At 41.1% G+C, this 60,948-nt stretch overlaps 3 protein-coding genes and 2 long non-coding RNA genes across 5 annotated transcripts; all 5 read left to right on the top strand.

Moving 5' to 3' along the window:
* Positions 1-7,519: 7,519 nt before the first annotated feature.
* On the top strand, positions 7,520-11,953 carry LOC115668753 (serine carboxypeptidase-like 18). Its single transcript, XM_056303523.1, has 14 exons — positions 7,520-7,787; positions 9,127-9,263; positions 9,380-9,456; positions 9,584-9,706; positions 9,799-9,901; positions 10,017-10,054; positions 10,161-10,262; positions 10,361-10,441; positions 10,580-10,759; positions 10,830-10,901; positions 10,997-11,115; positions 11,233-11,346; positions 11,462-11,516; positions 11,613-11,953. The coding sequence occupies exons 1-14, from the start codon at positions 7,624-7,626 to the stop codon at positions 11,694-11,696; spliced, it is 1,449 nt and encodes a 482-aa protein (XP_056159498.1). The 5' UTR covers positions 7,520-7,623; the 3' UTR covers positions 11,697-11,953.
* An 8,114-nt stretch (positions 11,954-20,067) lies between these two features.
* On the top strand, positions 20,068-49,332 carry LOC130135127 (uncharacterized). Its single transcript, XR_008814609.1, has 4 exons — positions 20,068-20,248; positions 45,590-45,668; positions 47,269-48,869; positions 48,943-49,332. It is a non-coding gene; the product is annotated as an uncharacterized LOC130135127 (long non-coding RNA).
* On the top strand, positions 28,949-33,988 carry LOC115664387 (serine carboxypeptidase-like 18). The gene is made up of 14 exons (XM_030586324.2): positions 28,949-29,196; positions 31,367-31,503; positions 31,618-31,694; positions 31,824-31,946; positions 32,038-32,140; positions 32,256-32,293; positions 32,400-32,501; positions 32,600-32,680; positions 32,818-32,997; positions 33,074-33,145; positions 33,241-33,362; positions 33,445-33,558; positions 33,673-33,727; positions 33,823-33,988. The coding sequence occupies exons 1-14, from the start codon at positions 29,033-29,035 to the stop codon at positions 33,904-33,906; spliced, it is 1,452 nt and encodes a 483-aa protein (XP_030442184.2). The 5' UTR covers positions 28,949-29,032; the 3' UTR covers positions 33,907-33,988.
* On the top strand, positions 40,431-42,852 carry LOC130135124 (uncharacterized). The gene is made up of 2 exons (XR_008814606.1): positions 40,431-40,589; positions 42,542-42,852. It is a non-coding gene; the product is annotated as an uncharacterized LOC130135124 (long non-coding RNA).
* A 5,269-nt stretch (positions 49,333-54,601) lies between the features above and the next one.
* On the top strand, positions 54,602-59,800 carry LOC130135123 (serine carboxypeptidase-like 18). Its single transcript, XM_056303522.1, has 15 exons — positions 54,602-54,749; positions 54,782-54,960; positions 57,137-57,273; positions 57,388-57,464; positions 57,596-57,718; positions 57,812-57,914; positions 58,030-58,067; positions 58,174-58,275; positions 58,374-58,454; positions 58,592-58,771; positions 58,858-58,929; positions 59,025-59,146; positions 59,229-59,342; positions 59,457-59,511; positions 59,607-59,800. Exons 2-15 carry the CDS (start codon positions 54,797-54,799, stop codon positions 59,688-59,690), a joined length of 1,452 nt encoding a protein of 483 aa, XP_056159497.1. The 5' UTR covers positions 54,602-54,749; positions 54,782-54,796; the 3' UTR covers positions 59,691-59,800.
* The last annotated feature ends 1,148 nt before the right edge of the window (positions 59,801-60,948 follow it).

Here is a 60,948-nt window from a genome sequence, read left to right as displayed (position 1 = left end):
AGCTACTAGCACTAGTATACTTTACCGATAACATGTGTATTCGGAGTGGGATTATTCCGATTACTCTAATTGTTTGAGGAAGAGGAAACAAGGAAAATTTAAGAAATTAACCACCCACTTTTTATTTAAGAAATTGCACTCGATAAAATTCCCTCAATGGTCATTATAGTGCAATAACACGATTCTCTGAAGTTTCTTTCTTTTTTTTCTTTCGAATTTTAGATAAATATTATTCTTATGACCTTTTGGGCCTCCAGTTTTGGGCTTTTAGTTCAGGCCCAAAGTTGAATTGCGATTCCAAGCCCAGATTGGCGTTACTTCCCCGCCGGCTGACTCAGCCTTCCTCGCAGCTCGCGCCACCCCCCACCCAGCTCGCCGACGAGCAAAGCGGTTGAAGAATTTCCCTGGATGACGACGATAAGTAGCGTCCGATGGAGTAAGACGATGGTGGCAACGACGTGTACTGCATAATTTGCGTGACAGAGAAGGGGGACGAGCCATCGGAGGCCAAATCGACAGCCGCGGCCCCTACTTCTCACTTCGCGCGCATCGTGGGATGAGCCAAGGTGGTGTCCAAGTGCTCCCCCCATGTGCAAGCACGGGTTCTCCACCATCCTCAGGCCTCCGGAGGACGTTCTTTGCTCGCCGGCGAAAGGGTCGTGATCATCCCGCCTCGTGAACATGTTCGTGTGATGTTTCAATTCGGTAGATTGCGTTTCCGGTTTCAGCAACCGGGTCCTCTTTTCCTTTCTCGGGCTTAATCAGCAAAAATTCATTGATTTTGATGTTTTCATTTGAGAATATGGCAAGCTGTTTTGGGTTCATTATGGTGAGCGAATCGGTTTAGCTTGGTTCCTTTGATCGAAATTGGTTGCTGTTTAATTTTTACTATAGTTGAAGGGATATATTTGCTTTTATAGTTGCACAGCTTAATTTTCGTGAGATATATAATTTTTACCAGTGACATATTCTTTCATATCTTGACTTTTTTTCCCTTTTTTCCTTTTTATTTTTGAGTGGCAAATCTTGGAAAAAAATCACTCAATTAGTCAAAAACTTTTCTATTTTGTCAATTTTAGCCCTAAATTTTTGCATGATATTTCGATGTGGTGTTTCTAGCCAATTTTTATTGGAAATGGCTGACATAGCAATCTAGTCATTGCTACATAGGAATTGCACGCAAATGTTTATAATTGAATTAACATCCGTACAGTAGGCCTCCCATATCTTGAGTTTATGTGCATGTGAAACCCGAACAATTCATTGGTCATGTTTGTCTGTAAGCGCTAAATCTGCCGAGAGAAACTAAGGAATAATTTCAAGAGCATATGCCTGCCTAAACTGATCATCAGGCAGAGACACAAAAATAATAAAGAAAGGAGCACACCCACTTCTGGTGCTTGCCCATAGCAGGGCGACATTGTTGAATTCAATATAGGCTTGTCTCATTTCTTTTTTCTTGTGCCAAACCTTCCCTAAAGAAGGAGAAGATGAGGAGCGATGAGTGTCCAAAACCCAATGAAAAAGCAAAGAAGGGAAAGAGACGAACCATGAATGGAGCACATGGTTGTTCATACTGGGTAAGAAAGTTGGGTGTGGGGTCAGTTGGCCTCTTAACTCACCTTCAACAACAACCATCTGTTTTCAGCATTCAATTGTTCCCGGGTATTTCTTTCTTCTTTTCTTCTTTACTCTCTTAGTCTTATCACGTTCCTATCTAATTTCGCGTTAAGTCTGTCTTTCTTAGTTGTTTCGATTACGTGTCCTAATTTCTTGTTGGCAGGCTCCCTTGGTTCCTATAATTAGATCCCTCAAACGGATGAATCAGGTTGGGTTTGGGTCGATCGAAAAATGGTCCGATCCAAATAGACCTATCTAACTTGTTTTGACTAATTTCCATACAATACAAATCTAGCGACCCATATCCGATCTGACCGACCCATAATTGACTTGACCCATATTACTAAAATACTTCCATATTTAATCAAATCTAGGAAAATTCATATCAAATTGAGGTGAGAGCGGAGTGAATGGGTGCGAGATCGAGTGAAGGCGAGAGAAAATGAAGAGAGAGTCATAAATGTGAGTTGGGTCTATGTAAATTGTAAATTTATTTATGACCCATTTAACACTTATATTACGCTTAAACTCATATATGATCACTTTATTGAATATAACTAATACATTTAACAACTCAACTCATCATATAAGAGTTAAGAAATGAATTTATGATCCACTTTGATAGGATTACTTGTAATTAAGTCCTTCCGATAGTATGGAGACGGTTCGGACATTGAGTATTTGAGGTGCGCCAACCCCAATGTGCAATTACTTCTTATTCATTCAGTGTCTCAATTTTAAATGCTTGGTCTATTTTTCTCTCTCTAGTCTTGAGTGGCTCTCCCTGGCAGTCAAACGTGGGCTGCTGCTTCCAACCCATGTCCCTTTCTGATTCTCTTTTTGTCTTTGTGATATTGATATAAAATCCTGTGGTAAAAACAGGCTCTTCCGGCGGCTGAGAAGGTGGGGGGGAGTCACCGGCGGTTCAATCCGCCAGCTGAACCTAACCTTCGGATTCTTGAACGGAGGAGGAGGAGGAGGAGGAGAAGGAGACAAGTTTTGTTTGGTGTAACTATCAAAATTTATGGATTTTATATTATGGTAAGTAGCGTTGTTTTTTATCATATGGTTCTCGTGGCTAATTCTTTATAATCAAGACCGAATGCAAAGCATGTATTCCAATCATGAGGTGTATTGTTCTAAGAGGTCATATTAAACTTGAAAATTCATATCAATTGTCCCGATGCCTAACCTTCGGGAAAATTATTAAATCGGTCCTAAAGTTTCCAATTTTGTCAATGTAATCCTAAACCTTCACGTGAAATTCCAATATAATCTCTTTGGCCAATTTTCACTAGAAATCGCTGAAGTGATGTCTAGTCATTGCTAATCATCCTACATGCACGCTGAGTGGATAACTTGGGGATTGCCATATCAGCGTGCCATATAGGATGGCCAACGATGATTGGACGCCACATCAATGACTTCCAGAGACAATTGGATGGTAGGACTACATTGAAATTTTGTGAAAAAATTGAGAATTACATTGACAAAATTAAAAAGTTTATAACTGAATTGGTATCAGTACAATAAGTTTAGAACTGTATTGGTAATTATCTCGTAAATCTTCAGTCATCTATCAGCCTACCTAAACTCAATTGCTGTCTTTGTCGATTTTTTTTTAAAGAATTATTGCTTAATTTGATTTATTTTTTACCGAGAGCTTTAAATTTTTAGTAGTTATCTTGTCTCTTAATTCTTATCCATTAGTTAGCTTACTGCGGTTCATAAATTTAGCAATCTACCTTATAGTCTGGGCATTATATCCTGTGGACAGGATCTTCATCGGAGCTAATTGCATTGGATCCTGAATTCCGTCGAGGAAATCATTGTCTTTAAGGCAGTATTGTCGATTCGCCTTGCTCTTCTAAATTCCAACAAGCAGCTTAACTTTGTTGTTGAAGAAATAAAACTCATTCAACCATGTGAAATTGTAAATGTCAAATTGAGATAAGAATATGGTCAAGTCGATATATCAAGCTTAGGGATGGAAAATCGAGAATCGAGCCGAATTGCATGATTAAAACGAATTCTAGACACGGACACTTATAATTGAAATAACACACATTGCAAAGATGATTTCAAGAACGATCCAAATGTCAAGTTTATGCAAAGGCGCATTTTACATTGTGTCCCCCAAGTTTTTGGGATTGTAAGTTACCCCCGAAATTTCCGTTATATTTTAAGTTTCCCCCTATCATCTTGAAATAAGTTGCGATGTGCCCCAAAATTTCCGTTATATCTTTGGGATCGTAAGTTGCCCCGTCAGAGTACAGACTGCCTTTCTGGTTATTTGAGGACAAACCGGTCATAAAAAAAGTATAGTATGTTGAGGGTAAGAATGATTAATTGTAAAGTCAAATATGATAAAATATCATAATGCATTTTAGGAAAGGAAATTAAAATGAAAAAAAGAAGAAACCAAATTGAGAGAAGGGCAGAGAATGTGGATGCTCGGCGGCAAAGCAACGATGCCGCTATCGGTCAGCAGAAACCCTGTCGTGTTGCCTTGGTGCGAGCATGATTCCGTTCGGTTAGGTTCGGTTTGAATGAAAAATCGAAAGGCACTGCAATAATATGGTTTTTCTCACCTACCCGCGTCTCTTTCTTTCAGTTTTCTTCTTCCCTTTTTGGATTCTTTCCCTCTCTCCCTTTCTTTGTTTTTCCTCACCTACTTATCTCTCCCCTACTATAAAAATAAAAATTTCGAATTATACTATACAAGGATTAATTCAATTTGTAGTTTAGTTTGGTCTGGGAAAAAAAATCAACCCCGAAACAAACTACTAAATTTCAATTTGGTGCGGTGCACGAAATTTTTAAATTACCTCTCCAAACCATATTATGGCGATTTGAACTGAATTATGCTCGGCTCAAGTTTAAAAACCAAAATATCGTTAGGTAATTTGCCATCACCTCAAAAAACTTAGGTGGCACATTTTGGCCACCATGCTTTAATTTCTTAATAAAATAATATGGAGATACATTATTGTTCTCAATGCATATCATATTCAAACGTAAAGACAAAAATTCTATGCATTCAATGCACTCTCAAAATGTAGCATGTATCATAAAAAAGACAAAAGAAACTACCTAATTTGACAAGTAATATATGTCAAATTGCTGACACGATGCATTTCATATGGAATTGTTAGTGGTGAACCATATATGGAGTATCGCCGCGGGAAAGAAAAGAAGTTGGTATAATTTAGAGTTAAATCTTGAATCAATTGAATTGAAAATCGAGATATATATACCGCGTGAGGTGATAGTGATTTTAAAAGGGCTCGTTAGATATTTGGTTTAAGAAAAGTACTTTTGGTTGTTCCTCTGAAATATCAAAATGAAATGTGATACCCACCAAGGGTTCGAGAAATTAGGACAAAAAAACTCTAGATGACACCTTATGTATGTCGAACTTGTATACGTTTTAAATGATTTTCGTTGTAAAACTAATACCAAAAATCAAATATTCCAAATGCTACGAGAAAAGAAAAAAAAAATTAAAAATAAAAGTCACTCTCTTAATTCGACGTTTTAAATTTGCAGTGTAATTAGGTGGAATGTTCGATATGGAGATAGACTGTCGGATTTCTCAAAGCTAGCACGTGTTTTAAAATAATATGTAAATTTTCCAATGGGCCCCCGACACATTGTGTTATTATTACATTTTGTTTTTGGTGGTCGGAATGTTACTATTATATTTCAAGAGGGGAAAAAAATAACAAAATATAGAATGATAATTAATTAAAAGAAACAAAAATTAGGGAAAAGGACCTCGCGGGCGACGAAGCGGTGGAACGGATGCAACATAATGGCAAAGACCGGTAGGACTGATGAGAGTATGTATTCACATCAGATATGACCCGAGACTGGCAATCGAACCTTGTTTTCTTGGCTCGAGACCTGAGTTTGAATTGCCACCCTCGCGCAATTCTCTCGGATCGCCTCAAGGGAGGACGGAATTAGATCCTCTAACGATTAGTCGGCCGGCTCGGGACGGGTGATTGTTGCTCCCCGGTGGGAGATCGATCGAGCGTTCGAGGAGACCGGACTCTCCGTAATTAGTAATGAAGCACGTAAAATTAGCTCGGAGGTCATTCTTACCATTGTCAAAACGGGAAAAGTATCCAAAAAGTCCTTATCCTATTGTACCGTGGCCAATTCAGTCATAAACCTTTAAATTATACCAATTTAATTCTAAATATTTTGACGAATTGACAATTTAATCATAAATTTTTTGACAATTTGTTAGTGTAGTTCTTTCGGCCAATTATCTAAATAATATGTTTAGGATTGAATTGACAAAACTTAAGAAGATTTATGGCTAAATTGACATAATTGAAAGGTTTATGACTGAATTGGCCACCGTACAATAACGTTCAGGACTTTTTGGACAATCATCCCTCGTCAAAACTCTTCTTGGAATAATTTTCGTCAGAAGTCCCATAAAACACGAAAGATCATCGAACCGAGCTGGTGCACAAGGACCTGGTCAATCATGCTGGCACGTGATACTACGGCCGAGGGAAAAGTGCCAAAAAAGTCCTAAACCTTTTGCATTAATGCCAATTTAGTCCTAAACCTTTTTTTGGTGCCAATTCAGTCCTAAACCTTTTGCATTGGTGCCAATTTAGTCCTAAACCTTTTTTTGGTGCTAATTAAGTCCTAAACCTTTTAAATTGGTGCAAATTCAGTCCTAAACCTTTTGTTTTTGTGCCAATTTAGTCATTCCGGTCAATTTTGACCGGAATTTGCTGACGTGGACACCTGCCGGCTGGCGGCCGGTCATCGGCGCCGACGTGGACAACTTTAATAATATTTTAATATTTTTTTGAATTTTTATTTTTTTCCTTTTTTATTTTATTTTATTTTTTTTCCACTTTTTTTTTTGGTCCGCCCTACTTCCAACTGGCCGGTCGCCGGTCCGGCAACCGGCCAGAGGCCAGAGGCCGGCGAGCTCGAACTCACCGGCCACTGGCGAGGGCAGCGGCCTCGCCCGGCGAGGGCTCGAGCCTCGCCCGACCATGGCTAGGCTCGCCCTCGCCGATCCGTCGAGGGGCGAGGCTCACCTCGCCGCGGCCTCCGGCGAGGGCTGAGCCTCGCCTGACCAAGGCGAGGCTCGGGCCTCGCCCGAGGCCATGCGGCAGGCTCGAGCCTAGCCAGGATGGGCGAGGCGAGCCTCGCCCGACGGCGAGGCGAGCCTAGCCATGGTCGCCGCCGCCGGGCCGGTGGCGGCGGCGAGCTCGCCGGCCGGCGAGCCTCGCCTTGGAAGGAGGGCGGATCAAACAAAAAAGTGGAAAAAAAAGAAAAAAAAAGGAAAAAAAATTCAAAAAATATTAAATATATTATTTAAGTTGTCCACGCAGGCACCTCAGCGCGGTGACTGGGCCGGCGCAGCGTTCACGTTGAAGCAAATTCCGATCAAAATTGACCGGAAGGACTAAATTGACACAAAAACAAAAGGTTTATGACTGAATTGGCACCAATTTAAAAGGTTTAGGACTTAATTGGCACCAAAAAAAGGTTTAGGACTAAATTGGCACAAATGCAAAAGGTTTAGGACTGAATTGGCATCAAAAAAAGGTTTATGACTAAATTGGCACTAATGCAAAAGGTTTAGGACTTTTTTGGCACTTTTCCCCTACGGCCGATATGCTTCTTGCTCGTGTGTATCGTGAGCATGCAAAATATTGCTTAGAAAAGCTCCACACACATTGGACGATATGATTATATGGTTGAACATTCATGCAGGCTAAACCGAGAGGATATGGATAGTTGAAAGTGAGTTAGACCAGTTCATCTCACATGCCCCACACCTAACGTTCTTTAAGAAAAATCCACGGACACGCGAATAGAGCTGCCCCCATCCATGCGCTCCATTTAAGATTTCCTTTTTTCCTCACTTCATTCTTAGTTTGAAACCCCCTCTATCCCTCTTGTTTTAGGGGGGTGTCATTGGCAAGAGAGTGACAGCAAAGAGTAGAGAGAGAGAGAGAGAGAATGGCGAGGCAAAAGGCAATGTTCAATTCAAGAAGCCAAGGCATTGAGAAGAAATGGGTGTGCATTTTGCTTGTGCTGGTGTCTGCCTCAGCTGCTTCGTCTCAGTACATTGTGGAGACACTTCCTGGGTTCCCTGGCCCACTTCCTTTCAAGCTGGAAACCGGGTCAGTTCGGATTCTTTCATGTCATCTCTCTCTCTCTTGACAATGATTTGAAACTAGAGTTCCTCCATCAGTTGCGATTCGCAACACTTTGTATTGGACCGCGACGAAAATGAGCCGATTTAGGATGGTCTACAACCGGAGGCACGGTGCCCCAGTGGCACCGTACATGGAACATGTGATTGCTTTGTCACCAGCATTTCTTTGTTTCTGGCATTTGGTGATGCATGATGGCGCTGAGATTGCAGAAATTTTTTGAAAAATGAAGATACGCCAGCTAAAGGGAACTTCGCAGTTGGTCCCTGCAATTCATGACTTATCTCAACTGGGTCCTTGATTTTCTAATTGCATCTATTTAGTCCTTCCGCGGTCCAGACTCCCCACTTTAGAAAGCTATATGCCGTTAGTCCTTCTGTTCAGTACATTCCTTTCAAATCTTGGAAGACAAACTGATTGAAGATTTTTGAGTACAATTCTGACCTCGCGGTAAAGTAAATGCCGAAATTACACACTTTTCTTTTCAAGGGTGATGGTTCAACAGATATAATCGACAGTATTAAAGTGACACAAGAAATGATGTGGAAGAACTAAATGTGTAAATAACTCTCATGATGTTGCGTACCAGGTGAAGTTATTGATAATTGGTGTGCACAAATTCATCACATATCAGATAAATTGATTTGATGTTGAATCACAACCCATTCAATCTTCTAGTACATATACACTAATGTCGGAAATGTTTTGTATAAGAGTTCTTCCTTCACGCAAGTAAAATCATATTCTTTAGAGGGTGAGAAGGCCCACCTAAATTCCTGGAGCACAGGAGCAGATAAGTCAACTCATCTTGATGGGCTGATCCAACATACATCGGCTTCACCAAAATTTTCTCTACCCGTAATACTTTAGTCATCAGGTTCTCGTAACTTTCCATAACAACAACACTCACACCCACTGCAAATTGACCAACCTTTCAAAGAATTTTGCCGACCTATGTTTGGCTCCTTCCAACAAGATTGGAATGCCAGCACGAACTCTCTAGCAATGACTTCCATCAGTCCAAGCAAACTCAACTCCACTTGCTTTTGCATTCTCTCTCTCTCTCTCTCTCTCTCTCTTTCTCTGTTTATGTATCTTTCTGGCTCTGCATTTTCTAGCTGGATTGCTAAGTAATTACCAGGTTATCCCGGTTTGGCTCTGCTCACTCTTGAAGCTGGGAGAATTTTTTCTTTTTTTTGGGTCGAAAACTTGGTGAATTAGTAATGTGACTATACTTATGATTTCAAAATGCAGGGATGGATTTGACTTTTCCGGTGATCTTGATTGGGTATGTTGGTTGATGCAGGTACATAAGCGTTGGTGATGTCGAGTTCTTCTACTACTTTGTGCAGTCTACCGGGAATCCTGGAGCGGACCCTCTTCTGCTTTACATGAATGGAGGTCCCGGGTGTTCGGGTTTGAACGCCTTCTTGTTCCAGCTCGGTAAGTTTCTTACACTTCATAATTCCTCCTATTATGTCATCATTACCTCATTATGATGCTGCAAATGTCTTCAAGTAGGTGTTAATATAAAGTATTTTGATGTCTGCGATATGCAGGTCCGCTTAAGTTCAACATTACTGATTACACTGGGGGTTTGCCGACATTAATCTACGAGCCAGATGCGTGGACTAAGGTAAGTGAGAAGCAATAAATTTTTCCCTTGATTTAGGATTATTTAACAATTTACCGAACCTCATTGAATGTAAATCTTGTCCACTTATTGAGTTCATACTGACTTTTTCCCCTTCCAAAATTATCAGACAGCCAACATTATATTCATAGATGCACCAGTCGGCGCGGGTTTCTCCTATGCGACGACGGCATCGGCGTATGAATCCACAGACACATCGAACACTGCACAGATGCAGACCTTCTTAAGGAAAGTGAGTGAAATTCTTCACAGATCGTGGTGGTTGTATCATAACATAAGAAAAACCGGGGGTGAGATGAATGCTAATATATATATGCGGTGCAGTGGTTGGCGGCACATCCAAGTTTCCAAACCAATCCGGTGTTTATTGGTAGCGATTCTTATGCTGGTATATACACTCCCATGCTTGCTACGGATATTCTGCAAGGTATACATTCTTTTCTATAAACCTGATTGAATGGGATAAAAATACACGTTATTGCCTTTTCACACCTATTGATGGTTATGAAGTTACATTTTCCTATCTTGCGCCAAATTTGCAGGGAATGAAGCTGGACTTAAACCATATATCCACCTTAAGGTATGGAAAAAGCCTAATCGTTATCTTAATTTTTCCTTCCAGAAATTTGACATAAGCTGTATCTTGTGTTGATATACTGATCTTCTCTTTGTTGAATCATTTTCAGGGAATGATACTATCATGTCCCCACACGTTCACCGATCTCGAAACAAACTCAAAAATTCCATTTGCTCATAGGTTGGCCCTCGTTTCAGATGCACTTTATGAGGTAAATGAATGACAAGTCATGTGCGAACTCATTGATGCAAGACTAGTTGAGCAGTTGTGATTCCTGGGTATGATCAACTTATATCCATTCATTATCAGGCTTTAGAAGTAAATTGCGGTGGGAATTTTGTGGATTCAACAAATGTGACCTGCACAGAGGATCTGGCAGCGTATGACGAGGTCAGAGAATGTGCATCCCTAATGGATACTTATGAAGTAGACTCGTTATTTTTTTCTCACCAAACTCTTGTTTGGTTTGAGATTTATTGAACATAAAGTTTGAGCAGAGATGTTTGGTTCGTTCTGTCTTGTTTCCAGCTAATTGAATTGATCAGCAAACAAAATGTTCTTGAACCTGATTGTGCTTTCCTTTCACCGAAATCGAAAGAAGCTTTCAAATCAGCAATATCAAACCAAGAGAAGCACAGGAGGTCCATCCAAGAGTTCACCAAGGATTATCTTGTGTCACTACCAAGACCTCGCGATCTTTGGTGCAAGGTCGCTCTCTCTCTCTCTCGCTCTCATTCTCTCTAAATCTGTTTTCTAATTCTTTCATTGAATGTTGCAGAATTTTGACTATCTACTTGCCGACATATGGGGTAATTATCCAAGTGTGCAAGATGCTCTTCATGTTCGACCGGTATGTACATCATTTGCCATGAATTTCTCATTCAATTTTGTTCCCTCTTGAGAAAACTAACCGAATGGTCTTATCTTCATCGTGTCAATTTGTAGGGAACCGTCAGTGAATTTTTCAGGTGCAATATTTCCTTAGCCTACACTGTAGATGTCGACAATGTGCTCGATTATCATAAGAATCTCACCAGTCTGGGCATGCAACTTCTAGTTTTCAGGTAAAAACGAACAAAACCCATGTTGACAATATTGTAGGAAAACTTTGGCAAATGTGAAATTCAACCTAAAGAAAAAATACTTCGTTCGACCGGTGATGAGTAATTCTTTCTTTGCAGTGGTGATCATGACATGGTTATTCCGCATAACGGTATCGAAGAGTGGATCAAGTGGCTCAATTTGACGGTGGACATAGATTGGAGACCGTGGTTTGTGGATGGCCAAGTTGCAGGGTAAGCTCATAAAGAGTTCGGTCTATCGCGAGCTTTCAGTTGAACTTTCTTCTCATTCTCCCTTCTGTTTGACCTTGATGATTTAAGAGCTTCCAATTTCACCATGTTTTAATAGGTACACGAGGAAGTATACAGACAGCGGATATCGATTGACTTATGCAACATTGAAGGTAAGAACTTGGACTTCAATGCCGTCTCTTCCTTCTCTTTTGAGTTGTTTTCAGTGTCGTAATACTTTTGTTCCTCTGTTGATGCCTTTGATGCAGGGATCGGGTCACTCACCTCCAGAGTACAAACGCAGAGAATGTTATGAGATGTTTCGCAGATGGATTCATTACTATCCTTTGTAGATCCACACGTTCAAGAATGGGTGCTAGAATAAAGTTTTGTTGCTAAGTTATGAGAAAAACTTTATTCACAAGTTATATAGCCTTGTCATGATTCATGTAATTGGAAGAACATGCATTGAGCTACCGGAATAACCGACATGTATTCAGCAAGGTACGGAAGGTCCACCAAGCAACGGCTACTGCATTTCAAGCTCAGGTCATATCAGTCAATTGTAACAGAAGGAAGCTCAGATATGAGAAAATGTTGTGCCCAAAAATTCCCATTTCTAACTTCCACATTGAAAACCGATTACTTCACTCTGCATTTAAGAGGACATAGAATGTTACTGATGTCATGCCGATCAACGTCGAAATGACCTCGTAGACTTGTATAGGAACACAAAATATGCAGTTCCTGTATCAACTGAAGGGACACGCAATTATTTGTTTTAAGAACTTAAGCCGGTAGTCATCACTCGGGAGACATTTCACATTGATGTCTTTCTTTTGAAGTTGAAGGCAGAGCCACAATGCGACCGAACCACCCTCCTTGATGAAGTTGTAGCAATTGGACCGTATTCGCTACGTAAAACCGAGAAACCCACCTGATTAGCGCATAGACTTGCCCATACCTCAGTTTGAGAAATTGATCTCACATCATCAGCTTCCTAAGGCGTGAATGAGAGAACGCCCTCGCCCTGGGGCAAACCGGGCGAATTGGTGAAAGAGAGCAGAGCTAGCTGTACTCCCCTGGAAACAGAACACGAAACTATTTGATAAACCACAGTACATGCACATCACACCAGAAAATACAGCCCAAAGTTGACAACCTTTGGGTAACAATTCCTCCACTAATCCAAACAATGTACAGCAAGGCAAGAGGAGGATCAAGAAAGACCCAGCAAAAGATTCCTCCATCACTACACACTTATTCTATTGCACAGCGATTTGCTTCCCATCTACATAAACTATTGACAACATAATAGACAATCTGAAGGAAACATGTTTGCCTATCAAACAAAACAGATTGCGGACCGCACTCTGTTTCGCCGTCCAGCTTCTCATGCATCCACCACCGGTCCTATGCCCCCATCTACCGCAACGAAAGCATATGTCCTCCGACCCTCGAAGTCGACCCTCTGCGTGAAATCCCCGATCCTCAGCCCCGAACCCGGCGGCTTTGCGAGGTCAATTTCCATGCACTCTCAAAAAGGGCCTAAAGCACACACAAATCTGTTTCCTAACTGTATATTAAGCCATTCTTATTTGATGCATATGGTGTATCTCGGGTTTATGTACCGTGCCATGTAATTTTTGTGGTTTGTGGTGTGCAACCACGCTGGCAGCTTTTATCCCTTCAACAAAAATTGAACCCCACTTACCACCGGCAAGGATGGCCCAGTGGTAAACGTGCCCTTGTGCATCCAAAAGTTCATGAGGTTGAGTCGGGGGCGAGGTAACTTAATTAATCTCGGATCTTCACCTTGGGGTCGCCATTACCAGTCACCCATCCCCGCCCTTTCCCCTTAACATTAGGGCATGAAGTGTACTTGTAGAGGGAATCTCATAAATGCAATATTATTCTCAAATACAATCGTAAAGAAGCCATAACCGATGTGGTGCATTAGGTTTGCCAAAGCCCTTTGGATAGTCATGGTCACGGTTCGGAACCGACCGGTTCGTTCGTGACCAAGTATGAACCGGCGGTTCGGGCGGTTCGGTTCCGGTTCGGTTCGGAACCGGTTGGGCCGGTTCATAATTTTTCTTTTCTGTTTTTTTCTTTTTCTTTTCCTTTTTTTTTCTTTTCTTCCTCCGCGGCCATAGCCGGGCCGGCGGAGGTCGCCTCGGCGACGCGGCGAGGGCCGCCTCGCTCTGGGCCGGGCGAGGGCTCGACCTCGCGGCGTCGAGCGAGGTCGACCTCGCCCACTGGGGCGAGGCCGGCTCGCCCGACGCCGGCGAGGTCGAACCCTCACCGATCTCGCAGCTTCTTCTTTTTTTTTTTTTTTTTTTTGAACCGGCGGTTCCGGCCGGTCAAAATTTGGAACGAACGGCCCGTAGGGCACGGGCCGTTCGTCAAACCGCGGACCCGTCAACGGGCGGGCCATGGTTTGATCGGGCGGTCGGCCGCGGCCGAAACCGGCCCGTGGCCATGACTACCTTTGGAGCCTTAAGGCCCTAGGACAAATACAAATGGTGTTTGGCAAAATTTTTGGAGAGCTTTGGGGACATGCAATTACATTTTCAAGGCCTTTGGCCCAAAGTTGGTTCGAAGGTACTTTAAAAATGCTGCATTTTCGTAATGCAAGTCTTGGATTTAATATTTTTTTATTTCAATCTTGCACTGTTCATCTTCCCCGTGGTTTGCACAGAGTAACTAGACAAAAGGCCGGCGATAGCTGCTGGGGGGATTGTGTGACCCTGGCGACCATTGCTTGGGGAACGCGCGACCCCAACCACCAAGGCTTGAGGTCCCGTGACCTCAGGTGTCGCTTGGGTCGCGCAACCCAGGCCACAAACCAGGCGACTTGGCCTGGGTCACACAAACCTAGGCGACGGCCGCCTTGGGTCACATGACCCAACGGAGGTTGATGACGCTAGATCTGGCTATAGCCAAATTTGGCCTCGTTAGAGGCTTGCTGGTCGCTAGTTCTTCATTGGTCTTGAGTTTTTTTTTTTATTTAAAAAAGTCAAAGTGCTTTGCAAAGTGTGATTTTTCCAAACACTGAATAAACTAAAGTTGTTTTTCAATGTTGTTGTGACCTAACCTCCCACGATGCACTACCTAGGGGTTCAGCTAATGGATTATTAAGTCTAAGCCTAATTCGGAACCTCCTAAGTCCTACCAATTCGTGACTTAGGGTTTAAGTTCTTAACATGCAAATAATTTCAATTAGGAGTCGTTACTAATCTATTTTTTTGGTGAGCCAATTAAAAACCCAAGTAAAGTATCGGAAGAATTACTTTACTCCTACGAACTAGAGATTATGGACTCGAAGACTTGATTACACTAGATTACTCTAATGCCATTCCGGTACCTTTTCTCTTTTATTTCAAAAAAATATTTGCAGGCAGCTTGGATTGTTTTAAACCTATCTACTAACATGCGAGGTGATTATGCGGGTGCGCAACCAACAATATAACACTCAATAATGCAAAGCAATAAATAAATTGTAAAATAGGGACTTACCTCAAAACAACGAAAGCATCTGCAATGTCAATTAGAAAATCACATTAACAACCCTAATATGATTTCTAATTAACATACAAATTCACTCAAATCTTTTTTAGGTTTTTCTTTGATTTAACGAAAACTAAACTTTATGCAATGCATTCTACGTCTAGTATGACATGCGATATACGATTTATTTAAATGTCCAAATTCTAACAATAATTAAATGCACTATCTCTAATATGGCACGCAAATGAACCTAGATGTACGATTTCTAATGACACGCGAGCAATGACACATGGCAAGGTATGAATGACGTGGCAAGATGACATGCAAGCATGATGCAATTAATCTATATGACATGCATGTGGTATTTTTTTTTATATATTTTTAATTTAAATTCGGAATAAAAAACTAACTTAATTTAAACATGTAATAATAATATCTAAGAAAAGAATCTAATCTATTTTAAGAAAATAATAAAAATTTATCCTAAACATGCAATATATTATCTACTCAAATTTTACCTAATATTTTTGTATTTTTTTATATGGAAAGACAATCAATTCAATTCAAACAAAAGACCAAAAAAAATAGCAATGAACATGACACCCAATCACAAAAAATATTATCCATATCCATTTAGATTTAGAAACAATAGATTGACAAATCATATCTCGGGCATGAGAATCGGATTGTTCAATCTTCCGCACAATCGCGAATCATATCTCGGGCGGGATATCGGATTGACGATTTTCCGTGCGATCGCGAGTCATATTTCGGGCATGAAATCGGACCGTCGATCATATGCACGTTGTGAAATTACGAAATAATTCAAAATTTAAAGGCTATTCGGGAACTTATTGGATACGATAATATTACTCAATAATTTGTATAAGATTGCAATATTTCAAATAAGGAAACAATATACTCGAAAATCAAATTAAATGAGATTTTTACCTTATTCGAATATTTGCTCTCCAAGTTTGGACTGGCGGGTGGTAGCTCGCGGATTGGGGCGGTGACAAAGCAAGCGCCCGACTGCAAAAGGGCACACGGTGGGCTCGCGGTGGCGCTCCACAGAAAACTAGCGATCCCAAAGAAAATTTTCTTTGGTCTTTTTACTTTGACCAATAACAGGCTTTGATAGCCACTCAACTTTTGACCGAATCTGGTTGCTCTTGTCATGATTTTCTTTGATTCTCAAAGCCCAACAATCAAATTCTTCACTTGTCTGTTCCTCGGTGACTCCGTGTCTATCAAATCGAAGGTCTGCAACAAAATCGAGTAAATCGTCTAAAGAAAAACTAGTGAGATTGCAGCCCACCGCTTGGAAGATAGCTCGATGGCAAAGCCAGTCTGGTCGTGCAGGGACGTCGGGCTGAAGTCGTCGCAGCTGGACGGCAAAAGAAGCAGGTGAATCAAGCCGAGAGCAGCAGTAGGTGGCTTCGTCGATCGGGAAGTGCAAGCAAAGAACAGCACGGGTCAAGAGCACAGTGTAGGTCGGGCTCTCGGCCGCAAGAAAACTTCAGCCGAGGCCTCTCCCTCTCCCTCACACGTGTTCCTCTCTAGTATGCTTGTTGTAACACCCCGCATCTACACTGTGTAATATTATTCGCTTTGAGGTCACTGACCCTCACAACTTTAAAACGCGTTACACAGATATAGAACCCCAAGCCGGGACAAGAGAGGTACCCCATTTCCCTGCGCACGTCCGGGGTAGTGGTGCAGACGCACCGCCGCTTGGCTTGGGCCGTCACACTTGTAGAATTGAATTCCCGCTTCCTCTCACTCTAATGGACGTGTATGTTCAATTGTGTGGCCCCTTCTCAGCTCTCACTCACGATTTTTGGGGCCCCCCAGTGAAGTGAAGCCCCCCTCCTCCTTTTATGTAAAACGGATTTGGCTTTGTATCCCATCGTCTTCGGCACTTCAGTTAAATCCCTAAAAATAATCGCAATTTATTATAGTTGAGATTTACTGTTAAAAATAATTAAGAGATTCTCCGTATTTTCTACTATTGTTTTATCGTCTACTTTTATTCTTCGATCATCTGATTTTTCTTTTTTTTTTCTCTTTCGAATTTTACATAAATATTATTCTCATGACCTTTTGGGCCTCCAGTTTTGGGCTTTTAGTTCAGGCCCAAAGTCAAATTGCGATTCCGAGCCCAATTCGGGCGTCACTTCCACGCCGGCTGTCTCGATCTCCCTTGCAGCTCGGTGCCAACACCCCCAGCTCGCCGACGAGCAAAGCGGTTGAAGATTTGTGCTAGACGACAACGAGCAGTGCCCGGCGGAGGAAGACGACGACGACATGTGTTGTAGAATCTGCCTGGCCTCGTGAACAGGTCTGTTTGATGTTTCGATTCAGGCAGATTGCGTTTCGGGTTTCGGCAACCGGGTCCTTTTTGGCTTTCTCGGGATTGATCAGCCAAAGTTCATTGATTTTTGATGTTTTCATTTGGGAATATAGCAAGTTGTTTTGGGTTCCTTATGGTGAGTGAATCGGTTTAGCTTGGTTCCTTTGATCGAAATTGGTTGATGTTTAATTTTTACTACGGTTGAAGGGAGATATTTGATTTTATAGTTGCACCACTTAATTTCCTTGAGATGTTTAATTTTTACTATTAACATATTCTTTCATATCTTCAGTTTTTTCCTTTTTGTTGTTTTGAGCGGCATATCTTGGGAAAAATTATTTAGCCAGTCATAAATTTTTCAATTTTGCCAATTTAAGTCCTAAACCTTTGCATGAAACTTCAATGTGGTTCTTCCGGTCAATTTTTGCCGGAAATGGCTAACATGACGGTTCAGTTATCACTGCATAGTACTTTCACGCAAAGGTCTAGGAGTAAATTGGCAAAATCGAAAAGTTTAGGACTGAATTGGTATACATACAGTAAGTCTATGACTAATTGGACAAATTTCCCTTATATCTTGAGCTTATGTGCATGCGAAACGCAAATAATTCACTGCTCATGTTTATGCGCCAGCGCTAAATCTGCCGAGAGAAACTTAGGAATAATTTCAAGAGCATATGCCTGCCTAAACTGATCATGAAGCAGACACAAACAGTACATAGAAAGGAGCAAACCCACTTCTAGTGCTTTCCCATAGCAGGGTGACTTCGTTGAATTCAATAGTGGCTTTGTCTTGTTTCTTTTTTCCTTGTGCCAAACCTTCCCAAAAGAAGAAGAAGATGAGGAGTTGATGAGTGTCCAAAGCCCAGTGAAAAGGCAAAGAAGGAAAGGGACAGACCATGAATGGAGCACACGGTTGTTGTTCATACTGGATAAGAAAGTTAGGTGTGGGGTCAGTTGGCCTCCAACCCACCTTCAACACCAATCATCTGTTTTCAGCATTCAATGGCTTTTGGGTATTTGATTTTTTTCTTCTTCTTTGCTCTATATGTTTAGAACTCTCATAGTCTTATCAAGTTCCTATCTAATTTTGCGTCAAGTCTGTCTTTCATAGTTGTTTTGATTACGTCTTCTATTTTCTTGTTGGCAAGCTCTTTTATAATTAGATCCCTCAAATGGGTGGATCAGGTCGAAAATGATCCGATCCAAATAGATCTATTTAACCCGCTCCGATCAATTTCTATGCAATACAAATCTAACGATCCATATCCAATCCGGCCGACCAATACTCAACCCAGACCCGACCCGACCCGACCCATATTGTTAAAAGACTTTCATATTTAACAAAATTTAGAAAAACTCATATCAAACTGAGATGAGAACGGAGTGAGTGAGCGCGGGATAGAGTGAGGGCGAGGGAGAATGAAGAGAGAGTTATAAAAGTGAGTTGGGTTTAAGTAAGTTATAAACCAATTTATGACTTATTTAACACCTATATTATGTTTAAACTCATTTATGACCAATTTCTTAAATATAACTAACATATTCAACAACTCAGCCCGTCATATATAAGTTAAGAAATAGGCTTATGATCCATTTTGATAGGTCTACTTGTAATTAAGTTCTTTCGACAGTGGAGAGACGAGTAAGGACATTTAGTATTTGAGGAGCCCCAACCCCAATGTGCAATTACTTATTGAATGCTTTTCCCCCGGCAGTCAAACGAGGGCTGCTGCTTCTCTCAAATCCTCCAACGCCCTTCAATTTCCAGCACGGGGATTCATCCATGTTCCTTTCTGATTCTCTTTTTATCTTTGTGATATTGATATAAAATCCTGTGGGAAAAACAGGCTCTTCCGGCGGCTGAGAAAGTAGGGTGGAGTCACCGGTGGCTCAATCCGCCAGCCGAACCTAACGTTCGGATTATTGAACGGAGGAGGAGGAAGTGCAGACAGGTTTTGTTTGGTGTAACTATCAAATTTTTTGGATTTTATGTTAAGGTCAGTAGCATTGTTTTTTATCGTACGGTTTTCATGGCTAATTCTTTATAGTCAAAACCGAATTCAAAAACATTAATTCCAAGCATGAGGTGTATTGTTGTAAGAGTGGTCATATTCAACATGAGATTTCATATTAATTGTTCTAATGCCAAACCTATGGGAAAATTACTAAATCGGTCTTGAACTTTCCAATTTTGTCGATGTAGTCTTAAAGCCTTGTCCGGAATTCCAATGTAGTCTTAATACCTTTGCGCAAAATTCCAATGTAGTCTTTTCACAATCGATTCTTTGCCGAAATCGTTAACGTGATGATCCACAAGTTGTCCACATCGGAGCTAATTGCATTGGCTCACGAATTCTGTCAAGGAAATCACAGTCTTTAAGATAGGTTCATCGATTCACCTTACTCTTCTAAATTCCAACAGCAAGCTTAACTTTGTTGTCAAAGAAATTAAAACTCATTCAACCGTGTGAGATCGTAATTGTTAGATTGAGAAAAGAATATGGCAAGTCGAAATATCAAGCTTATGGATGGAAACCCGAGAATCGACCCGAAATGCCGCCAGAAATTAAATAACACATATTCCAAAGATGTTTTTAAGTACGATGCAAATGTCAAGTCCATGCACAGGCGCATTTTATATTATGTCCTCTAAGTTTCTGGGATTGTAATTTGCCCCCCGAAGTTTCCGTTATATTTTAAGTTGCCCCTTGTCATCTTGAAATCGGTTGTAACGTGCCCCTACATCGACTTTGGCCAAGTTTTGCTGCAAGTTCAGACTGCGCTGCTGGTTTTTTGAGGACAAACCAGTCATAAAAAACGTATAGTGTAATATTTGGACTTTTTATCCAAAAATAAGAAAAAAACAAAAGAAAAGAAGAGTTGACAAGTCAAAAAGAATAAAAAAAGAAGAAGAAGAAGTGGACTTCAGCTATATAAACGAAAAACAGCTTAGAGAGAGAGAGAAGATCGAGAGCTTACAGGACAATCGGGAAAGAAAGAGAGGAAAGAAAGAAGAGAAGAAGAAGAAGAAAGAGATGCGTACTCGCCAAGCCGGAGTTACTTCGTATCGCAACATCCGGTAAGTATTCGAGCCTCTCGCTCGTTCTATCGGAGTATTTTTCGGGTTAGGGCTCAAATTTCGGAATTGGGTAATATTCAAGCCGCCTAATCCAATTTTTGAGTTGTTGAGCTGCGTATATATATAGAATTGGTAGTTTAGAGTGTCGTGGAGCCGTGAGATTTTACTGATCTTGATTTGAACGTACGGTTTGCCCAATATGAATTTTTGAAGTTGGCCGCGCAAGGTGAACAGTGAGCGACCAGTGGCTTTTAGGCCGTTTTTCGTCGGTTTTCGGCTTGATTTTGGGATGGCCAAGTTGGGGTTCTTGTAGTGCTCTCAATGGGCTTTCTATTGACTATAAGCTCGCTTGAAACGGGGTTCGGTGGAGGAATTTATGGTGCGATCAAATTTCTCGCTCAAGTTCCGCGTTGCGGGCGGTTTGGATAATTGATTTGGCTGAGCAGTTTGTGGGCGCCTTTGAGTTGTCTTGTTAGCGTTTAAGCATTGTTTAGCCATTTCGTAGTTATCATAGTATTTTACTTGGTTTTGACATCGATTCTCGTTTAATTGATAGGATTACGAAATCGTCGGTTCAAGTGAGCGTTGTTATTTGATTTTTGGGGATTCCAGATGAGTGGTGTTATCTCTTCTATAAATTTCGAAACTCATGTCTTGAAAGCGAAATAGAATCGATATATATGAACTGTGAAAGAACATATTTATTGCATAAAAGTATGGATCGGGTATTTACTATATTTTGGTATTTGTAAAAGGTTTTAGATATGTTTTGGGAATGACGTTGCGAAACGAGGTATATATATTGATTTGAAATGGGTATTGGAAATGTATTATGGTTTGAGAAATGAGTTCTCAAATGATTTGAGAAATACTTTACAAAAAGGATTTTTGGTGATTGAGTTGAGTTGTGAAATGTCATATACTTGGTTTGTGAAATTGGTTTATGAATGATTTGAGAAATGGTGGATGATCTATGTTGTGAAAAGTTAATTGTTTGGTTTATGAGATTGTATTCTGGATTGGATTTATGACATTGGATGATGATTGTTTGATGTTTAATATGCTTGTGAACCCATTGAGGAGTTTGGGGGTATGCATACCAGTTTAGGATATCCTTCTGGGTGTAGGTGGAGACCTTGCAAAGGGGGGAAATCTTGGTGGCCTTGTCACAAGGTTTTGTGTCGTGACCATGGTTAGATATTGAGCAATAGATTGGTCGATGGAATGGACTATCGACATGTGATGCGATATGAGATTTATCAATGGAATAGACCATTGATGTGTGATTTGAGATTAGTCAATGGAATGGACCATTGACGTGGTTTTTATAGAGATTGATCAATGGACTTGACCATTGATAGTTTGAATTGTGATGGTGGATTAAAATGTGTATTTGTGACGTGTACAAAGCTTTGATGAAATGAAGCAACTCTTATGTGATTCTATATGTATTTGATATCTTGAGTTTGGCTCTTGAAATTTTGGTATGGCTTTATGCATAGTGGTTGCTCGATCTGCTTAGAAGAGATACGCACTGCTTACTGAGCTGTGGTTGCTCACTCCTCTCTTTTCCCAATCATTTCAGGTTAGTAGCCTATAGAGTGAGAGCGTTGTCGTGGGGACTTTTGGGTGGTTTGAGGCTGCGCCTTTCGGGTGGAAGGACGGTCGTGTCATTCCCATCCTGGTAGATTTCGGGGTGTGACATATAGTATGTTAAAAAATAGGTGGTAAGAATGATTAATTTTGTAGTCAAATATGATAACATGTCTTAATGCAATTTAGGACAGGAAATTAAAAAATAAAAAGAAATTGACTAGAGAGAGGGGCGACGAATGTGGATGGCCGGCAGCGAAGCAACAATGCTGCTATCGCCCAAAAGCAACCCCATATCGCGTTGCCAAGGTGCGAGCACGGTTCGGCTCGCATGAAAAATTGAAACCCACTGCAATAATATGATTTTTCTCACCTACTCGCGTCTCTTTCTTTCAGTTTTCTTCTTCCCCTTTTGGAGTCTTTCCCTCTCTGCCTTTCCTTGTTTTTCCTCACCTACTTATATCTCCCCTACTATAAAAATAAAAATTCGAATTATACTATACAAAGATTAATTCAGTTTGCAGTTTAGTTTGGTTCGGGAAAAAATCTACCCCGAACCAAACCATTAAATTTCAACATGGTGCGGTGGACATAATTTTTAAATCACCTCTCCAAATCATATTACGGCGATTTGAACCGAATTATGCTCAGCTTAGGTTTAAAAACCAAAATATCGTTAGGTAATTTGCCACCACCTAAAAAAACTTAGGTGGCACATTTTGGCCACCATGCTTTAATTTCTCAATAAAATGATATGGAGATACATTATTGTTCTCAATGCATATCATATTCAAACGTACAGACAAAAATTCTATGCATTCAATGGGCTCTAAAAATGTAACATATATCGATAAAAACGACAAAAAAACCACCTATAATATATGTCAAATTGCAACGTGATGCATTTCATGTTGAATTATTAGTGGTGAACCAAATATGTAGTATCGCTATGGGAAAGAAAAGAAGTTAGTATAGTTTAGAGTTATATCTTGAATCAAATGAATAAAAAATTGATGTGTACATATAACTCGTGACGTGATTGTGATTTTAAAAGGGCTCGTTAGATTTTTCGTTTAAGAAAAGTACTTTCGGTTGTTCCTCGGAAATATCAAAATGCAAGGCGATACACACCGTGGGTTTGAGAAATCAGGATAAAAAAATTCTAGATGACTTTATGTATGTCGAATTTGTATATGTTTTAAATGATTTTCGTTGTAAAACTCATATCAAAAGTGAACTTTTGGAAATGCTAAGAGAAAAGAAAATTTTGAAAAATAAAAGTCGCTCTTTCAATTCCACGTTTTAAATTTGAAGTGTAATTAGGTGGAATGTTAGATATGGAGATTGTCGGATTTCGTAGCTAGCCAGCACGTGTTATAATATTATAATATGTAACTTTTCCAATGGGTCCCCACAAATTGTGTTATTACTACATGTTTGTTTTTTTTGTGGTCGGAATGTTACTATTACATTTCAAGAGGGGAAAAAGTAACAAAATTTAGAATGATAATTAATTAAAAGAAACTAAAATTAGGGAAAGGACCACACGGGCAACGAAGCGGCGGAACGGATGCAACATAAAGGCAAAGACCGGTAGGACTGATGGGAGTATTCACATCAGATATGACCCGAGACTGGCAATTGAATCTTGGTTTTCTTGGTGCAGGACCTGTGTTCGAATCGCCGTCCTCGTGCATTCTCTCGGAGCGCCTCGAGGAGGAGGATGGAATTAGATCCTCTAACAATTAGTCGGGCCGACTTGGGACGGGTGATTGTTGCACCTGATGGGAGATTGATCGAACGTTCAAAGAGAAGTCAGCCAGCTTGGGATAGGTGATTGTTGCACCCCGGTGGGAGATTGATCAATCGTTCAACGAGATCGGACACTCTGTTAAAATTAGCTTGGGCTCATTCTTAACATTGTCAAAACGGGAAAATTATTCAAAAAGTCCTAAGCCTTTTGGACGTTAGCCAATCCAGTTCTAATCCTTTAAATTGTGCCAATTTAATTTTAAACATTTTGACGATTTGTTAATGTAGTCCTTTTGGCCAATTATCCAAATAATAAGTTGAGACAAAATTGGCAAAACTTCAAAAGGTTTAGGACTAAATTGTCGTAACTGAAAGGTTTGGGATTGAATCGGTCGGTGTATAATAACGTTTGGGACATTTTGAACAATCATCCCTTGTCAAAACTCTTATTGAAATTGTCAAAGGATATCAAATCTAGAATCTGATATTTAGCAGATCTCTAGCAACCATTCCCGATATTCAGCAATCGCTCCTGATATTAAGCGAATCTCTTGCAATCACTCCTTGATTTCTTTCTGATTTATTATTGATTTGTTTATATCGTTAACTTCTTATAAATAGAAGCTGAAAAGAGAGATAAAGATGTACAAAAACATTCATAAAAATTACAATATAGTTTTACGTTTTAACATGGTATAAGAGCTTTTCTAGCAAAAGCTTTCTTTTATTCTCAAATGGCATCCTCGCCTTCTTCAACATCTGCTTCGATCTCAAGTACCATCTTTGGCTTAACAAACCAGGTACTTGGATCCACAGCCACCGGAATTCCTGCAAATTCCATCTCCTGTCGAGCAATTGGAGTCAAGCTCACAGGAGACAATTTTGTTATTTGGAGGGCACGCCTATTACTGTGTCTTCGAGCAAGCAAATTACTACCAATTGTGGAAGGATCTTCCGTATGTCCACCTAGCCAAATTGTGCAAAAAGCAGATGGAACCACCACCACTATTCCGAACCCACCATATGACGAGTGGGTAACACGCGATCAAATCGCACTTGGGTGGATTCTTAGCACGACATCCGACGCCATCGTCGGTCAGCTTTCAAATTTCAACACATCCGCAGAAGCATGGGAATTCCTTGGTACATCTTATGCTGCTCATAATCTTGCTAGAACAACTCATCTTAGAATGCAGCTGCAAGCTCTTCGGAAAGGTAACCAAACAGTTACGGGAATTTCTTCAACAAGCCAGTGTTCTTGTAGACCAACTCGCTTCGATTGGCGAGATTATTTCCGATCATGAGTATAAAACTCACAGTTTTCGTGGATTGGGAGCCGAATATCAAAGCCTTGTAGTATTTATATCAGTGCAAAGTCAAAATCAAACAATGACTAGAGATGCCCTTCACGGTCTCATATTGTCCCATGAAGCACGCTTAGACCTCATGGAGCCTACTGTTGCTCCACCGGCTGCATTTGCTGCACATTTTGATGGGCCTACAATGGTTTCCTCACAACCTCAAAGATCACGACAACAACATGCTGTCAGATATTCTCGAGGTAATGGGCATTTTTTCCAAAATCGGAATCAAGAAGGAAGAGATAGAAATTATCGAGGGGCTGGCCAGCAATATCACAACCGGAATCTCAACACCAATTTCAATCCGTCTTTTGGCAATAACTAGAGTCAGAGACGAAGCAATCTTCGGTGTCAGATTTGTAACAAACACGATCACAGTGCCAATGTTTGCCGTGACAGATATCTTCAACATCCAGCATCCGAATTTTCTCCTCAACTCAACTCGGCTGAAATTCCTCCTCCACCTTCCATCTTCTCCAGTGAATCCTAGTATCCTCATTCTGGTGCTACCCACCATGTGACAAATAATCCTTCCGATCTGTCTAATGTTTAGCCTTGTTTTGGATCTCAACAAGTCACCATAGGTAACGGGTCCCATCTACCCATTACTCACACAGGTAGCTATGTTTCTCCTCATTTTGCTATGTCTAATGTTCTCGTTGTTCCCACAATCAAAAAGAATTTGCTATCTATACGTCAGTTTTGTCAAGAAAACAACTGTGATTTCCTATTCTCATCAAACTCCTTTTCTGTGAAGTGTCGTCACATGGGGAGGACTCTACTTCAAGGGGAAATTGATCACGACCTTTATTTCATTCCAGCGTCTTCTTCGCAATCGTCATCTCCGTCCGTGTTCCAAGCCTCTGCAACCAATCTTGTTCGTCTGTGGCACAACCGACTTGGTTATGCCGCCTTCTCAGTTGTTTGTCAAGTTCTTAATAAATCACCGGTCGCACTCTCACCGTGTCCTGCATGTATGTCTAGTAAGAGTCATCGTCAATTTCATGCACCCACCCATCATAGGTCTACCTTTCCATTGCAGTTAATTCACTTTGATGTATGGGGTCTAGCTCCTGTAACCTCTACATCTAATAATCGGTATTATATTTGTTTTGTTGATGACTATTCCAAATTTACATGGCTATACTTGTTGCAATCTCGTGATCAATTCGTCTCCATTTTCTCTGTGTTCCTTAATTTTGTGGAAAATCAATTTTCCACCACAGTTAAAGCCATTCAGTGTGATTGTGCACGCGAATTTCTCTCGGACTCTTTTCAGCGTTTATTACAGGATCGTGGCATTCATCAAAGGACCTCATGTCCTCATCAACATCATCAAAATGGCACAGCTGAGAGAAAGCATCGCCATATTGTTGAAATGGGCCTTTCAATGCTTAACCATGCTTTTGTGCTGCCTCGCTTTTGGGATTTTGCATTTGAGACTGCAGTACATATTATCAATCGGCTACTGACACCAGTTCTACAGAACCGAATACCATGGGAGACACTTCATAAAGCTGTTCCCTCTATTCGGCACCTCAAGGTTTTCGGGTGTGTGGTTTACCCCAATCTTCGATCTTATGCAAAGAACAAGCTCCAATCCAGATCTCATTTATGCATTTTTCTAGGATATCCGTCGTGCAACAAGGGCTACCGTTGCTATTCTCTAAGAGATCGTCGCATCTACATCACCAACGATGCAATTTTTTATGAGCAATTATTTCCCTTTACTACCTTTGGTCCAATGAATGCTTGTCAAGCCACTATTGCGGCTCCAGAATGTCTTATGCTCCCTCCATTTTTGAACGAAAACGTGCAACAACCTCAGTCAATGGAGCGCATCTCTACTGCCCCAACTAATTTTCTTTCTCCTATATAGGTTCAACAAAATTCTCCAACACCTTTTTCAGAATCGGAGTCATCTTTGCTCCCAGATCCACCCACTACTGATGTTTGAAACGATAGTGACAGCACCTCCAACTCTCCTTCACCGCTAGCTGCCTCATCTCATCCTATGGTGACAAGGCTGCGGGATGGAACGTTGGCACGGCGTCAACTTCGGGCTAATCACACTTATGCCCTGCAAACCGAAGCTTCCTCAATACGGACACCGACTTCCTTCACTCAAGCAAATAAAGATCCAGCATGGCGAGCGACTATGAACGAAGAATACACTACCTTGATGCACAATCAGACCTGGACCCTTGTATCTCCACCGAAAAAGTGCAAACCCATTGGTTGTAAGTGGGTATTTCGAGTCAAGCTGAAGGCTGACGGATCCCTTGAAAGATACAAGGCTCGGTTAGTCGCCAAAGGCTTCAATCAACAAGAAAGGGTAGATTTCCTTGAAACTTTTAGTCCCGTGGTAAAACATGTAACGATTCGCACCATTATTTCTCTTGCCTTCAGTCAGGGATGGCAGCTTCGACAATTGGACCTCGGCGAGCTCCATTATTTTCTCGGCATTGAATTGCAAAGAACTGACAAAGGTCTACTACTCCATCAAGGCAAGTATGTACACGACATTCTTCAACGTACCGATATGCAAGATGCTCGACCAGTCACGACTCCTTGTGTTACTGGTGGTGACCCGTCTTTACTGTAGCACAGAGCTTTATTTCATGATCCTACCTTATATCGTAGTACTGTCGGCGCTCTCCAGTACCTTGCCATCACTTGGCCGGATCTTGCCTATGCGGTGAATACCGCGTGTCAGTTCATGCATGCTCCCACCGATGCACATTGGCAATTTGTTAAGCGTATTCTGCGTTTTCTGTGTGGTACTACTAATTATGGTATTCTGCTTACTCGCAGCTCTACTTGTCAACTACATGCTTTCTCCGACGCAGGTTGGGCAAGTGACCATGACACTCGTAGGTTTGTTGGTGGTTATAGTGTTTTTCTTGGATCTAATCTTATTTCCTGGAGCTCCCGTAAACAACGGATTATAGCTCGCTCTAGCACCGAAGCGGAATTTAAGTGTCTAGCCAATACAACGGCCGAGCTCATATGGACAGAAGCCTTATTACGTGACCTCCATGTCTCCTTGCCGAGTCCTCCTGTCTTATGGTGTGACAATATTTCGACTATTTACCTCACCGGTAATTCCGTTTTTCATGCCCGAACGAAGCATGTTGAGATTGACTATCATTTTGTTCGGGAATGGGTGGTTTAGAAGCAACTCCATGTTCAGTACATCTCCTCCATAGATCAACCTGCGGACATCTTCACCAAAGCCCTATCTACCACTCGATTTCGTCTATTGTAGTACAAGCTTATTGTGAGATCTCTCACATCAGCTTGCGGGGGGATGTTAAAGGATATCAAATCTGGAATCTGATATTCAGCAGATCTCTAGCAACCATTCCCGATATTCAGCAATCGCTCCTGATATTGAGCAAATCTCTTGCAATCACTCCTTGATTTCTTTCTGATTTATTGTTGATTTGTTTATATCCTTAACTTCTTATAAATAGAAGCTGAAAAGAGAGATAAAGATGTACAAAGACATTCATAAAAATTACAATGTAGTTTTACGTTTTTAACATAAATAATTTTCATCAGAAGTCCCATCAAACACGAAAGGTCATCGAACCGAGTCGGAGCACATGGACTGGGTCGATCTCGCCAACACTTGATACTACGGCCGACATGGTTTGGGCTTGCGTGTATCGTGAGCATGCAAATTTTTGCTTAGAAAAGCTCCACACACATTGGATGATATGAGTATATGGTTGACAATGTCACATAAACTACAACCATATGCTTGGATTTTGAACATTTATGCATGCTAAACTGAGAAATATGGAGAGTTGAAAGGGAGTTAGACCAGCTCATCTCACAGGCCTCCCACCTAACGTTCTTTAAGAAGAAACCCACGGACACGGGCATAGACCACCCCCCATCCATGCGCTCCATTTAAGATTTCCGTTTTTTCTTCAATCTTAGTTTGAACCCCCTCTATCCCTCTTGTTTTAGGGGGTATCATTAGCACGAAAGCGAAAACAGAGAGTGTAGAGAGAGAGAGAGAGAGAGAGAATGGCGAGGCAAAAGGTAATGGTCAATTCAAGAAGCCAAGATATTGAGAAGAAATGGGTGTGCATTTTGCTTGTGCTGGTGTCTGCCTCAGCTGCTTCATCTCAGTACATTGTGGAGACACTTCCTGGGTTCCCTGGAACACTTCCTTTCAAGCTGGAAACCGGGTCAGTTTGGATTTTTTCATGTCATCTCTCTCTCTCTCTCTCAATGATGATTTGAAAGTAGAGTTCCTTCGTAAGTTCTGATTTTGCGAAGCTTTGTATCGGACCCCGACGAAAATGAGGGGATTTAGGAGGGTCTGCGACTGGAGGCACGGTGTCTCGGCGGCACCATGCATGGAATATCTGCAAAAGAACACTACAAGTGCTATAAGTTGTGTACGTCGCTCACTTTGGTGCCATAAATTTTTTTTGGATCACTTCAATGCTAAAATTTTTGAAAAACGATCACTTAAGTGATAAAATTTTTTAAAAACGATCACTTGAGTGCCAACTCTGGTGCCGTACACAACTTTTCGCCGGAAATCTGACGTGGCATTTTTTTTTATTAATTTCAGAAGCTGACTTGGCTCGCCAGAGATTAGCACTTAAGTGATCATTTTTCAAAATTTTTAGCACTTAAATGATCGTTTTTAAAAAAATTTAGAACTTAAGTGATCGTTTTTCAAAAATTTTAGCACTGAAGTGATCCAAAAAAAACTTTTGGTACTTAAGTGATCGTTTTTCTCCGATTTGGCACTTAAGTGAGCCGGCAAAAATTTTTGGCGTTAAAGTGAGCGCCGTACACAACTTATGGCACTTATAGTGTCCTTTTGCTATGGAATATCTAATTGCTTTCTCACCAGCATTTCTTTGTTTCTAGCATTTGGTGATGCATGATGGTGCTGAGATTGCTGACTTTTTTGAAAAATGTAGACACACCAGCTAAAGGGAACTTTGCAGTTGGTCCCTACAATTCATGACTTATCTCAACTGGGTCCTTGAGTTTCTAATTGCATCTATAAAGTCCTTCCGCGGTCCGGACTCCCCACTTTAGAAAGCTATGCCGTTAGTCCTTCTGTTCAGTACATGCCTTTCTAATCTTGGAGTGTAACTGATAGAAGATTTTTTAGTACAATTCTGACCTTGCGGTAAAGTAAATGCCAAAATTACATACTTTTCTTTTGAGATAAGTGCATTTAAAGTCTTAAAACTTGTCACGAAAGTGCAATTGAGTCCTAAAACTTTCAAAAAGTGCAAACAAGTCCTAAAACTTGTCACGAAAGTGCACTTGAGTCCTAAAACTTTAAAAAAGTGCAAACAAATCCTAAAACTTGTCACGAAAGTGCAAACAAGTCCTAAAACTTGTCAAATTAGTTCAATCAAGTCCTTCCATTGATTATACTTTTTGAAAGTTTTAGGACTTGTTTGCATTTTTGTGATAAGTTTTAGGATTTGTTTGCACTTTTTGAAAGTTTTAGGACTCAAGTGCACTTTCGTGACAAGTTGTAGGACTTGTTTGCACTTTTTGAAAGTTTTAGGACTCAATTACACTTTCGTGATAAGTTTTAGGACTTCTAGTGCACTTATCCCTTTTCTTTTCAAGGGTGATGGTTCGACGGATATAATCAACAGGATTAAAGCGACACGAGTAATGATGTGGAAGAATTAAATGTGTAAATAACTCTGATGATGTTGGGTACCAGGTAAAGTTATTGATAGTTAGTGTGCACAAATTCATCACATAATAGATAAATTGATTTCGATGTTTAATCACAACCCATTCAATCTTCTAGTACATATGCACTAATGTCGGAAATGTTTTGTATTAGAGTTCTTCCTTCAAGCAAGTGAAGTTATATTCTTTAGAGGATGAGAAAGCCCACCAAAATTACACGAGCAGATAAGTCAACTCATCTTGATGGACTTATCCGACGTACATCGGCTGCACCAAAATTTTCTCTACCCATAATACTTTAGTCAGCAGGTTCTCCTAACGTTCCATAACAACAGCACCCACACCCACTGCAAGATGACCAACCTTTCAAAGAATTTTGCTGACCTATGTTTGGCTCCTCCCAACAAGATTGGAATGCTAGCATAAACTCTCTAACAATGACTACCATCAGGCCAAACAAACTCAACTCCACTTGCTTTTGCATTCTCTCTCTGTTTCTGTACCTTTCTGGCTCTGCATTTTCTGGCTGTATTGCTAAGGAATTACCGGGTATCCCGGTTTGGTTCTGCTCACTCTTGAAACTGGGTGAATTAGTAATGCGACTGTACTTCGATTTCAAAATGCAGGGATGGATTTGACTTTTTCAGTGATCTTGATTGGGTATGTTGGTTGATGCAGGTACGTAAGTGTTGGCGATATCGAGTTCTTCTACTACTTTGTGCAGTCTACCGGGAATCTTGGAGCTGACCCTCTTCTGCTTTACGTGAATGGAGGTCCCGGGTGTTCGGGTTTGAACGGCTTCTTGTTCCAGATTGGTAAGTTTCTTATTCTTCGTAATTCCTCCTATTATATTATTACTATATCATGATGATGCTGCAAATGTCTTCAAGTAGGTGTTTATATAGTATTTTGATGTCTCCAATATGCAGGTCCGCTTAAATTCAACATTACTGATTACACTGGGGGTTTGCCAACATTAATCTACGAGCCAGATGCGTGGACTAAGGTAAAGTGAGAAGCAATAAATTTTGCCCTTGATTTAGGATTATTTAACAATTTACCGAACTGCATTGAATGTGAAATCCTGTCCAGTAATTGAGTTCATACTGCCTTTTTCCCCTTCCAAAATTATCAGACAGCCAACATTATATTCATAGATGCACCAGTTGGCGCGGGTTTCTCCTATGCAACGACGGCATCGGCGTACGTATCCACAGACACATTGAACTCTGCACAGATGCAGACCTTCTTAAGAAATGTGAGTGAAATTCTTCACAGACCGTGGTGGTTGTATCATACGAAAGAAAAAACGGGGGTGAAATGAATGCTAATATATATATGCGGTGCAGTGGTTGGCGGCACATCCAAGTTTCCAAACCAATCCAGTGTTTGTCGGTAGCGATTCTTATGCTGGTATATACACTCCCATGCTTGCTACGGATATTCTACGAGGTATCCATTCTTTTCTATAAACCTGATTGAATGGGATAAATGTACACGTTTTTTCCTTTCCACACCTATTGATGGTTATGATGTTACATTTTCGTATCTTGCTCCAAATTTGCAGGGAATGAAGCTGGACTTAAACCATATATCAACCTTAAGGTGTGGAAAAAGCCTGCTCGTTATCTTAATTTTTCCTTCTTGAAATTTGACATAAGCTGTATCTTGTGTTAATATACTGATCTTCTCTTCGTTGAATCATTTTCAGGGAATGATACTATCATGTCCCCACACGTTCACCGATCTCGAAACAAACTCAAAAGTTCATTTTGCTCATAGGTTGGCCCTCGTTTCAGATGCACTTTATGAGGTAAATGAATGACAAATCATGTGCGAACTCATTGATGCAAGACTAGTTGAGCAGTTGTGATTCCTGGGTATGATCAACTTATATCCATTCATTATCAGGCTTTAGAAGTAAATTGCGGTGGGAATTTTGTGGATTCAACAAACGTTACCTGCACAGAGGATCTGGCAGCGTATAACGAGGTCAGAAAATGTGCATCCCTAATGGACACTTATGAAGTAGACTCGTTATTTTTTCTCACCGAACTCTTGTTTGGTTTGAGATTTATTGAACATAAAGTTTGAGCAGAGATGTTTGGTTCTTTCTGTCTTATTTCCAGCTAGTTGAATTGGTCAACAGACACAATGTTCTGCAACCTGATTGTGCTTCCCTTTCACCAAAATCAAAAGAAGCTTTCAAATCAGCAATATCAAACCAAGAGAAGCACAGGAGGTCCATCCAAGAGTTCACCAAGGATTATCTTGTGTCACTACCGAGACCTCGCGATCTTTGGTGCAAGGTCGCTCTCTCTCTCTCTCTCTCTCTCTCTCATTCTCTCTAAATCTGTTTTCTAATTCTTTCATTGAATGTTGCAGAATTTTGGCTATCTACTTGCCGACATATGGGGTAATTATCCAAGCGTGCAAGACGCTCTTCATGTTCGACCAGTATGTACATGATTTGCCATGAATTTCTCATTCAATTTTGTTCCCTCTTGAGAAAACTAACAGAATAGTCTTATCTTCATCGTGTCAATTCGTAGGGAACCGTCACCGAATTTTTCAGGTGTAATATTTCCTTATCGTCCTATACCATGGATGTCGACAATGTGCTCGATTATCATAAGAATCTCACCAGTCTGGGCATGCAAGTTCTAGTTTTCAGGTAAAAACTATGTCAAATGTGAAATTCAACCAAAAGAAAAAGTACTTCATTTGACCGGTGATGAGTAACTCTTCCTTTGCAGTGGTGATCATGACATGCTTATTCCGCATAACGGTATCGAAGCGTGGATCAAGTGGCTCGATTTGACTGTGGACATAGATTGGAGACCGTGGTTTGTAGATGGCCAAGTTGCGGGGTAAGCTCATAAAGAGTTTGGTCTATTGCGAGCTTTCAGTTGAACTACTTCTCATTCTCCCTTCTGTTTGACCTTGATGATTTAAGAGCTTCCAATTTCACCATGTTTTAATAGGTACACGAGGAAGTATAAAGACAGCGGATATCGATTGACTTATGCAACATTGAAGGTAAGAACTCAGACTTCAATGCCGTCTCTTCCTTCTCCTCGAGTTGTTTTTGGTGTCGTAATACTTTTGTTCCTCTGTTAATGCCTTTGATACAGGGATCGGGTCACTCGCCTCCAGAGTACAAACGCAGAGAATGTTATGAGATGTTTCGCAGATGGATTCATTACTATCCTTTGTAGATCCACACGTTTAAGAGTGGTTGCTAGAATGTTATGAAAAACTTTATTCACAAGTTATCTAGCCTTGTCATGATTCATGTAATTGGAAGAACATGCATTGAGCTACCGTAGTAATAACCGACATGTATTCAGCAAGGTACGGAACGTCCACCGAGCAATGGCTACTGCATTTCAAGCTCAGGTCATCAGTCAATTGTAACATATGGAAGCTCAGATATGAGAAAATGTTAGTGCCCAAACTTCCACATTGAAACCGATTACTTCACTCTGCATTTAAGAGGACATAGAATGTTACCGATGTCATGCCAATCAACGTCAAAATGACCTAGTAGACATGTATAGGAACACAAAATATGCAGTTCCTGTATCAACCGAAGGAACAAGGAATTATTTGTTTGAAGAACTTAAGCCGGTAGTCATCACTCGGGAGACATTTCACATTGATGTCTTTCTTTTAAAGTTGGAGGCAGAGCCACAATGCGACCGAACCACCGTCCTTGATGAAGTTGTAGCAATTGGACCGTATTCGCTACATAAAACCGAGAAATTCATCTGATTAGCCCATAGACTTGCCCATACCTCAGTTTGAGAAATTGATCTCACATCATCAGCTTCCTAAGGCGTGAATGAGAGAACGCCCTCGCCCTGGGGCAAACCGGGCGAATTGGTGAAAGAGAGCAGAGCTAGCTGTACTCCCCTGGAAACAGAACAGGAAACTACTGGATAAACCACAGTACATGCACATCAAACCAGAAAATACAGCCCAAAGTTGACAACCTTTGGGTAACAATTCCTACACTAATCCAAACAATGTACAGCAAGGCAAGAGGAGGATCAAGAAAGACCCAGCAAAAGATTCCTCCATCACTACACACTTATTCTATTGCACAGCGATTTGCTTCCCATCTACATAAACTATTGACAACATAAACGACAATCTGAAGGAAACATGTTTGCCTATCAAACAAAACAGATTGCGGACCGCACTCTGTTTCGCCGTCCAGCTTCCCATGCATCCACCACCGGTCCTATGCCCCCATCTACCGCAACGAAAGCATATGTCCTCCGACCCTCGAAGTCGACCCTTTGCGTGAAATCCCCGATCCTCAGCCCCGAACCCAGTGGCTTTGCGAGGTCAATTTCCATGCACTCTCAAAAAGGGCCTAAAGAACACACAAATCTGTTTCCTAACTGTATATTAAGCCATTCTTATTTGATGCATATGGTGTATCTCGGGTTTATGTACCGTGCCATGTAATTTTTGTGGTTTGTGGTGTGCAACCACACTAGCAGCTTTTATCCCTTCAACAAAAATTGAACCCCCCTTACCACCGGCAAGGATGGCCCAGTGGTAAACGTGCCCTTGTGCATCCAAAAGTTCATGAGGTTGAGTCGGGGGCGAGGTAACTTAATTAATCTCGGATCTTCACCTTGGGGTCGCCATTACCAGTCACCCATCCCCGCCCTTTCCCTTTAACATTAGGCCACGAACTGTACTTATAGAGGGAATCTCATAAATGCAATATTATTCTCAAATACAATCGTAAAGAAGCCATAACCGATGTGGTGTGTTAGGTTTGCCAAAGCCCTTTGGAGCCTTAAGGCCCTCAGACAAATACAAACGGTGTTTGGCAAAATTTTTGGAGAGCTTTGGGGACATGCAATTACATTTTCGAGGCCTTTGGCCCAAAGTAGGTTCGAAGGTACTTTAAAAGTGCTGCATTTTCGTAATGCAAGTCTTGGATTTAATATTTTTTTATTCCAATCTTGCACTGTTCATCTACCCCGTGGTTTGCACAGAGTAACTAGACAAAGGCCGGCGATAGTTGCTTGGGGGATTGTGTGACCCCGGCGACCATTGCCTGGGGAAAGCGTGACCCCAGCCAACAAGGCTTGAGGTTCTGTGACCTCAGGTGTCGCTTGGGTCGCGCAACCTAGGCCGCAAACCAGGTGACCGGGCCTGGGTCACGCAAACCTAGGTGACGGCCGCCTTGGGTCACATGACCCAACGGAGGTTGATGATGCCAGATTTGGCCTCGTTAGAGGCTTGCTGGTCGCTAGTTCTTCATTGGTCTTGAGTTTTTTTTTAATTTAAAAAAGTCAAAGTGCTTTGCAAAGCGTGATTTTTCCAAACACCGATTAAACTAAAGTTGTTTTTCAATGTTGTCGCGACCTAACCTCCCAAGATGCACTACCTAGGGGTTCAACTAATGGATTATGAAGTCTAAGTCTAATTCGGAACCTACCAAGCCCTACCAATTCGCGACTTATGATTTAAGTTCTTAACATGCAAATCATTTCAATTAGGAATCGTCACTAATCTATTTTTTGGTGAGCCGATTAGAAACCTAAGTAAAGTATCGGAAGAATTACTTTACTCCTACGAACTAGAGATTATGTACTCGAGGACTTGATTATACTAGATTACTCTAATGCCCTTCTGGTACCTTTTCTCTTTAATTTCAAAAAAATATTTACAGGCAGCTTGGATTGTTTTAAACCTATCTACTAACATGCGAGGTGATTATGCGGGTGCGCAACCAATAATATAACACTCAATAATGCAAAGCAATAAATAAATTGTAAAGTAGGGACTTACCTCAAAACAACGAAAGCATCTGCAATGTCAATTAGAAAATCTCATTAACAACCCTAATATGATTTCTAATTAACATACAAATTCACTCAAATCTTTTTTAGGTTTTTCTTTGATTTAACGAAAACTAAACTTTATGCAATGCATTCTACGTCTAGTATGACATGCGACATACGATTTATTTAAATGTCCAAATTCTAACAATAATTAAATGCACTATCTCTAATATGGCACGCAAATGAACCTAGATGTACGATTTCTAATGACACGCGAGCAATGACACATGGCAAGGTATGAATGACGTGGCAAGATGACATGCAAGCATGATGCAATTAATCTATATGACATGCACGTGATATTTTTTTTATATTTTTTTAATTTAAATTCGGAATAAAAAACTAACTTAATTTAAACATGTAATAATAATATCTAAGAAAAGAATCTAATCTATTTTAAGAAAATAATAAAAATTTATCCTAAACATGCAATATATTATCTACTCAAATTTTACCTAATCTTTTTGTATTTTTTTTTTATGGAAAGACAATCAATTCAATTCAAACAAAAGACGAAAAAAATAGCAATGAACACGACACCCAATCACATCCATTTAGATTTAGAAACAATAGATTGACAAATCATATCTCGGGCATGAGGATCGGATTGTTCAATCTTCCGCACAATCGCGAATCATATCTCGGGCGGGAGATCGGATTGACGATTTTCCGTGCGATCGCGAGTCATATTTCGGGCATGAAATCGGACCGTCCATCATATGCACGTTGTGAAATTAGGAAATAATTCATAATTTAAAGGCTATTCGGGAACTTATTGGATACGATAATATTACTCAAAGATTTGCATAAGATTGCAATATTTCAAATAAGGAAACAATATACTCGAAAAATAAATTAAACGAGATTTTTACCTTATTCGAATATTTGCTCTCCAAGTTTGGACCTGTGGACGGTGACTCGCGGAATGGGGCGGTGACAAAGCAAGCGCCCGACAGCAAAAAGGCACACGGTGGGCTCGCGGTGGCACTCCACAGAAAACTAGCTATCCCAAAGAAAATTTTCTTTGGTCTTTTTACTTTGACCAATAACAGGCTTTGATAGCCACTCAACTTTTGACCGAATCTGGTTGCTCTTGTCACGATTTTCTTTGATTATTGAACTTTGATTCTCAAAGCCCAACAATCAAATTCTTCACTTGTCTGTTCCTCGGTGACTCCGTGTCTATCAAATCGAAGGTCTGCAACAAAATCGAGTAAATCGTCTAAAGAAAAACTAGTGAGATTGCGGCCCACCGCTTGGAAGATAGCTCGATGGCAAAGCCAGTCTGGTCGTGCGGGGACGTCGGGCTGAAGTCGTCGCAGCTGGACGGCAAAAGAAGCAGGTGAATCAAGCCGAGAGCAGCAGTAGGTGGCTTCGTCGATCGGGAAGTGCAAGCAAAGAACAGCACGGGTCAAGAGCACAGTGTAGGTCAGGCTCTCGGCCGCAAGAAAACTTCAGCCGAGGCCTCTCCCTCTCCCTCTCCCTCTCCCTCACACGTGTTCCTCTCTAGTATGCTTGTTGTGACACCCCGCATCTACACTGTGTAATATTATTCACTTTGAGCCCACTGACTCTCACAACTTTAAAACGCGTTACACAAATGTAGAAGCCCAAGCCGGGACAAGAGAGGTACCCCATTTCCCTGCGCACGTCCGGGGTAGTGGCGCAGACGCACCGCCGCTTGGCTTGGGCCGTCACACTTGTAGAATTGAATTCCCGCTTCTTCTCACTCTCATGGACATGTATGTTCAATTGTGTGGCCCCTTCTCAGCTCTCACTCACGATTTTTGGGGCCCCCCAGTGAAGTGAAGCCCCCCTCCTCCTTTTATGTAAAACGGATTTGGCTTTGTATCCCATCGTCTTCGGCACTTCAGTTAAATCCCTAAAAATAATCGCAATTTATTATAGTTGAGATTTACTGTTAAAAATAATTAAGAGATTCTCCGTATTTTCTACTATTGTTTTATCGTCTACTTTTATTCTTCGATCATCTGATTTTTCTTTTTTTTTTCTCTTTCGAATTTTACATAAATATTATTCTCATGACCTTTTGGGCCTCCAGTTTTGGGCTTTTAGTTCAGGCCCAAAGTCAAATTGCGATTCCGAGCCCAATTCGGGCGTCACTTCCGCGCCTGTCTCGATCTCCCTTGCAGCTCGGTGCCAACACCCCCAGCTCGCCGACGAGCAAAGCGGTTGAAGATTTGTGCTAGACGACAACGAGCAGTGCCCGGCGGAGGAAGACGACGACGACATGTGTTGTAGAATCTGCCTGGCCTCGTGAACAGGTCTGTTTGATGTTTCGATTCAGGCAGATTGCGTTTCGGGTTTCGGCAACCGGGTCCTTTTTGGCTTTCTCGGGATTGATCAGCCAAAGTTCATTGATTTTTGATGTTTTCACTTGGGAATATAGCAAGTTGTTTTGGGTTCCTTATGGTGAGTGAATCGGTTTAGCTTGGTTCCTTTGATCGAAATTGGTTGATGTTTAATTTTTACTACGGTTGAAGGGAGATATTTGATTTTATAGTTGCACCACTTAATTTCCTTGAGATGTTTAATTTTTACTATTAACATATTCTTTCATATCTTCAGTTTTTTCCTTTTTGTTGTTTTGAGCGGCATATCTTGGGAAAAATTATTTAGCCAGTCATAAATTTTTCAATTTTGCCAATTTAAGTCCTAAACCTTTGCATGAAACTTCAATGTGGTTCTTCCGGTCAATTTTTACCGGAAATGGCTAACATGACGGTTCAGTTATCACTGCATAGTACTTTCACGCAAAGGTCTTGTAACAGTCTGAATTTTCGATCCTTTTTCCCGGGATTTAGGAAATGAATTTGACCAATGCGCTATAGTGAGATCTCACCTGGGAACCGCGCCTTCTCGGGATGCTAACCTTAGGGGTAGGGCTATTACGGGATTGAGTTCGCACGACCAAAGAACTCGACCTGGGTTCGATCTTCGACTATATGGATTGACGAGGGAATGTTTTGAGCCAACCGAAACCGGTCTATTTGATTGATCGTGTCCGAAGGGCACTAGTGACAGACCCTCGCAATTATATGACGATCGAGGTCGCCTTGGTTCGAGCAAACTTAAACGTGATTTGACTTAGTGTCGGTCACGGGTCGAGAGTGCGTAATCCTAATGAGCCACCCGTTAGCAAGAGATAAGCTAAAGTCGCGATTGGTCAATTTTAGTCATTTCTTGGAATTCGGGCCCGGGAATCGAGAATTTTGAAAGTGACAATTTTGAGCGGCCGATGACGTTTTCGGCTTGGCCAACCTTGGAGCCACCCTTTTCTGCAAAAAAATAGATTTCGGTCCGGGGCTGGGAAAATTACGATTTTGCTCCTGTGGGCGCCGGTGTTGGATTTTGAGGCCGTTTGAGGTTATTTTTCGAGGCCGATGCCATTTTTGGGTGGCCACGCATACTAGGAGTCGTTTTGGACAAAAATTGGAATTTCGAAAAAAATTAGAAAAATAATATTATTTTATTCCCGGAACTTCGCAGTCGATTTTCGAGGACTTAGAAAGTGAATTTCGCGATTCTGATGTCATATTATGTTGGCCACGCACATATGGAACACGTATGTGCGAAAATTGGAATTTCGTCCGGGACCGGAAAATTACGATTTTGCCTATAGGCCTATTTTTGGGTATTCCGAATTTTGGGGATTAAATGTGGATAAATATCAGCCCCAAAATATTGGACAAAAACACCCTTAGATATTTTGGTTTGGAAGAATGTGGACCAAGTGTTTTAGGGGCAAAATTGGAATCAAGAAAAAAATTTGGTCAAACCTTGGACCAAATATTTAATTGTTTCTCTCCTCTCTCTCTCTCCTCATTCCCTCTCTTCTCACGGCACCCCCCCCCAACAGAGAACTCTCTCCCTCTCTCCCTCACCAAAAATCCTCTCATCTCTCTCTTGGCCTTGGACCGCCGATCATCGCCGGAGCAAGCCGCCACTGCCGATCGCCGCCGGCCAGCCGTTCCCCCTTGCCGCTCTAGCCAAGTTAGTCTAGAGTTCGGGTAAGTCGCGATCTAATCCCTATTTAGGACGTCGGGTATTTTCGGACTCGTTCGGGTATGGTTTAGAGGATTTAGAGGGTGATTAAGGTGTCGATAATGGTTTTTGGTGGCTGATCGTGGTTGTTGATGGCTGATCGTGACTGTTAGCGGGTGTTGCGGGTTGGATTAGACATCGGGAAATGAGTTTTGGCGGTTGGAATTCGGTAGAAATCGGTTCGGGCTTGAATCCGTGAGGTTCGGGGTGAATCGCGGATTCGCGGTTACTGTACCCACCCGGCTTTCTATTTTTGTAGAGAATTTTGTGTGCCGAATTTGAGGAAGGTTTCTTCATGAAAGTTGTTTCCAATATCTTGAGGTACAACATACTTTAATTTGGGAATTTTTGGAAATCATTTGAGGTCATTCGGAAGTCCATCTTTGGACCGAAATAAAACTGTCCGATTTACTGTTCATCCGACCTTCGGGTCTGTTCGAATTTTTATAAATTTTTCCAGGCCTATTTTCAAAATTCTTCCTTCACAAAAGTTGTTGTGGAAATTCGTGGCTATAACATATAAAAATTTCAACGCTTTTCAAGGTGATTTGGGTGTTGAAATAAATGTATTTTGAGGACAAAATATTCTGTTGGAGCAAACTGATTTTGGTCTGATTTCGAGGGACAAAAAGGCATGGTTGCAGTTTGAACCGGATTTCGTGTTCTCATAAGAAATGTTTATCGGGATGTGTTTTGTGACATATCCAAAATTGAGAATTTTTGGAGTTCGTTTACTATTTATTTTGATGGGATTTCGGTCACTGTATAAACTGCCCAATTTTACCCTGATTTTTTGGATGTTCGTTTTTATGAGCGGAATGGTGGGGGTGTCGAGGTTGAATGGTTGCTGCCCTTGTGGCGGGAATTGAGCCTGCATGTGTGTTTGAATGTGGATTGATGATATGCCGTGTGTGTTTGGCCGTGAGATGTGGTGGTGTGATAGTGCATTCGCGTATTGTATTCGCGTGCCAAGAATGTGTGATTGGGTGGCGTGTTCGTGTGACGAGAATGTGAAATTGTGAAATGTGTGTGAGGTGTGCGTGTTTGGCAGTGTGTAGGTGTGGCCGTGTGACAAATGTGGTTTGAGTGGAACGAAGGTACTGGAATGTAGGATTGGTTTGAAAAGTGAGACCCTGAGGCGTGTACGTTTACGCGGGGTGAGGTCCGTCCTGAGGCGTGTACGTTTACGCGGGACGATGCCGTCCCTGACGAGGTGACGATGCCCGGCCCGACGGGGTGACAATGCCTGACGTGGTCAGAAGACCGTTGGCCTGATGAGTTTTACGCGGGCGCGGTAGAAGGAAAGTGTGTGTAGGATTCCGTCCTGAGGCGTGTTCGTTTACGCGGGACGATGCCGTCCCTGACGAGGTGACAATGCCCGGCCCGACGGGGTGTCGATGCCTGACGAGGTCAGAAGACCGTTGGCCTGATGCGTTTTACGCGGGCACGGTAGTGGTGGAAAGGTTGAGAACGAGCGGGATTTGGCTTGACATGTGAGAATTGTGAAAGTGATGCATGGTGTGAGTTAGTGTGCGAGTGTGTTTGTATCGCGTGATGCAGTGCGCGATTATGGGGTAAAATCTGCTAGGCATGGTATGGGACGTGCCCAAGTAGGTTTTGCTTTATAATCGAGGCACGCACGCGGCTGTGATGTATTGCTGTGGTATGATTGGCGTGTGTATTGATATGTGGAAAGTGTGTGATGGCATGTGTGCAAGAATTGTATGTTGGGATTGTGGGCTAACGTGCATGGTGCGTATGCAGAGAGTCCAGGTATGTGTGAACGTTTGATTGCTGGTTGTGTGGTTGTTTGGTTGCGCGTTTAGATGTGTCTGGAATTACGTGATAGCCTAGGTGGGGCTTAGGTTGTGACTTATTGAGATGTGATCTCATGGTTGTTTCAACCAAACCATTTCAGAGCCCCCGCCTGAATGTCGAGATTGAGGTCGACTCGGAGTCGTCGGGTGAGCAGACAGCTGCGGAGGATTCAGGTGGTGATGCCGAGGACAGTGAGTCAGAGTGGACGCCTTCGAGAGGGCGTAGGGGATAGTTCTGGGAGGAGGATGCGCCCCATTTTTGGATAGTGCTGACCTAGAGAGCTGATCTTGATATTTTGGTGGTTTGGAGTTCATAGTTCGGTGTGCTTATAAATTATTTTGTGGTTTGTATTGGCGGATGATGTAAATATTTGGAAGTGTAATATATGCTTGGTGGTTTGTCGATTTGTTCCTTCCTGGTGTTCTCCAATTTTAATGTCCGGGATTTTTTATTGCTTCCGCCGCGAGTTAACTCTGATGGATCGTTGGGTCGGCGACGTTATTCCTGGGACGTCACACTCTGTTCGACCGGAGGCGGGATGTCGCGGGCTCGACGGGGGTTCGGGGCGTGACAGGTCTAGGAGTAAATTGGCAAAATCGAAAAGTTTAGGACTGAATTGGTATACATACAGTAAGTCCATGACTAATTGGACAAATTTCCCTTATATCTTGAGCTTATGTGCATGCGAAACGCAAATAATTCACTGCTCAAGTTTATGTGCCAGCGCTAAATCTGCCGAGAGAAACTTAGGAATAATTTCAAGAGCATATGCCTGCCTAAACTGATCATGAAGCAGACACAAACAGTACATAGAAAGGAGCAAACCCACTTCTAGTGCTTTCCCATAGCAGGGTGACTTCGTTGAATTCAATAGTGGCTTTGTCTTGTTTCTTTTTTCCTTGTGCCAAACCTTCCCAAAAGAAGAAGAAGATGAGGAGTTGATGAGTGTCCAAAGCCCAGTGAAAAGGCAAAGAAGGAAAGGGACAGACCATGAATGGAGCACACGGTTGTTGTTCATACTGGATAAGAAAGTTAGGTGTGGGGTCAGTTGGCCTCTAACCCACCTTCAACACCAATCATCTGTTTTCAGCATTCAATGGCTTTTGGGTATTTGATTTTTTTCTTCTTCTTTGCTCTATATGTTTAGAACTCTCTTAGTTTTATCAAGTTCCTATCTAATTTTACGTCAAGTCAGTCTTTCATAGTTGTTTTGATTACGTCTTCTATTTTCTTGTTGGCAAGCTCTTTTATAATTAGATCCCTCAAATGGGTGGATCAGGTCGAAAATGATCCGATCCAAATAGATCTATTTAACCCGCTCCGACCAATTTCTATGCAATACAAATCTAACGATCCATATCCAATCCGGCCGACCAATACTCAACCCAGACCCGACCCGACCTGACCCATATTGTGAAAAGACTTCCATATTTAACAAAATCTAGAAAAACTCATATCAAACTGAGATGAGAACGGAGTGAGTGAGCGCGGGATAGAGTGAGGGCGAGGGAGAATGAAGAGAGAGTTATAAAAGTGAGTTGGGTTTAAGTAAGTTATAAACCCATTTATGACTTATTTAACACCTATATTATGTTTAAACTCATTTATGACCAATTTCTTAAATATAACTAACACATTCAACAACTCAGCCGTCATATATAAGTTAAGAAATAGGCTTATGATCCATTTTGATAGGTCTACTTGTAATTAAGTTCTTTCGACAGTGAAGAGACGAGTAAGGACATTTAGTATTTGAGGAGCCCCAACCCCAATGTGCAATTACTTCTTATCCATTGTGCAATTACTTCTTGAATGCTTTCCCCCGGCAGTCAAACGAGGGCTGCTGCTTCTCTCAAATCGTCCAACGCCCTTCAATTTCCAGCGCGGGGATTCATCCATGTTCCTTTCTGATTCTCTTTTTATCTTTGTGATATTGATATAAAATCCTGTGGGAAAAACAGGCTCTTCCGGCGGCTGAGAAAGTAGGGTGGAGTCACCGGTGGCTCAATCCGCCAGCCGAACCTAACGTTCGGATTATTGAACGGAGGAGGAGGAAGTGCAGACAGGTTTTGTTTGGTGTAAGTATCAAATTTTTTGGATTTTATGTTATGGTAAGTAGCATTGTTTTTTATCGTACGGTTTTCATGGCTAATTCTTTACAGTCAAAACCGAATGCAAAAACATTAATTCCAAGCATGAGGTGTATTGTTGTAAGAGTGGTCATATTCAACATGAGATTTCATATTAATTGTTCTAATGCCAAACCTATGGGAAAATTACTAAATCGGTCTTAAACTTTCCAATTTTGTCGATGTAGTCTTAAAGCCTTGTCCGGAATTCCAATGTAGTCTTAATACCTTTGCGCGAAATTCCAATGTAGTCTTTTCAGTCAATTGCTGCCGGAAATCGTTAACGTGATGATCCACAAGTTGTCCACATCGGAGCTAATTGCATTGGCTCATGAATTCTGTCAAGGAAATCACAGTCTTTAAGATAGGTTCATCGATTCACCTTACTCTTCTAAATTCCAACAGCAAGCTTAACTTTGTTGTCAAAGAAATTAAAACTCATTCAACCGTGTGAGATCGTAATTGTTAGATTGAGAAAAGAATATGGCAAGTCGAAATATCAAGCTTATGGATGGAAACCTGAGAATCGACCCGAAATGCCGCCAGAAATTAAATAACACATATTCCAAAGATGTTTGTAAGTACGATGCAAATGTCAAGTCCATGCACAGGCGCATTTTATATTATGTCCTCTAAGTTTCTGGGATTGTAATTTGCCCCCCGAAGTTTCCGTTATATTTTAAGTTGCCCCTTGTCATCTTGAAATCGGTTGTAACGTGCCCCTACATCGACTTTGGCCAAGTTTTGCTGCAAGTTCAGACTGCGCTGCTGGTTTTTTGAGGACAAACCAGTCATAAAAAACGTATAGTGTAATATTTGGACTTTTTATCCAAAAATAAGAAAAAAACAAAAGAAAAGAAGAGTTGACAAGTCAAAAAGAATAAAAGAAGAAGAAGAAGAAGTGGACTTCAGCTATATAAAGGAAAAAACAGCTTAGAGACAGAGAGAGAGAGAGAGAGAGAGAGAAGATCGAGAGCTTACAAGACAATCGGGAAAGAAAGAGAGGAAAGAAAGAAGAGAAGAAGAAGAAGAAGAAAGAGATGCGTACTCGCCACGTGAGTCTCGCCAAGCCGGAGTTACTTCGTATCGCAACATCCGGTAAGTATTCGAGCCTCTCGCTCGTTCTATCGGAGTATTTTTCGGGTTAGGGTTCAAATTTCGGAATTGGGTAATATTCAAGCCGCCTAATCCAATTTTTGAGTTGTTGAGCTGTGTATATATATAGAATTGGTAGTTTAGAGTGTCGTGGAGCCGTGAGATTTTACTGATCTTGATTTGAACTTACGGTTTGCCCAATATGAATTTTTGAAGTTGGCCGCGCAAGGTGAACAGTGAGCGACCAGTGGCTTTTTGGCTGTTTTTCGTCGGTTTTCGGCTTGATTTTGGGACGGCCAAGTTGGGGTTCTTGTAGTGCTCTCAATGGGCTTTCTATTGACTATAAGCTCGCTTGAAACGGGGTTCGGTGGAGGAATTTATGGTGCGATCAAATTTCGCGCTCAAGTTCCGCGTTGCGGACGGTTTGGATAATCGCTTTGGATGAGCAGTTTGTGGGCGCCTTTGAGTTGTCTTGTTAGCGTTTAAGCATTGTTTAGCCATTTCGTAGTTATCATAGTATTTTACTTGGTTTTGACATCGATTCTCGTTTAATTGATAGGATTACGAAATCGTCGGTTCAAGTGAGCGTTGTTATTTGATTTTTGGGAATTCCAGGTGAGTGGTGTTATCTCTTCTATAAATTTCGAAACTCATGTCTTGAAAGCGAAATAGACTCGATATATAATGAACTGTGAAACAACATATTTGTTGCATAAAAGTATGGATCGGGCATTTACTATATTTTGGTATTTGTAAAAGGTTTTAGATATGTTTTGGGAATGACGTTGCGAAACGAGGTATATATATTGATTTGAAATGGGTATTGGAAATGTATTATGGTTTGAGAAATGAGTTCTCAAATGATTTGAGAAATACTTTACAAAAAGGATTTTTGGTGATTGAGTTGAGTTGTGAAATGTTATATACTTGGTTTGTGAAATTGGTTTATGAATGATTTGAGAAATGGTGGATGATTTATGTTGTGAAAAGTTAATTGTTTGGTTTATGAGATTGTATTCTGGATTGGATTTATGACATTGGATGATGATTGTTTGATGCTTAATATGCTTGTGAACCCATTGAGGAGTTTGGGGGTATGCATACCAGTTTAGGATATCCTTCTGGGTCGAGCCACCGGCTTTGTAGGTGGAGACCTTGCAAAGGGGGGAATCTTGGTAGCCTTGTCACAAGGTTTTGTGTCGTGACCATGGTTAGATATTGAGCAATAGATTGGTCGATGGAATGGACTATCGACATGTGATGCGATATGAGATTTATCAATGGAATAGACCATTGATGTGTGATTTGAGATTAGTCAATGGAATGGACCATTGACGTGGTTTTTATAGAGATTGATCAATGGACTTGACCATTGATAGTTTGAATTGTGATGGTGGATTAAAATGTGTATTTGTGACGTGTACAAAGCTTTGATGAAATGAAACAACTCTTATGTGATTCTATATGTATTTGATATCTTGAGTTTGGCTTTTGAAATTCTGGTATGGCTTTATGCATAGTGGTTGCTCGATCTGCTTAGAAGAGATAAGCACTGCTTACTGAGCTGTGGTTGCTCACTCCTCTCTTTTCCCAATCATTTCAGGTTAGTAGCCTATAGAGTGAGAGCGTTGTCGTGGGGACTTTTGGGTGGTTTGAGGCTGCGCCTTTCGGGTGGAAGGACGGTCGTGTCATTCCCATCCTGGTAGATTTCGGGGTGTGACATATAGTATGTACAAAAATAGGTGGTAAGAATGATTAATTTTGTAGTCAAATATGATAACATGTCTTAATGCAATTTAGGACAGGAAATTAAAAAAAAAAAAAGAAATTGACTAGAGAGAGGGGCGACGAATGTGGATGGCCGGCAGCGAAGCAACAATGCTGCTATCGCCCAAAAGCAACCCCATATCGCGTTGCCAAGGTGCGAGCACGGTTCGGCTCGCATGAAAAATTGAAACCCACTGCAATAATATGATTTTTCTCACCTACTCGCGTCTCTTTCTTTCAGTTTTCTTCTTCCCCTTTTGGAGTCTTTCCCTCTCTGCCTTTCCTTGTTTTTCCTCACCTACTTATATCTCCCCTACTATAAAAATAAAAATTCGAATTATACTATACAAAGATTAATTCAGTTTGCAGTTTAGTTTGGTTCGGGAAAAAATCTACCCCGAACCAAACCATTAAATTTCAACATGGTGCGGTGGACATAATTTTTAAATCACCTCTCCAAATCATATTACGGCGATTTGAACCGAATTATGCTCAGCTTAGGTTTAAAAACCAAAATATCGTTAGGTAATTTGCCACCACCTAAAAAAAACTTAGGTGGCACATTTTGGCCACCATGCTTTAATTTCTCAATAAAATGATATGGAGATACATTATTGTTCTCAATGCATATCATATTCAAACGTACAGACAAAAATTCTATGCATTCAATGGGCTCTAAAAATGTAACATATATCGATAAAAACGACAAAAAAACCACCTATAATATATGTCAAATTGCAACGTGATGCATTTCATGTTGAATTATTAGTGGTGAACCAAATATGTAGTATCGCTATGGGAAAGAAAAGAAGTTAGTATAGTTTAGAGTTATATCTTGAATCAAATGAATAAAAAATTGATGTGTACATATAACTCGTGACGTGATTGTGATTTTAAAAGGGCTCGTTAGATTTTTCGTTTAAGAAAAGTACTTTCGGTTGTTCCTCGGAAATATCAAAATGCAAGGCGATACACACCGTGGGTTTGAGAAATCAGGACAAAAAAATTCTAGATGACTTTATGTATGTCGAATTTGTATATGTTTTAAATGATTTTCGTTGTAAAACTCATATCAAAAGTGAACTTTTGGAAATGCTAAGAGAAAAGAAAATTTTGAAAAATAAAAGTCGCTCTTTCAATTCCACGTTTTAAATTTGAAGTGTAATTAGGTGGAATGTTAGATATGGAGATTGTCGGATTTCGTAGCTAGCACGTGTTATATTATTAAACTATGTAACTTTTCCAATGGGCCCCCACAAATTGTGTTATTACTACATGTTTGTTTTTTTTTTGTGGTCGGAATGTTACTATTACATTTCAAGAGGGGAAAAAGTAACAAAATTTAGAATGATAATTAATTAAAAGAAACTAAAATTAGGGAAAGGACCACACGGGCAACGAAGCGGCGGAACGGATGCAACATAAAGGCAAAGACCGGTAGGACTGATGGGAGTATTCACATCAGATATGACCCGAGACTGGCAATTGAATCTTGGTTTTCTTGGTGCAGGACCTGTGTTCGAATCGCCGCCCTCGTGCATTCTCTCGGAGCGCCTCGAGGAGGAGGACGGAATTAGATCCTCTAACAATTAGTCGGGCCGACTTGGGACGGGTGATTGTTGCACCTGATGGGAGATTGATCGAACGTTCAAAGAGAAGTCAGCCAGCTTGGGATAGGTGATTGTTGCACCCCGGTGGGAGATTGATCAATCGTTCAACGAGATCGGACACTCTGTTAAAATTAGCTTGGGCTCATTCTTAACATTGTCAAAACGGGAAAATTATTCAAAAAGTCCTAAGCCTTTTGGACGTTAGCCAATCCAGTTCTAATCCTTTAAATTGTGCCAATTTAATTTTAAACATTTTGACGATTTGTTAATGTAGTCCTTTTGGCCAATTATCCAAATAATAAGTTGAGACAAAATTGGCAAAACTTCAAAAGGTTTAGGACTAAATTGTCATAACTGAAAGGTTTGGGATTGAATCGGTCGGTGTATAATAACGTTTAGGACATTTTGAACAATCATCCCTTGTCAAAACTCTTATTGAAATTGTCAAAGGATATCAAATCTAGAATCTGATATTTAGCATATCTCTAGCAACCATTCCCGATATTCAGCAATCGCTCCTGATATTGAGCGAATCTCTTGCAATCACTCCTTGATTTCTTTCTGATTTATTGTTGATTTGTTTATATCCTTAACTTCTTATAAATAGAAGCTGAAAAGAGAGATAAAGATGTACAAAAACATTCATAAAAATTACAATATAGTTTTACATTTTAACATGGTATAAGAGCTTTTCTAGCAAAAGCTTTCTTTTATTCTCAAATGGCATCCTCGCCTTCTTCAACATCTGCTTCGATCTCAAGTACCATCTTTGGCTTAACAAACCAGGTACTTGGATCCACAGCCACCGGAATTCCTGCAAATTCCATCTCCTGTCGAGCAAATGGAGTCAAGTTCACAGGAGACAATTTTGTTATTTGGAGGGCACGCCTATTACTGTGTCTTCGAGCAAGCAAATTACTACCAATTGTGGAAGGATCTTCCGTATGTCCACCTAGCCAAATTGTGCAAAAAGCAGATGGAACCACCACCACTATTCCGAACCCACCATATGACGAGTGGGTAACACGCGATCAAATCGCACTTGGGTGGATTCTTAGCACGACATCCGACGCCATCGTCGGTCAGCTTTCAAATTTCAACACATCCGCAGAAGCATGGGAATTCCTTGGTACATCTTATGCTGCTCATAATCTTGCTAGAACAACTCATCTTAGAATGCAGCTGCAAGCTCTTCGGAAAGGTAACCAAACAGTTACGGAATTTCTTCAACAAGCCAGTGTTCTTGTAGACCAACTCGCTTCGATTGGCGAGATTATTTCCGATCATGAGTATCAAACTCACATTTTTCGTGGATTGGGAGCCGAATATCAAAGTCTTGCAGTATTTATATCAGTGCAAAGTCAAAATCAAACAATGACTAGAGATGCCCTTCACGGTCTCATATTGTCCCATGAAGCACGCTTAGACCTCATGGAGTCTAGTGTTGCTCCACCGGCTGCATTTGCTGCACATTTTGATGGGCCTACAATGGTTTCCTCACAACCTCAAAGATCACGACAACAACATGCTGTCAGATATTCTCGAGGTAATGGGCATTCTTTCCAAAAACGGAATCAAGAAGGAAGAGATAGAAATTATCGAGGGGCTGGCCAGCAATATCACAATCGGAATCTCAACACCAATTTCAATCCGTCTTTTGGCAATAACTAGAGTCAGAGACGAAGCAATCTTCGGTGTCAGATTTGTAACAAATACGATCACAGTGCCAATGTTTGCCGTGACAGATATCTTCAGCATCCAGCATCCGAATTTTCTCCTCAACTCAACTCGGCTGAAATTCCTCCTCCACCTTCCATCTTCTCCAGTGAATCCTAGTATCCTCATTCTGGTGCTACCCACCATGTGACAAATAATCCTTCCGATCTGTCTAATGTTTAGCCTTATTTTGGATCCCAACAAGTCACCATAGGTAACGGGTCCCATCTACCCATTACTCACACAGGTAGCTATGTTTCTCCTCATTTTGCTATGTCTAATGTTCTCGTTGTTCCCACAATCAAAAAGAATTTGCTATTTGTACGTAAGTTTTGTCAAGAAAACAACTGTGATTTCCTATTCTCATCAAACTCCTTTTCTGTGAAGTGTCGTCACATGGGGAGGACTCTACTTCAAGGGGAAATTGAAATTGATCACGACCTTTATTTCATTCCAGCGTCTTCTTCGCAATCGTCATCTCCGTCCATGTTCTAAGCCTCTGCAACCAATCTTGTTCGTCTGTGGCACAACCGACTTGGTTATGCCGCCTTCTCAGTTGTTGGTTAAGTTCTTAATAAATCATTGGTCGCACTCTCACCGTGTCCTGCATGTATGTCTAGTAAGAGTCATAGTCAATTTCATGCACCCACCCATCATAGGTCTACCTTTCCATTGCAGTTAATTCACTTTGATGTATGGGGTCCAGCTCCTGTAACCTCTACATCTAATAATCGGTATTTTATTTGTTTTGTTGATGACTACTCCAAATTTACATGGCTATACTTGTTGCAATCTCGTGATCAATTCCTCTCCATTTTCTCTGTGTTCCTTAATTTTGTGGAAAATCAATTTTCCACCACAGTTAAAGCCATTCAGTGTGATTGTGCACGCGAATTTCTCTCGGACTCTTTTCAGCGTTTATTACAGGATCGTGGCATTCATCAAAGGACCTCATGTCCTCATCAACATCATCAAAATGGCACAGCTGAGAGAAAGCATCGCCATATTGTTGAAATGGGCCTTTCAATGCTTAACCATGCTTTTGTGCTGCCTCGCTTCTGGGATTTTGCATTTGAGACTGCAGTACATATTATCAATCGGCTGCTGACACCAGTTCTACAGAACCGAATACCATGGGAGACACTTCATAAAGCTGTTCCCTCTATTCAGCACCTCAAGGTTTTCGGGTGTGTGGTTTACCCCAATCTTCGATCTTATGCAAAGAACAAGCTCCAATCCAGATCTCATTTATGCATTTTTCTAGGATATCCGTCGTGCAACAAGGGCTACCGTTGCTATTCTCTAAGAGATCATCGCATCTACATCACTGACGATGCAATTTTTTATGAGCAATTATTTCCCTTTACTACCTCTGGTCCAATGAATGCTTGTCAAACCACTATTGCGGCTCCAGAATGTCTTATGCTCCTTTCATTTTTGAACGAAAACGTGCAACAACCTCAGTCAATGGAGCGCATCTCTACTGCCCCAACTAATTTTCTTTCTCCTATACAGGTTCAACAAAATTCTCCAACACCTTTTTCAAAATCGGAGTCATCTTTGCTCCCAGATCCACCCACTACTGATGTTTGAAACGATAGTGACAGCACCTCCAACTCTCCTTCATCGCCAGCTGCCTCATCTCATCCTATGGTGACAAGGCTGCAGGATGGAACGTTGGCACGGCGTCAACTTCGGGCTAATCACACTTATGCCCTGCAAACCGAAGCTTCCTCAATACCAACACCGACTTCCTTCACTCAAGCAAATAAAGATCTAGCATGGCGAGCGACTATGAATGAAGAATACACTACCTTGATGCACAATCAAACCTGGACCCTTGTATCTCCACCGAAATAGTGCAAACCCATTGGTTGTAAGTGGGTATTTCGAGTCAAGCTGAAGGCTGACGGATCCCTTGAAAGATACAAGGCTCGGTTAGTCGCCAAAGGCTTCAATCAACAAGAAGGGGTAGATTTCCATGAAACTTTTAGTCCCGTGGTAAAACATGTAACGATTCGCACCGTTATTTCTCTTGCCTTCAGTCAGGGATGGCAGCTTCGACAATTGGACGTGAAGAATGCTTTTCTCCATGGTCATCTTGAAGAGGAAAGTTATATGCAACAGCCTCTAGGCTTCGTCGACTCTACTCATCCTCACCATGTATGCCATCTTCAACGCTCACTTTATGGACTAAAACAGGCACCGCGTGCATGGTACCAATGACTAAGTTCTTTTCTTCTCTCTATTGGGTTTCAAGTATCTCGCGCTGACTCCTCTTTATTTATGCTTCACTCGACAGTATACAATGTGTTTCTCTTGGTATATGTAGATGATATAACTTTAATTGGGTCGCCCTCAGCGCCTTTATCTACTCTAATCGAATCCCTACAATGAGAATTTGCTATTAAGGACCTCGGCGAGCTCCATTATTTTCTCGGCATTGAATTGCAAAGAACTGACAAAGGTCTACTACTCCATCAAGGCAAGTATGCACACGACATTCTTCAACGTACCAATATGCAAGATGCTCGACCAGTCACGACTCCTTGTGTTACTGGTACTGACCCGTCTTTACTGTAGCACAGAGCTTTATTTCATGATCCTACCTTATATCGTAGTACTGTCGGCGCTCTCCAGTACCTTACCATCACTTGGCCGGATCTTGCCTATGCGGTGAATACCGCGTGTCAGTTCATGCATGCTCCCACCGATGCACATTGGCAATTTGTTAAGCGTATTCTGCGTTTTCTGTGTGGTACTAGTAATTATGGTATTCTACTTACTTGCAGCTCTACTTGTCAACTACATGCTTTCTCCAACGCAGGTTGGGCAAGTGACCATGACACTCGTAGGTCTGTTGGTGGTTATAGTGTTTTTCTTGGATCTAATCTTATTTCCTGGAGCTCCCGTAAACAACGGATTATAGCTCGCTCTAGCACCGAAGCGGAATTTAAGTGTCTAGCCAATACAACTGCCGAGCTCATATGGACAGAAGCCTTATTACGTGACCTCCATGTCTCCTTGCCGAGTCCTCCTGTCTTATGGTGTGACAATATTTTTGCTTTTTACCTCACCGGTAATTCCGTTTTTCATGCCCGAACGAAGCATGTTGAGATTGACTATCATTTCGTTCGGGAATGGGTGGTTTAGAAGCAACTCCATGTTCAGTACATCTCCTCCATAGATCAACCTGCGGACATCTTCAGCAAAGCCCTATCTACCACTCGATTTCGTCTATTGTAGTACAAGTTTACTGTGAGATCTCTCACATCAGCTTGCGGGGGGATGTTAAAGGATATCAAATCTGGAATCTGATATTCAGCAGATCTCTAGCAACCATTCCCGATATTCAGCAATCGCTCCTGATATTGAGCAAATCTCTTGCAATCACTCCTTGATTTCTTTCTGATTTATTGTTGATTTGTTTATATCCTTAACTTCTTATAAATAGAAGCTGAAAAGAGAGATAAAGATGTACAAAGACATTCATAAAAATTACAATGTAGTTTTACGTTTTTAACAGAAATAATTTTCATCAGAAGTCCCATCAAACACGAAAGGTCATCGAACCGAGTCGGAGCACATGGACTGGGTCGATCTCGCCAACACGTGATACTACGGCCGACATGGTTTGGGCTTGCGTGTATCGTGAGCATGCAAATTTTTGCTTAGAAAAGCTCCACACACATTGGATGATATGAGTATATGGTTGACAATGTCACATAAACTACAACCATATGCTTGGATTTTGAACATTCATGCATGCTAAACTGAGAAATATGGAGAGTTGAAAGGGAGTTAGACCAGCTCATCTCACAGGCCTCCCACCTAACGTTCTTTAAGAAGAAACCCACGTACACGGGCATAGACCACCCCCCATCCATGCGCTCCATTTAAGATTTCCGTTTTTTCTTCAATCTTAGTTTGAACCCCCTCTATCCCTCTTGTTTTAGGGGGTATCATTAGCACGAAAGCGAAAACAGAGAGTGTAGAGAGAGAGAGAGAGAGAGAGAGAGAGAGAGAGAGAGAGAGAGAATGGCGAGGCAAAAGGTAATGGTCAATTCAAGAAGCCAAGATATTGAGAAGAAATGGGTGTGCATTTTGCTTGTGCTGGTGTCTGCCTCAGCTGCTTCATCTCAGTACATTGTGGAGACACTTCCTGGGTTCCCTGGAACACTTCCTTTCAAGCTGGAAACCGGGTCAGTTTGGATTCTTTCATGTCATCGTTCTCTCTCTCTCTCTCTCTCAACGATGATTTGAAAGTAGAGTTCCTTCGTAAGTTCTGATTTTGCGACGCTTTGTATCGGACCGCGACGAAAATGAGGCGATTTAGGAGGGTCTGCGACCGGAGGCACGGTGTCTCGGGGGCACCATGCATGGAATATCGGCAAAAGAACATTACAAGTGCCATAAGTTGTGTACGTCGCTCACTTTGGTGCCATAAATTTTTTTTGGATCACTTCAATGCTAAAATTTTTGAAAAACGATCACTTAAGTTATAAATTTTTTTAAAAACGATCACTTAAGTGCCAACTCTAGTGCCGTACACAACTTTTCGCCGGAAATCTGACGTGGCATTTTTTTTTATTAATTTCTGAAGCTGACGTGGGTCGCCGGAGATTAGCACTTAAGTGATCATTTTTCAAAATTTTTAGCACTTAAATGATCGTTTTTAAAAAATTTTAGAACTTAAGTGATCGTTTTTCAAAAATTTTAGCACTGAAGTAATCCAAAAAAAACTTTTGGTACTTAAGTGATCGTTTTTCTCCGATTTGGCACTTAAGTGAGCCGGCGAAAATTTTTGGCGTTAAAGTGAGCGCCGTACACAACTTATGACACTTATAGTGTCCTTTTGCTATGGAATATCTAATTGCTTTCTCACCAGCATTTCTTTGTTTCTAGCATTTGGTGATGCATGATGGTGCTGAGATTGCTGACTTTTTTGAAATATGTAGACACATCAGCTAAAGGGAACTTTGCAGTTGGTCCCTACAATTCATGACTTATCTCAACTGGGTCCTTGAGTTTCTAATTGCATCTATAAAGTCCTTCGGCGGTCCGGACTCCCCACTTTAGAAAGCTATGCCGTTAGTCCTTCTGTTCAGTACATGCCTTTCTAATCTTGGAATATAACTGATAGAAGATTTTTTAGTACAATTCTGACATTGCGGTAAAGTAAATGCCAAAATTACATACTTTTCTTTTGAGATAAGTGCATTTAAAGTCTTAAAACTTGTCACGAAAGTGCAATTGAGTCCTAAAACTTTCAAAAAGTACAAACAAGTCCTAAAACTTGTCACGAAAGTGCACTTGAGTCCTAAAACTTTAAAAAAGTGCAAACAAATCCTAAAACTTGTCACGAAAGTGCAAACAAGTCCTAAAACTTGTCAAATTAGTTCAATCAAGTCCTTCCATTGATTATACTTTTTGAAAGTTTTAGGACTTGTTTGCACTTTTGTGATAAGTTTTAGGACTTGTTTGCACTTTTTGAAAGTTTTAGGACTCAAGTGCACTTTCGTGACAAGTTGTAGGACTTGTTTGCACTTTTTAAAAGTTTTAGGACTCAATTACACTTTCGTGACAAGTTTTAGGACTTCTAGTGCACTTATCCCTTTTCTTTTCGAGGGTGATGGTTCGACGGATATAATCAACAGGATTAAAGCGACACGAGTAATGATGTGGAAGAACTAAATGTGTAAATAACTCTGATGATGTTGGGTACCAGGTAAAGTTATTGATAGTTAGTGTGCACAAATTCATCACATAATAGATAAATTGATTTCGATGTTTAATCACAACCCATTCAATCTTCTAGTACATATACACTAATGTCGGAAATGTTTTGTATTAGAGTTCTTCCTTCAAGCAAGTGAAGTTATATTCTTTAGAGGATGAGAAAGCCCACCAAAATTACACGAGCAGATAAGTCAACTCATCTTGATGGACTTATCCGACGTACATCGGCTGCACCAAAATTTTCTCTACCCATAATACTTTAGTCAGCAGGTTCTCCTAACGTTCCATAACAACAGCACCCACACCCACTGCAAGATGACCAACCTTTCAAAGAATTTTGCTGACCTATGTTTGGCTCCTCCCAACAAGATTGGAATGCTAGCATAAACTCTCTAACAATGACTACCATCAGGCCAAACAAACTCAACTCCACTTGCTTTTGCATTCTCTCTCTGTTTCTGTACCTTTCTGGCTCTGCATTTTCTGGCTGTATTGCTAAGGAATTACCGGGGATCCCGGTTTGGTTCTGCTCACTCTTGAAACTGGGTGAATTAGTAATGCGACTGTACTTCGATTTCAAAATGCAGGGATGGATTTGACTTTTTCAGTGATCTTGATTGGGTATGTTGGTTGATGCAGGTACATAAGTGTTGGCGATGTCGAGTTCTTCTACTACTTTGTGCAGTCTACCGGGAATCCTGGAGCTGACCCTCTTCTGCTTTATGTGAATGGAGGTCCCGGGTGTTCGGGTTTGAACGGCTTCTTGTTCCAGATTGGTAAGTTTCTTATTCTTCGTAATTCCTCCTATTATATTATTACTATATCATGATGATGCTGCAAATGTATTCAAGTAGGTGTTTATATAGTATTTTGATGTCTCCAATATGCAGGTCCGCTTAAATTCAACATTACTGATTACACTGGGGGTTTGCCAACATTAATCTACGAGCCAGATGCGTGGACTAAGGTAAAGTGAGAAGCAATAAATTTTGCCCTTGATTTAGGATTATTTAACAATTTACCGAGAACTGCATTGAATGTGAAATCCTGTCCAGTAATTGAGTTCATACTGCCTTTTTCCCCTTCCAAAATTATCAGACAGCCAACATTATATTCATAGATGCACCAGTTGGCGCGGGTTTCTCCTATGCAACGACGGCATCGGCGTACGTATCCACAGACACATTGAACACTGCACAGATGCAGACCTTCTTAAGAAATGTGAGTGAAATTCTTCACAGACCGTGGTGGTTGTATCATACGAAAGAAAAAACGGGGGTGAAATGAATGCTAATATATATATATGCGGTGCAGTGGTTGGCGGCACATCCAAGTTTCCAAACCAATCCAGTGTTTGTCGGTAGCGATTCTTATGCTGGTATATACACTCCCATGCTTGCTACGGATATTCTACGAGGTATCCATTCTTTTCTATAAACCTGATTGAATGGGATAAATGTACACGTTTTTTCCTTTCCACACCTATTGATGGTTATGATGTTACATTTTCGTATCTTGCTCCAAATTTGCAGGGAATGAAGCTGGACTTAAACCATATATCAACCTTAAGGTGTGGAAAAAGCCTGCTCGTTATCTTAATTTTTCCTTCTTGAAATTTGACATAAGCTGTATCTTGTGTTAATATACTGATCTTCTCTTCGTTGAATCATTTTCAGGGAATGATACTATCATGTCCCCACACGTTCACCGATCTCGAAACAAACTCAAAAGTTCATTTTGCTCATAGGTTGGCCCTCGTTTCAGATGCACTTTATGAGGTAAATGAATGACAAATCATGTGCGAACTCATTGATGCAAGACTAGTTGAGCAGTTGTGATTCCTGGGTATGATCAACTTATATCCATTCATTAACAGGCTTTAGAAGTAAATTGCGGTGGGAATTTTGTGGATTCAACAAACGTGACCTGCACAGAGGATCTGGCAGCGTATAACGAGGTCAGAGAATGTGCATCCCTAATGGACACTTATGAAGTAGACTCGTAATTTTTTCTCACCGAACTCTTGTTTGGTTTGAGATTTATTGAACATAAAGTTTGAGCAGAGATGTTTGGTTCTTTCTGTCTTATTTCCAGCTAGTTGAATTGGTCAACAGACACAATGTTCTGCAACCTGATTGTGCTTCCCTTTCACCAAAATCAAAAGAAGCTTTCAAATCAGCAATATCAAACCAAGAGAAGCACAGGAGGTCCATCCAAGAGTTCACCAAGGATTATCTTGTGTCACTACCGAGACCTCGCGATCTTTGGTGCAAGGTCGCTCTCTCTCTCTCTCTCTCTCTCTCTCTCTCTCTCTCATTCTCTCTAAATCTGTTTTCTAATTCTTTCATTGAATGTTGCAGAATTTTGGCTATCTACTTGCCGACATATGGGGTAATTATCCAAGCGTGCAAGACGCTCTTCATGTTCGACCAGTATGTACATGATTTGCCATGAATTTCTCATTCAATTTTGTTCCCTCTTGAGAAAACTAACAGAATAGTCTTATCTTCATCGTGTCAATTCGTAGGGAACCGTCACCGAATTTTTCAGGTGTAATATTTCCTTATCGTCCTATACCATGGATGTCGACAATGTGCTCGATTATCATAAGAATCTCACCAGTCTGGGCATGCAAGTTCTAGTTTTCAGGTAAAAACTATGTCAAATGTGAAATTCAACCAAAAGAAAAAGTACTTCATTTGACCGGTGATGAGTAACTCTTCCTTTGCAGTGGTGATCATGACATGCTTATTCCGCATAACGGTATCGAAGCGTGGATCAAGTGGCTCGATTTGACTGTGGACATAGATTGGAGACCGTGGTTTGTAGATGGCCAAGTTGCGGGGTAAGCTCATAAAGAGTTTGGTCTATTGCGAGCTTTCAGTTGAACTACTTCTCATTCTCCCTTCTGTTTGACCTTGATGATTTAAGAGCTTCCAATTTCACCATGTTTTAATAGGTACACGAGGAAGTATAAAGACAGCGGATATCGATTGACTTATGCAACATTGAAGGTAAGAACTCAGACTTCAATGCCGTCTCTTCCTTCTCCTCGAGTTGTTTTTGGTGTCGTAATACTTTTGTTCCTCTGTTAATGCCTTTGATACAGGGATCGGGTCACTCACCTCCAGAGTACAAACGCAGAGAATGTTATGAGATGTTTCGCAGATGGATTCATTACTATCCTTTGTAGATCCACACGTTTAAGAGTGGTTGCTAGAATGTTATGAAAAACTTTATTCACAAGTTATCTAGCCTTGTCATGATTCATGTAATTGGAAGAACATGCATTGAGCTACCGTAGTAATAACCGACATGTATTCAGCAAGGTACGGAACGTCCACCGAGCAATGGCTACTGCATTTCAAGCTCAGGTCATCAGTCAATTGTAACATATGGAAGCTCAGATATGAGAAAATGTTAGTGCCCAAACTTCCACATTGAAACCGATTACTTCACTCTGCATTTAAGAGGACATAGAATGTTACCGATGTCATGCCCATCAACGTCAAAATGACCTAGTAGACATGTATAGGAACACAAAATATGCAGTTCCTGTATCAACTGAAGGAACAAGGAATTATTTGTTTGAAGAACTTAAGCCGGTAGTCATCACTCGGGAGACATTTCACATTGATGTCTTTCTTTTAAAGTTGGAGGCAGAGCCACAATGCGACCGAACCACCGTCCTTGATGAAGTTGTAGCAATTGGACCGTATTCGCTACGTAAAACCGAGAAACCCATCTGATTAGCCCATAGACTTGCCCATACCTCAGTTTGAGAAATTGATCTCACATCATCAGCTTCCTAAGGCGTGAATGAGAGAACGCCCTCGCCCTGGGGCAAACCGGGCGAATTGGTGAAAGAGAGCAGAGCTAGCTGTACTCCCCTGGAAACAGAACATGAAACTACTGGATAAACCACAGTACATGCACATCAAACCAGAAAATACAGCCCAAAGTTGACAACCTTTGGGTAACAATTCCTACACTAATCCAAACAATGTACAGCAAGGCAAGAGGAGGATCAAGAAAGACCCAGCAAAAGATTCCTCCATCACTACACACTTATTCTATTGCACAGCGATTTGCTTCCCATCTACATAAACTATTGACAACATAATAGACAATCTGAAGGAAACATGTTTGCCTATCAAACAAAACAGATTGCGGACCGCACTCTGTTTCGCCGTCCAGCTTCCCATGCATCCACCACCGGTCCTATGCCCCCATCTACCGCAACGAAAGCATATGTCCTCCGACCCTCGAAGTCGACCCTTTGCGTGAAATCCCCGATCCTCAGCCCCGAACCCAGCGGCTTTGCGAGGTCAATTTCCATGCACTCTCAAAAAAGGCCTAAAGAACACACAAATCTGTTTCCTAACTGTATATTAAGCCATTCTTATTTGATGCATATGGTGTATCTCGGGTTTATGTACCGTGCCATGTAA

This window comes from Syzygium oleosum, unplaced genomic scaffold (assembly GCF_021117445.2).
Source record: "Syzygium oleosum isolate NSW1041296 unplaced genomic scaffold, Sole_v2.1 Sole_v2.27, whole genome shotgun sequence".
NCBI classification, from domain to species: domain Eukaryota; kingdom Viridiplantae; phylum Streptophyta; class Magnoliopsida; order Myrtales; family Myrtaceae; genus Syzygium; species Syzygium oleosum.
Note: the sequence above shows the minus strand (reverse complement) of the source record. Positions and strands in the feature narration are given on the sequence as shown.

Excerpts from the sequence above, each read along its gene's own strand:
- LOC115664387 (XM_030586324.2), top strand. The coding sequence starts at position 29,033 with ATGGCGAGGCAAAAGGTAATGGTCAATTCAAGAAGCCAAGATATTGAG. Across the intron at positions 33,363-33,444 it reads ATGCAAGTTCTAGTTTTCAG|TGGTGATCATGACATGCTTA; the intron begins GTAAAAACTATG and ends CTTCCTTTGCAG. Across the intron at positions 33,559-33,672 it reads GTAGATGGCCAAGTTGCGGG|GTACACGAGGAAGTATAAAG; the intron begins GTAAGCTCATAA and ends ATGTTTTAATAG.
- LOC115668753 (XM_056303523.1), top strand. The coding sequence starts at position 7,624 with ATGGCGAGGCAAAAGGCAATGTTCAATTCAAGAAGCCAAGGCATTGAG. Across the intron at positions 10,760-10,829 it reads CTCGCGATCTTTGGTGCAAG|AATTTTGACTATCTACTTGC; the intron begins GTCGCTCTCTCT and ends TGAATGTTGCAG. Across the intron at positions 11,116-11,232 it reads ATGCAACTTCTAGTTTTCAG|TGGTGATCATGACATGGTTA; the intron begins GTAAAAACGAAC and ends CTTTCTTTGCAG.
- LOC130135123 (XM_056303522.1), top strand. The coding sequence starts at position 54,797 with ATGGCGAGGCAAAAGGTAATGGTCAATTCAAGAAGCCAAGATATTGAG. Across the intron at positions 54,961-57,136 it reads CCTTTCAAGCTGGAAACCGG|GTACATAAGTGTTGGCGATG; the intron begins GTCAGTTTGGAT and ends TGGTTGATGCAG. Across the intron at positions 57,465-57,595 it reads AGCCAGATGCGTGGACTAAG|ACAGCCAACATTATATTCAT; the intron begins GTAAAGTGAGAA and ends CAAAATTATCAG.